The sequence below is a fragment of the Phytophthora infestans genome, genomic scaffold (assembly GCF_000142945.1).
Source record: "Phytophthora infestans T30-4 supercont1.11 genomic scaffold, whole genome shotgun sequence".
Lineage (NCBI taxonomy): Eukaryota > Oomycota > Peronosporomycetes > Peronosporales > Peronosporaceae > Phytophthora > Phytophthora infestans.
In genome coordinates this window covers 1789602-1861268 of record NW_003303748.1, presented here as the reverse complement: position 1 = coordinate 1861268, position 71667 = coordinate 1789602, and the positions used below count along the sequence as shown (strand labels likewise).

Below are 71667 nucleotides of genomic sequence, written 5' to 3'. Positions count from 1 at the left end.
CGAGGCCTGAAACTCATTCCATTCTGCAATTTTCCCGCTTCAGCACCAGTCTCTCTAAAGCATGGCAACAACTCTCCACGGCCCCGGTGGTCCAGCTAAGGGCGATCTACCCGGTCGACTATCCTTTGTGAGCGGCACCTCGCAACCGAAGGAGCTTGAGGATGGCAACCACTACACGACGGTGAAGACTCCCGACCCGGCCAACATTGAAGGTGGAGCTCTTCGAGAGGGTGAAATCCCGGACCTCAAGGGCAAAGACAGCATCGGTCTCCTGGTCCAGTATGCTGTTGTCGGTCTCAACTATGGTGTGTTACCAGCCACAATCTACCCGTTCTTACAGAATTTTCTGAACGCGACGGGTACCCAAGTGACTACGGCACAGACGCTGGTAGTACTACCGTGGAGTTTCAAGTGCTTCTACGGTATCCTATCAGACTGCGTGCCGCTAGGGGGGTACCGCCGTCGTCCGTGGATGGTGGTCGGATGGGTCATTTGTCTGATCGCTTTGCTCATCATGGCCTGTATGCCCGAGGGAGACCCGTACTACACGGTGTCGTCCGACCGCGACATCAAACCGGCTGACTACACGGACGAGATCCGGGCACGTATCAACTACGACGCGAACTCGCAAGCTGGCAAGTATGTCATGCTCATGTTCCTCGCTGCAGTAGGCTACGTGCTGTCGGATGTATGCGCCGATAGTATCGTGGTGGACTTTGCGCAGCGTGAGCCCCTCGAGACCCGTGGCAAGACCCAGTCCGCCATTTACGTTGTTCGAACGGTTTTCGTCATCATCGGCCAGTTACTTACCGGTTTCTGCTTCAACGGTGAAGAGTTCGGCGGCGAGTTCGATTTTTCCATTACGTACCCGCAACTTATGATCATCCTCACGTGTCTGACGGCACCGGTCATCCCTATGACGTGGTTCTTCATTAAAGAAGAAAAGAAGCCTCGCATCAACTTCAACAACTACATGAAGGAGCTCTGGCAGCTCATCCAGAAGCGCGCAGTATATCAAGTTATCTTCTTTAACTTTTTCCAAGGCATGTTCTCTGCCATCTCGTACACTGCCAGTTCCCCCGTACAGTCGTACATGGTGGGCGTCACGCCGATTAACAGTACTATCAGCGAGATCCTAGGAAATCTGCTGTTTATGGCTGGTATCATGGTGACTTCGAAGTGGGGGCTCCACTGGAATTGGCGCTGGATGGTCGTGGCCACGGGTGTGTTTGTCATGGTCGTGGACGGCGTTACTACGTTCATCACGATCTGGGAAGTCTTCCGAAGTCAGTGGTTCTGGCTCGGATTGCCTGTGGCTGTGCAGCTGCCCTACGGTGTGGGCTGGATGATTTCTAACTTTGTTATCGTTGAGCTGTCGGGTATCGGTAATGAAGGCGTCGTGTATGGACTCATCACGATGGTTGCCAACCTGTCGTCGCCGTTTGCGACAGCCATGACACTTGTGATCGACCAGCCGTTCGACTTGACTACGGAGCGTATCCAAGAGGACGACAATTCTATCCGGACAGACATCACGTACGCTGTGATCATCATGTACGCGACGACAGCCTTCTCGTGGGTCTTCCTGGTTTTCTTGCCTCGTCAGAAGGAAGAGACGCAGAAATTGTTGCGTACGGGAGGCAGTAGCAAGCTCTTGGGGGCGCTTACGGTGGCCTACCTTACGTTCGCCTTCATCTGGTCGCTCATGACCAACATCATGGTCATGTTCGACAGCACTTCGTGTCTGATTATCGCTGGTGGCAGCGGTTGCTAAAAAAGCGTGTCGCGGTAGTATTATTCTTCTACGACAGTTTGTTTTTTACCCAATTAATACTTTGAAGTACTACGTAGTATTTGTATTAGTTTCAGTTGTTTTGAATCGTGCCTTACAAAACCTACATAAAAAGTCGCGCATAATTGTTTAATCACGATGAAATGTTTGGTGAGACCACTTTTTGGTCTATCAAACAATTCTAAAAGACTTTTTACTAGCAGCGTGATTAAACACGTGACGACACTTCACTAAGCCCGAAGGTCGCGTTCCAGCAACCGACCAATTTGTAATTTATTTGATTAATAAATTACCGATTAAACTGATGAAACCGTTTTATAAGGATTTGAAAGGCACTACATGTACTGTCGCTGCGTGCAGTTGTGTGTAGTGGTGTGAAGGTTCAGGCGCTGAACCTTTGTGAACCTCCCGTTACCTCTGCATCCGGAGGTACCCCTGAAAGGTATCTGAATCCCTTCAAACCTACTTCAACTACCTTCTACATCCTCAATGGTACATTGGCGTTAAACTATGCACATACTATATTCAAGTGTTTTGTTCGTGCTGTGTGTTATCTGAGAAGGCGATCATCATTTTCCGATACCTATGGAGGCACAGCAGCACTCGCGGCGCGAGTCGCGCGGCCATCACACGCCACGTCCTCTCCGTACGCCAGCGCCTCGGCGTGTGCTTTCTTACGATGACGAAGTGCCTACTGCAGTGCCAGCTTCCGTCCCGGCTCAACCATCGAGGTCGTTCTCTCGACAATCGCACCAGTCCCAGCAACAGCTCTCGCTGCAACCGCGGCCACAGCAGCTCTGGCAAGCGCAACCTCTCCATCTCTGGCAAGCACACCAGCCACAGGTGCAGGAGCGGCTCACCCAGCATCCACAGCAATTCTGGCAAGACCGACAGTCACAGACGCAGCACTGGCAGCATCAGACACAGGAACAATTCTGGCAATACCAGTCGCCACAGCAACCCCAGCACCCATGCATCCGCCCTCCTGTTCTCGAAAACGAAGGTGCCGTCATTGACGTCCAGGTACTGCAACAGCGTGCTGAAAGTGAATCGGGATTAGTGCTCTTTACTATGAAGCGTCAGAAGAGGAGAGATGTTTGGCATTTCGCTCGGCTCATTCGAAGCGAGGCGTGCAGACAAATTGAGCGTAATGATTTGAATAACGATCATGCCGAGCTCGCGTATTGTTTACTTTGCAGTGCAAAAGTTAAGTTTCGTGTTGGTCAGTCGAAGTTGCCGCAGCATATGGAAATCTACCATTCTGAAGAGCTAAAGGTGTACAACACCAAAGCGGAGCAGCGAAATCAGAGCACAGGCCAAGTTCCTCTTCAAAATGGAAAAAGGCAGTTGCGTACCATTTCAGCGGAGCAACAGAAACGCGTAAATCTTCTTCTTGCTGAGTGGATCGCACGGCACTTTCGGCCGATGAAGATTGTGGAAGATGCTGGATTTGTCGTATTTATTCGATACATTATCGAAGATATTTGTAGAATCAAAATAAGGCTTCCTGAGCGAACTAAGATCGCACAACAAATAGTGGCTTTGGCTGTGGAGTATCGAAAACGAGTACGACATGCCATTGTGAAGGGATGTTGGTATTTTTCAATAACCTGTGATATTTGGACTTCCAGAAACACGAAAAGCTACATTTCGTTGACTATACATTACGTGGACGATGAATTTTGCCCTCAGAATTGGACTCTGGAAGTTAAAGAGCTGGCCGGCATTCATGATGGACCAGCCATTGCAGACGCGATTGAACAAATTATGGAGGAATGGCAGTTGTCTAAGCTCTACTGTGTCCGCTTTTTGAGAGATGGAGGCACAAACATGGTTGCTGCTGGTGAACTATTACATGTCGAGCACATGTCATGCCTAGCACACTGCCTGCACCCAGTCATGAGGAAGAAGCTTCACTGACTGTGGATGACAGGAACCAAATCGAGGGGTTCCGCGAAGTTGCAATCGATGACATGGAGCAGTTCTTAAACGACACAATTGAGTTGGTTCACCGTAATGAGATGGATAGGGTACGTGAAATTGTTCAGCGCTTCCGGACGCTTGCTGTGTACTTTAGAAAGTCAGCAAAGGGGCTGTAACCGATTAAATGCTCTTCAAATTGAACATTTCAGCGTCAAAGATCACGAAGTTAAGAAGCCTATTGTCGACTGCGCCACAAGATGGAATAGTTGCTGGCAAATGCTCCAAAGAATGATAGAGTTGGAAGGAGCTCTAGTGAAGTTTTTCACGTACCTGAAAAATCCTGAAGGTATCCGAGAGTTCAAAGATGTGGCAAGAAAATTATATCGTCCAACTGCCGAGGAATGGCTCACTATAAAGTGCTTGCGAGCTCTGCTGGGGCCGTTTGCCGTTGCCTCAGAAACACTAGGTGGACAAACTTATCCTACGATGCCGCTGGTTCTCCCTGTGTTATCCGGTATTCGAAAGCATTTGGAGAAGACGGATCTCTTTGCCAGTCTTGCGGCAGAAGCCGGTGACGAAGCGTACGTGGCTCAGACGGTGTTAATGGTGAACGACTGCAGAAAGGGAATGCTAACATTGTACGTTAAAAGATTCGAGGACTTGGAGAAAAGCGAGCTTAGGTGGGTTGCGTACTTGGATCCGCGTGTAGGAAAGTGGATGTCTCACTTAAGTCCTATCGACAAGCCAAATGCAAGCAACGAACTTGTACAGGCAATGGTGCAGCTGGCAAACGAAACGCTACCACCTGAACGAACGGATCCCCGTCACCAAACACCCATCGAAGAAGCGGAGCAGCAGCAACGGAATGACATGATCCATCATCTCTTCGGGCCGAATATTTCTCGAATCGCAGCCACAGATTTAGAAACAGAGTGCAAAAGGGAGTTCACTCGCTATTTAGAGTGCATTGTTACCGTGAAAAATGACCTGAATCCCTTCACGTGGTGGAAGGCGAATGGAGATGACTACCCCAACTTGCGCAGACTAGCGAGGAAGTGGCTGGGGACCGTGGCGACAAGCGTTCCGTCAGAACGTGCTTTTTCGACAAGTGGAAACGTCATAACGGTGAAGAGAAGCTCGCTGAAGGCTACCATGGTCCGAGATCTTGTTTTCATTGCAGAAAATTGGAAGTGTATCGATCGCCTTAAGTGTGGAGGGTATAGTGAGTAAAAATCTTATGATATTTAATATAGGATATTAGCAAACAATCGCGTCACTGTCGTCTTCCCAGTACCAGGTTTCCCTACAACGCTGTAGTTGAACCCCATCAAGTTTTTATTCCGTTGCGTGGCCGATAATTGCTGTAAGGCCATTGCATTCTTAAATAAATTTACAGCAGCTTGCTTCACTTTCTTCAGGCCCACCAACTTCAGTAGATTTTCCATAGATTCCGAGCGACAGCCATATTGACTCTTCAAAGACTCCATTTATCCTCCACAGACGCTGGCCCAGAGATAATCGAACCGGATCCAGTTGATACACTAGCCGTTGACTGGATATGCTGCGCTTCGTCTTCATTCAGCCATAAAGTAGCAGCTCCTGGGTAAAGTTTAGCGAAAATATCCAGCAATTTGTGCTGAATATCCGACGTTTTAGCTCGACTTGATCGAAAAGCCAATCGGGCAATAGCCACTATGACTAGCGGATGCGCGTATCCACTTTCCTCTTCACAAACTCGAGTCACGTATATCTCCAGTTTCAGACGTACTTCAGCGGTATCTTGCTTCCGAACAGATAAAAGCTCCAGTGCGAGGAACAAATCTCCATCTCGTCGCCATGAGTGACGCGGGAGCCACAAGGTCGAATAAGTCTCCATTCGGTGAAACTTCAGTCACCATAGCCACGTAGTCGTCTTACTCCAGCACCACAGCTCTCTGCAAGCCGGACAGCAACCTCCACATCAGTCGTGGCGGCGTCGAATCTGGACATCGCGCTAGACTCGAGTGCGTCGAGCAAGAAGTACTGGGCCACGGAGACCAACAAAAACGGCGACAACGCCAAGGTGCACCTGATCCACTTCACCTCGAGCGCCGCATCCAGCGTGAACATCATTCTATTTACGGCACGGACACGAAAGAGTGCGCTCCTCATCTGGCGTACAGGTTAGCTCCGAAAAGGTACGTATACGGAACTGATCAGATTCTAGATCAGATATTTATCTCACTGGAGATCTGACATGGGATCTGAAAATGATTGGTAAGTTCACGCACTTCTTCAGCCTCGAGGCTGCTCGTGCGTTGGTCAGTGGAGAAGATGAATCGAGAGGCAAACGAGGGCGCGTCGGTGGATGCCGAGGTGGAGCCTGCTGAGCCGGCTGAGGGCGCGCCGGAGGATGGCGGAGTGGAGCCAGCTGAGCCGGTCGAGGACGTCGTTAGCACTGAGTTGCTGTTCGAGCAAGCTCGACAGCAACTCGCAAATGATGTGGGGTCTGTGCCACGACGTGGTGAGCGGACGACATGCTTCTACAAGGGCTATAAGTACTGCAAGGCATGGTCGTCCTCAAGAAAAATTGTGTACAGATGCTCTAAGTTTCGCCAAGGTTGCAGAGGAAAGCTGGAGTTTACTATTGCATCGATGGCGTATGCTGCTGTAAAGCTGCACACATGCCGCATCGAAGCCATTGCCAACGTCGTCATCAACGTTGAGGACCAGATGAAAGCTCAAGCCGACCTTCTTGCGATTGAGCACGTCGCTTGGCCTGTGCGCCAAGTGTGGGAAGAATTGCGACGCCAGTTCTACTCAGCTGACAATCCCAACGTTGTTCGTGGGTTGTCAGAGCAACAAGTTGTCCGACGAGTACACCGAGCAAGAAGCGCGCATTACTCTAGCAATGTTCACGGCTCTATTGAAATTCCTCCGCTTTCATTGGCACTAGACGAGGAGCTTTCCTTTTTCCAGTTTCACTACGTCACCATTAACCGCAACGATTTGAACAAGCCTTCCCGCTTGCTTGGGTGGGCGCATCCATCTCTGGTCGCGCTACTACGCTATCATGGTACCACGTTGTTTGTGGATGGCACTTTTCGGTGTGTCCCGCCGGGTTACGCACAGTGCGTTGTGTTCATGGTCCACGACCGAGCCTCTGGAGTGTTCGTGCCGGTGCTCTACATTCTGAGCACCTCGCGTACTGGCGACGCCTACTGGGATATGATTCATTTTATCGTACAATCAACGGACCAGCAACTCGAACCGGCCGAAATTGTTTGTGACTTCGAAGCGCCACTGTTGGACGCACTACAAACACAGTTTCCGAACGCAATTGTGTTGGGGTGCTTGTTTCATCTGAAACAAGCACTCCGACGGGCTATGAAGCGCTATGCTATTCCGGAGGAAGAGTGTCTGATTGCAATGACACGTGGTGTCCTAGACACCCTGACGGTGATTGATCCTGCTCACATCGAGCGAGGTATTAAGTGGGTAAAGCGTGAGATCAAGTTGCGCTGTGCTCAAGCTGGCGTGACCTACTCTACTGAAAAATGGGCCGATTTTTGGGGGTATTTCAACCGCACTTGGCTGGAGCAGTATACCATCGATGTCTGGAACGTATTCGGCATGAACAACGAGTTGGTCGCACGAACGAATAATCCCCTGGAGAGGTTTAACAGGGAGCTTAATACACGTTTCCCAACCCCGCATCCTTCAATGGCGACATTTGTGACGGTGATCAAGGCTATATCAGCTGAGTACGTACGCCGCGTTGCTGATGTTCCTCGTGGGCGAGCCCGCCGTGTTCCTCGCGAGGTCATTCAGCTACCACAGGTTGTGGACATTCCCTCTGACGTTGACAGCGACGTGGATCCTCCACTGGAGGAACTGGAGGCAGTTGCTACACCCGCAGCGGACGGTAGTACACTCACTAGTGCTACGTTGTAGATATGTCCGTGTAGCAACCAGAAGACCTCGGTAAATGCTTCATCTTCTCCCCTTTAAAAGTGTTTTTCTTTGGTTTCAGTCTGTTCATAATTCAGGTCTCAAATCCTGATCTCTAATCCGATCAGTTCCGCATACGTACCATTTGGGAATCTACCGGCGTACATTGGTAATGGTGGTATGCAGGTCCTGTGCACGTCGGGCGGCGACCTGACGGAGCACGATGTACGCGAAGGAGTTGGACGCGTCGAGCGGCAAGCCATCAGCGACGTGGTGACAGTGGACAAGTCGGTGGTGTCCAACCTCGTGTCGCTGTTGGAGACGTCAGCGAATGCTGGAATGCTCGTACATGTCTTCATGCTAAACCTGTTGAGAGTTTTATTGAAAATAGACGGCATAGAATTTTTAAGTATAAACTACCGCGGAGGTTCACGGAGGTTCCGAGGTGCTTCAGCTGAACTTTACCGCCCGCGAAGTTCAACTGAACGTTCACACTACTAGTTGTGTGCGTCGAGGCGAAGACTTAAGCACATTACTGTACTTGGCACCAGGCCAGACATTTTACGCTATTTCACAGTCTCTACGGAGATTACAAAACGTTGTACGGTAGTAGCTCCGGAGATGCGTCTCGTGGGCGAAACTCAGTCACGGCATCGTGCTTCACTATTGTCAGGCTGGTAAGTTTCAAGTTGTAGCGTGGTGATTAATAATGCTGTTCTCTAAATGTATTAACAAGATGATGCGTGGTACAGTAGATAGACGCCAGCAAGAAGGCCTCGATTTCCTGGCCGACGCCTTCATCGAGTTTGAGCAGCAAAGTATTTGTCGATGAGCCTTCGCGATTGTCGACTGGTACCTTTCAGGCGTGGACCTCAAAGCTGAGTAGGAGTCCAGCTCATCCCCAGTGCATGACGCGCGTTGCTCCGGTTGCTGCGGTTCGTCAGCTCACCACGACGGACTCGTTCTTGCGCTGTTGGCCCGCTCCAAATTAAGTCTCCGTTTAGACAAAGTCTTGCCCGATTGCTTGCAGCACGACAATGTTGAGCAAGCTTGACGCGTTGCTCTTACTCGCGCGGTGCTGTGCCGGGTCCAGTTCATTATTCATTCCGCCTTGTGCTTCTCAAGCAACTCCTTCACTCCCGGCCGTATCTCCTGCTCGCAAACTATGGCAACCACACACCACGCTGCCGGCGCGACGCCCAGCAAGCTGGGCATCCCTACACGACTGTCGTACGTGAGCGGCACGTCGCAAACGCCCAAGGACCTGAACGACGGCTATGCCGGTGTAAAGACACCCGACCCAATCGACGTTGAGGGTGGAGCCTTGCGTGAAGGTGGCATGCCTGTGCTCACCAGCAAGGACAATATCGGTCTTCTGGCACAGTACGCTGCCGTCGGTATGGTGTACGGCATGCTGCCGGCTACTATCTACCCGTTCCTCCAACAATACCTCAATTGTACCGGTGCCCAGGTGACTACTGCGTCCACGTTGGTCGTTTTCCCATGGAGCTTTAAATGCTTCTACGGTATCCTGTCGGATTGCTTCCCGATTTTCGGCTACCGTCGCCGTCCATACATGCTCCTCGGTTGGGGCATCTGTCTGGTCAACAATAAAACATGTTTTAGAATACAATCCTCCTTACTAAAAATAATAGCTTCAAAATAACTCCTAATAATTCAGCCTGAACTTCAAGTGAAAAAAATATTAATTACTTTGAGGTAATACTTTAATTGCTACAGTAGGGTTGCATTGTTGCAAACAATTGCTACTCCAAAACCTTGAATTATTAATACCTCTAAGTTGTACGTAGGATGCTGTAGTGCTGCAAGTTACAGCACACGAATTGATTCTAAACTAAAACACGGGCTTCCATGACTCGAGGTGACCTCCAGTCATGAAAACCCGCGTTTTAACTTTTTTCCAGACCTCCGAGGTCTGGCTGCCAGCCAGACCTTGCAGGGCCATCACCGAGCGGCTGGGTACCTACACCATACGCTTCATTCCTGGATTTCTGCTCTCGAGTCCACCCGAGTCCTCCGTAAAAGCAGGATGTCAACTACGCATCACCCGGATCCAAACAAAACCGACATGGCCGCCAGGCTATCGTTCGTGAGCAACTCGCAGCCCAAGGACATCGAGGATGGCAACCACTACACGACGGTCAAGACTCCCGACCCAATGGCGATTGAAGGCGGAGCGCTACGTGAAGGTGGCGCTCCCGACCTCAAGAGCAAGGACAGTCTCGGTCTTCTCGTCCAGTACGCCGCCATCGGTCTCAACTATGGCGTGTTGCCGGCCACGATCTACCCGTTCCTGCAAAACTACCTGAACGCGTCCGGTACTCAAGTGACGACGGCGCAGACACTGGTGGTGCTACCGTGGACCTTCAAGTGCTTCTACGGTATCCTGTCGGACTGTGTACCACTGTGGGGATACCGTCGCCGTCCGTGGATGGTAATTGGATGGCTTATCTGCTTGCTCGCGCTGGTCATCATGGCCTGTATGCCCGAGGGAGACCCGTACTACACGGTGTCGTCCGACCGCGACATCAAACCGGCTGAATACACGGACGAGATCCGGGCACGCATCAACTTCGACGCGTCTTCGCAAGCTGGCAAGTACGTCATGCTCATGTTCCTCGCTGCTGTAGGCTACGTGCTGTCGGACGTGTGCGCCGACAGTATCGTGGTGGACTTCGCGCAGCGTGAGCCGATCGAGACCCGTGGCAAGACCCAGTCCGCCATATACGCCGTGCGTACCGTGTTCGTCATCATCGGCCAGTTGCTCACCGGTTTCTGCTTCAACGGCGACCAATACGGCGGCGACTTCGATTTTTCCATCACTTTCCCGCAGCTCATGATCATCCTCGCCGTGCTGACGGTACCGGTCATTCCGATGACCTGGTTCTTCATCAAGGAGGAGAAGAAGCCGCGCATGAACCTCAAGAACTACATGGTTGAGCTTTGGGAGCTCGTTCAGAAGCGTGTCATGTATCAAGTCATCTTCTTCACCTTCTTCCAGGGAATGTTCTCGACCATCTCGTACACGGCCAGCTCCCCCGTACAGTCGTACATGGTGGGTGTTACGCCGATTAACAGTACTATCAGTGAGATCATTGGTAACGTATGCTTCTTTACGGGTATCATGGTCACGTCCAAGTGGGGTCTCCACTGGAGTTGGCGCTGGATGATCCTCTTCACGGGCGCCTTTGTGATGATCGTCGACGGTATCACGACCTTCATCACGATCTGGAACGTGTTCCGAAGCCAGTGGTTCTGGCTCGGATTGCCTATGGCGGTGCAACTCCCGTACGGTGTTGGCTTCATGATTTCTTCCTTCGTCATCGTCGAGTTGTCGGGTATCGGCAACGAGGGCGTCGTGTACGGTCTCATCACGATGGTTTCCAACCTCGCGACGCCGTTTGCGACAGCCATGACGCTGGTGATCGACCAGCCGTTTGACTTGACTACGGAGCGTATCCAGGAGGACGACAAGTCCATCCGCACGGACATCACGTATGCCGTGATCATCATGTATGGCATGACGGCCTTCTCGTGGGTCTTCCTGGTTTTCCTGCCTCGTCAGAAGGAAGAGACGCAGGAACTGCTACGTACGGGTGGCAGTAGCAAGATTTTCGGCGTGCTCACGGTGGCCTACCTCACGTTCGCGTTTGTGTGGTCGCTCATGACCAACATCATGGCCATGTTCGAAAGCACGTCGTGTCTGATGATCGCTGGAGGTAGCGGCTGTTAAATGTGCTTCTCTGCTAGTTTGATTCACTACATCTGCGTAGTACTTGTTTGACATCTTTGCGTATTGGAGTCGTACGAATGAAGGCGGCGGAATAGTGCACAGCTTTGTTTCATAGTATTCATGTCTTTGAATCTTTTCAGTTTAGACAAGAATAAGAGTTTGGATTTTATTAATACTTCTAAAAATTCTACTACTACTACTACCCACCTCCTCAACGTACTATTCTATAAAGTATTAAACCGCAACTACTAAAAAACAGCAACTGTTGTACAAGAATTAGGCAATGGATTCTTTTAATACTTCAAACTTTAATTGCACCCTCGTCATAGTACTACTAGTATTACTTATTGTATTACACAGCTACTATAGTATATGACCTGTCCTTGCAGCAACCGCTTTTACTACGTCGAGTCTATAGGCGTGGAGCACAGTAGTACTTTGTCGAATAATACAGTTTGGTAGTACCTCCAAAAACATGTACGTGAACATTTTTAATACTATACTGACCGTCCCCAACGATATTCTGGATAAAAATCGCACAAATGACGAATCGATTACCAAAGAATGTCCAATTCTTAGTAGTACTAAGTACATGTTTCCATTGGATTACATGTACTTTTACTTGACAACTGTTGCTCCAAAACAAGCAGGAGCTAAGTGAACACGTAGGTACAGGTACTACCCAGTAATATTATTGCTGATTTGATTAGAAAAAATTGAAGCTACTATTGTACTGGCAAGATGAAACCCAACACCTTTTTTTTGTTTTGCCCATAAATACAAAAGTAATTATCGGATTAATGCCGGCAGACCCGCAATGGGAACAGGGTAGCACAGAGATCACAGACAAACACACATTGTTTGACTTTCTTGTCTTTTATTAAAATGGTGGACGCTCAAACGTCTGCGGAAAATTGATGCTGATCATGCATGCACCGAGCATTTCTTGCGATATTTAACAAACAAAGAAGCCTAAAGTGACAAGCTTTACGCCAGAATGCAGCTTGAAATGCAACAGATCTGCAGAAGCTGGTTTTAGCTACAGGAGCAGCGTAGGGATTGCTGCATGCAGTGTTAAACGCATCGCCGACAGCCCCACTTCCTAGGATCAAATGTGCATAGAAATGAGTAAAAAGAGCATTGTTGATTGTAATACTAAAGTTTGTAAGGACCAAAACATCTGATGCCATATGTCAAGAACATAGCCTCGATTTTTTTGGGCGGAACGAAAGACACGCACTTTTCGATTAAGTGTAGCATGTGCATTTGAGCAGATATTCAAGGATGATTATGACTACTTAAGAGAAGTAATCGCTATCTTTCCAACAAAAAAAAGCTCATATAAATTGGATAATTGGGTGAGAAGTTGTGAAGGGGCAATGTTTGGTGTTGGGTTTCATCTTGCCAGTACAGTACTATTTTGTACTTTTGTAGAACTTCGTAGTACTAGCAGCGACATAAGCGACATGCAGTACTACTATTAAAACTTTAAAACAGTTTTCACTGTAGTGACTACTTGGAAGAAGTGTTTTACTGCATGCAAAATGTGTTAATACGAGATGATGCCAAGGCCACTCGTATCTTTAAGCATGAGTTTACACGGATTAAACGACACTTGTATTTTAGCTTCTCTCTTAGACACGTAGTATGCTTTTTTAGCATTCCTTGCCACCAGCAATAATCAAACACGAGGTGGACTCGTACATAGCCATGATGTTCGTCATGAGGTACCAGATGAACGCGAACATAACGTAGAACACTGTGAGGCCTCCAAGAATCTTGCTACTTCCGCCCGTACGAAGCAGCTCCTGCGTCTCTTTCTTCTGGGGAGGCAGAAACACAAGGAAGGACCATGAAAAAATCGTCATGCCATACATGATCAGCACCGCGTACGTGAGGTCCGTTCGGATCGAGTTATCGTCAGCTTGGATACGAGCTGTCGTTAAGTTAAGAGGCTGGTTAATTACGAGCGTCAAGGCCTGTGCGAATGGAGACGCCAAGTTGCCAACCATAGTGATAATAGCCCCCTTATTACCGACGCCGGACAGCTCGACGATTACAAAGAAACCAATCATCCAGCCGACACCGTATGGAAGTTGCACTGCCATGGGGATACCAAGCCAGAACCACTGACTTCGGAGCACGCTCCAAATAGTAAGAAAAGTAGTAATACCGTCCGCAATGGTGACGAAAATGCCCGTAAAGAGAATCATCTTGCGCCAGTTCCAGTGCAGCCCCCACTTGGACGTCGCCATGATACCACCCATGAATAAAACATTACTGATGATCTCACTGATCGTATTGTTGATCGGAGTGACACCAACCATGTACGACTGGACGGGGGAACTGGCAGTGTACGTAATACTGGAGAAGACGTTCTGGAAGAACTGGTAGAAAATGACCTGGTAGACGGCGCGCTTCTGAATGAGTTCCCACAGCTCGCTCATGTGTTTCCTGAACGGCACACGCGTCTGCTTCTCCTCCTTAATGAACAGCCACGTGATAGGGATGATCGGCGCCGTGATACACGCGACGATCGACATTAATTCGGGGAAGTTCAACGAGAAGTCGAACTGGCCGCCGTCCATTGAAGCAGAAGCCCACCAAGAGTTGTCCAATGATGACGAAGACAGTGCGGATTGTGTAGATAGCCGACTGGATCTTACCGCGTTTCTCGACCGGCTCACGCTGCGCGTATTCCACCACGATACTGTCGGCGCAGACGTCAGCTAGAACGTATCCGATAGCAGCGAAGAACATGAGCATGACATATTTGCCAGCCTGATTACCGGCATCGAAGTTAATGCGAGCCTCGATTTCTGGTGTGTAATCGGCGGGATCAATCTTGCGGTCGGACGGGACCGTGTAGTACGGCTGACCGGCCGGAGACGCGGCCATGACGATCAGCATCGTAAGACACATGGCCCAACCAATAAGCATCCAGACTTTGCGTCGGTATCCCCAAAGCGGCACACAGTCGGATAGAATACCGTAGAACACCTTTAAACTCCATGGTAGAATGACTAGCGTCGCAGCTGTGGTAACTTGAGAACCGGTAGCATTCAGGTATTGCTGGAGGAATGGGTAGACCGTGGCAGGCAGCAGACCGTAGTTGATACCCACCACAGCGTATTGGAAGAGCAAACCGATACTGTCGCTGCTGGTAAGAACGGAAGTCCCACCTTCACGTAGAGCGCCACCCTCGAGGGACGACGGATCCGGGGTCTTGACCTGAGCGTAGCTGGGAGTTCTATCAGGGTCCTTGGCTTGCGACGGAGTGCCGCTTACAAACGATACCGGTATCCGAATGGGGGGTCCTGCTGGCGACGCCATGGGCCTGTACTTTTGGAAGCTGTTGGTGAGAACGAATGCGAATTTCGGAATGAAACTTGCTGACGGTCTCAGAGATTAATCAACGTACAAGTGGAAACCACTGAAAGACAGACTGGTGATCTGCACTTTGAGTCGAGAAGCCTTTTTCGTGAAGATAAAGCGCGAGGCGGTACGTCCCACACCATCAAAACAGCACCAAGCCGGTGGGGAGATCTGTTGATTTGCCTGTTCGGCTATGCATTTCACACCATCTATACGCGAAATCGGTGACGTCTCGAAATCGCACGGGCATTCGCTGTATCGCCGTGGTTCATCGCACATGTGCGGGGAAACCTGCAGACTCCGGCGGCGAAAGCAAGTCCGCCACACCAGAAGCGAATACGGCTTAAGGTGAAGCCGTGCGAAAGGAAAGAAGGTGAGAACTCTCATTCTGGGTTCGAGAGGTAGAGCTCGTGGTGGACTCGACCGATCAACTCCGCGTTTCTTTTGTGCTCTCCAACCTTAGCGGTCGTGGCAAGAGTTTGGTGTACACGCGGGAGGTGACATCGCCTGGATGTTTCACATCCTGGGCTCAGCTGGTCGAGCAGCTTCGAGCCGCGTTTCTCCCGGTTAACAACGAGTACTGTCAACGACCACGCCCCCTTTCAAGCAAACAAGGAAGGCGTGAGCTGCACAAGTACATCCAAGAGATGGGGGAGCTCACGGCGTCCCTAGTGGGCAACCCACTTAATAAACACATCAAGGTGACGGTGTTCATGGACGGATTTCGAGTGAGCCCGGCGCGAACTCAGCTGTTCCGAGTGCTGCCGAGCACTCTCGAAGAGACACTTCAAGTGGATCTTCGCGAAGAATACAGCCATCGCCAGGTGCGTAGCCGGCCTCAGCGTGACCAGAGCGTTCGGTGTCAAATCCCGGCCGGACGAACCCCACTTGACCAGTTCCCATGGAGATTGGGTCCGCCAAACAGCGCGATCTGTTTTGTCTGCGGGAAGCTGGACCACTTTAAGCACGACGTCCCCGCGGAAAGACCCCGCAGGCGGACTTTCCCCAAGCCCATCCTCAAGGGTCTCCGGCAGAAGCCAAGAACCCGGGACCAGGGGAACGCCGGAGACCAGTAGGGGCGGGGCGCCCTACTGGTAAATATCTAAATCTTCGTGAGCGGTACCCGGATGGCGCGTACCACAGGGATTTAGCTCTTTAAAGTCTACGTACTCTTGAATCGTCGAAGGGTTGCGGCGAGCTGCTTGTAGTACACGGATGTGTACGGGAATACGATCACCCCAGTAGAATCTTGATCGATTCTGGGGCGTCGAAGAATTTCGCACGCCGCTAGACGGTTGCTCGTAACAGCAACAAGCTGCCCGATGTTTTGACAGAGCACCTACCGACCCTTCTCCCATCAGACCGAAGTGTATGGCATTAAATTGATCTCGTGCCTGGCCCAAAGTACTGTGTCGCGATATAATGGTCTCTCCCGCGCCACAGGCGCGCTGCACTACTCGCATGGTTAGTTGGTAAGTTGTGGCTGGAGCGGTCCTTCGGTCCCGCAAGGTTGCACCAGGTGCTGTCTCGAGCCGCCTCGCTGCTCTTGGCAGCAGGTATATTTTTTAGCCAATCGAAGCCGCCTTCAATCCGCTCGGCAGCTAATGAGAAAACTAAAAATCTGAGCGTTTCGTGTGACGGACGGACAGACACCGTTCTAGTGTTAGTACTTAGGATACAAGCGCTAAGGCCTCATTTGTTAGTGGGATGATGGTTGGCCACCTCCGCTGCGCTGTGGCGGCGCTAAAAACCCTTACTCAAAGCAAAACTACACATACTATACTTTTACCGTGTCCTACCCACGTTGTATTCCAAAAAAACTGTGCACAATTTTCTTAGTGTTCACATTTCGGGTCCCACCAACCGCCTCTCGACATTCAGCATTCCGGATCTCTTTTCTAATGTCACCATTGACAATATTACATAGAGCTGTTTACGCTTGACAGCTGGCAGGACCAGGTAGTTACCTGCGTAATAGATTGAGCATCGATGGGTGTTGTTGGGTCGTCATGTTATAGGTAAAGATAATTCTAAATCATTGCGCAGAGGGAGTATTTGTCGTCACCACCCGAGTTTAACGTGATCCGCAAGGCGAACACCCTCTTACCCCGGAAGACTCTGTCGTCATTTATGTTTGAGCGCTTCGCTTCCAAACTAACACCACTCTAAGGCGTGCTTCGCTGCAATGTAACTCTCTGCCGCTCAGAAGGCGGGTCAATATCATTGGTGCTTAACGCAACATACCTCGGTGAGGAAATCTCATTTAAGAAAATACAGAGCAAATTCACCTTCTTAAACATGTTGACATCCACTACGCCCTTGAGTAAATCGATACTTCTTCGTCTCGCAATGAGGCAGTCGCTATCGTATTCTCGATTGCGACAGTTTGTTTGAGCAACGTTTTATTAGCTTTGCGTATGTAGTATAAATAAGGACCGCATCTAATTGCCAACGGTCGCCACAAAAACCAAATGGCTTCACTAGAAGTGTCCACGTATAGCCCATCTTGAAATAAATGTCATTGAGCGTATACGCCACGCGCTCGTGAAAAGCAATAGCCTTTGTATTAAATCACTTCCGCATATTGTTTGTCTTGTCGTGCTAGCTTAGTACGCGGACGCTGCATACGTACAATTCAACATAGCCAAGCATGTCGCTAACTGGGCCTGGGTCACACTCATAGGGAAGCTGACCGTGCATTTGTCAGCAGTAGCCAACGCGATAGATCCACGCACGACGGATATTCCTTATTGCCACCTATGACTCGACCGCGCTCTTATTTCGCCCATTCCAGGCGGAAAAATGTAGGTTTGATAGTGCACACAGACACATCGATTTTACACGCCCATCTGTAAGTGCTGCACTACGACACGCGCGCCCATATCTATGTAGAATGTCAGTCTTTTGTCACGCATAATTTCGGATAAGTGCTCGCTCAAACACAGTTGTCTTTATTAACAAGCTTATATGAATAGACTGTATGAGCGTCGACAGTACAAATAGTATAGCTTATATGGTACCCAAGTGAGCAGGTGCATTTGCCGTCTATATTGTGATCATGACCCATTTGCTGTACTCCCGCTTGGAGTGGTACGCATTAAAGTCCAATTGTCAAAGATCTGCAGTGGCACTTTGCCCGGAAATTTACTCCCGTGTGTCTGTACTTAGTGCAACGCCATACTCATTTTTCTATACGTGTGACAGGAACCCTCACCATATCTGTCTGGTATGCAAAAATAAAAGTAGGTAGGGATATGGGGGCCTATAAGGTGTATTCAATAGTGAAGCAAGGCGAAACAAAGAAATTTTGTGCTTCCCCATCAAATTATCAAAACCAGTATACCGACTTCATACTGATATGTTCTCCTCCTTGCTTGCTGCCAACCACACGCGGCATTTCCTCACTTCACTTTTGGAAGAACAAGCTCCAAGCAGACAAGAAGTCAAAGGGGGGGGGGTACTACTCGCAATGACAGCTCAAGAATCCTCCAAAGCAGCCAACGACGAAGCGCCCTCAGCTCGCCGGTATTCAGGGCAGGTACTGCCTCGTCGGACAGCGTAGCTCCGGCCAGTAGAGCCGACGTCGTGGACGTCACCGCCGGCGAGGAGCCATGAACCACCGCCTCAGCACGCAGTACGACGGAGTCCCCTCCTGTGCGGATGAGCAAGCGCTGCATCACGTGGAGCGACCGCTGACGCACCAACTGAAGCTCGGAGGGGCGTGAAGAAAGCGACCAAGCGCGTGGCTTCGACGGACGCGGCTAGCACCGTGCGCAAGAAGGTCAACAAAGGTTCATACGACGCGTCAGACCAAGACCTGGAAGCCAAAGCGGCCCCACCATAGCCGAAGAGGACGAGGAATACCACACCACCTGCGGAATCCGCGTCCACCGCCGAGTTTGCTCCATCTACGAGCTTTGTGCTCGCTTCCGGCTCCCGTGAAGGCTTCGATCTCAACTCGTTCATGGCGTCCTTCGAGCCTGGTCGAGGTACGGCGATGGGCAGCGTACCTGCACCAGCTTTTATCGCGAAATACCCACCGGACGCGGTACCTACTGCAGCCCCCACGGCTCCTGGGGCTAGTGTAATGACTGAACTGCGCGTCCTGCGCATACTACACCGCCAAGTTCGCAGCCGATGGAACGAAGCTCCCCAATGCATGGAGACGGCACCCAACTCGAAGAGACAGCTTCCTCCGCTAGATGTACGGTTCCGGTCGAGTGCAGGCTTCCCAGCAGGGCCCAAGAAGACGAAGGCGACTACACTTCGTCGCAAGTTCATCTGCTGGCCGCAAGTCGGAGATTCTGAGTCTTCGGCACGGACACAGGTAAGGCTACATCGGCTATGTCGTTTGTGCTGTGTGTACGAGAGCTGGGGTGTGTCAAGGTTCGGGCGACACCAGCCGTGCTGATGGCCATCGTCAGCGGCCATCTAGGGTCCCGCTGGCTGGCGGTCATGCATTTCAAGGAGAGCAGTGAGATGTCATGTCTAGAAGACGGCTCAACTAACGCGAACTTCTCTAGCGACTTCAGCCCTTCGGTGAAACTACCTACCATTGGTGTGGAGTGCGGTTCGCACGTAGACATCCTTGACGTCATTCACGGACTGAACTTGCTTGACCCCCATGTTGAATGACTACATGCACAAGCTAGCGAGCCGGCTACGAGTGTTCGTGTTGGAGAACACATCAGTCGACCCGAAGACAGCGCCGGTGCGTGTGCGGCTTACTCTCCTGTACGTGGACACGTTCGTAGGCGCGGCACTGTCTCACATGCAGGAGGGTGACCCGGAGTGGTAGCCATGTTTCTGTGAATCGCTGCGGGCGATCGACTATCAATCCCCGGGATGAGCGATGGCTCTCGTAAGCGCTCTTACACAAAATAAGCAAGGTCCTCGCGAGTCGCGGGGGCAACAACAAGCGCGATCCTGAACGCAACCCCTGCAATCCCCGGCGCTTTTTGTCGTCTAAACCCAATCAACCGTCGCGGCCAATAGCCTTGCTTTCTCAATCTGGCTGAATTACCATACTCTACGGGATTGCGAGACTGCTGCAGCAACTCGAAGCGTGCGTACAACTGATCAGACCCACTCCCTGAGCGTGTTCAAGATTGGGTTGATCGTACGTATGGTACTCGACGCATGAACCAAGATGATTGCCGCTGAAGGGGCCGAAAGGAAAGTAGCTCGACCTTTTCAGTTTGAGAACCAGATAACGCAGGATAATACATCAAGTTCTGCAGCAAATTTGTCTACGACCATTTATAGAGAGCTGTGTTCGGACACGCCCTTATCGACCTAAGAGAGTCGGATTCTGCGTGCGAGCGAGAAAGTTTCTCCGAAGACAGCCGATTTGTTTATCGAGCTCATTCCTTGCAACCCAAAGTGTCTCATTCCCAGCCGCCTGGCATCGCCAGTTTCAGCGGTACTACCGCCGGACAGAAGAGGTTACCGGCTATACAGCCTCCATTGCCTATACAGTCCGGGTCGACCATACAGTCACCCACGGCCATACTTCCTCCTTTGACTATACAGTCCAGGTCGACCATACAGTAACCCACGGCTATACAGGCCTTCGACTCTGCAGTCGGGATTGACTGTACGGTCGTCCACGTATGCGCGGTGCCCAGATGCCGCTCAGTCAGTATCGGATAAGGTATGTGTTAGCGACGAAATCCCAGGACGTAGCCGGCACGAAAACGCGATGAATTTCCAGCCCAATATCGCTTACGTATCTCGTTGGGGTCGACCTCAAGTCGACTACAAGCGGGCGGCCCCAAGATATCTGCGGTGCATTGCGATGATACGGTACCCAGCCTGCAGCCCAGAGCCATCGATGCTCGCCCTGTCATCCCAAAGCAAACCGTATACCGGTTTCATGAGAATGCTGCCGGCGCCGGAACCTGAATCGAGAAGTTCAGGTGGCTGAGCTCACAAGAAAGATGGCCAGACTGGGCACCAAGCCGCCAGATCCTGATTACTTTAAAACGCAAGAAGGGCCGGATGACCTTGTGTACCTACTCAACAAGCCATTCCAAAGCGCGCTGCCAGAGCTCCCATGCTGATTGGCGTCATCGCTACCGGATCTCGTGGAGATAGTCCGGAGCAGACAAATGGCGAATATCGTCCAAGCAGGAATTTTGTTCCGGCGGTTCTTGACGAGCTGTGCAATGAATACAAACACTTGGACCAGCTGCAGACGATCGCTCGGGAAGACGTCAAAGCGCACCTTAACAAGACTCCGCCTCGGCAGCCAACTCGGCCAACGAGCCATGGCTCCGCTTCAGACAAAGTTAACATCCTGCGCAAGAATATCAGGAAAGAGCAAGAGGCCTGGAGGTGCCTGGTTCTCGACATTGATCTTGAAGCAGTGGCCGGAGGTAACCATTAGCCCGTTCGGCGTCCTGGACAAAGGAAACGAGGTCGAAACCACGATCTGTCGTACCCCGATGGAACATCAATTAAGGACTGCACCGATCAAAACATCAATACCAAGCCTGATCACGTCCATTGTGATGTGGTAGCCCAAAGGATCTTGAGAGCAAAACAAGAGTTTCCGGGTGTACCAGTCTACGTGATGGCGGGCGTCGTGGCTACGGCTTCCGCAATATCAGCATTCACAGCAACATCGCTCACCTGTTCGCCGGCCTGACTGAAGCGGAGAGCGCAGTGGTGATCGAGCTCTCAGCATCCTTTGGGTCGACAGGGTCCCCGGGGATCTATGCAATTTGTTTTGCGGGGGGATTTCCTATGTTCATGGGTGTCGCTACGCAATGGTAGTCATTCCGGGTGCGAATGCCATAAGCACCGAGCCGTTTACCGAATGGAACGCGTGGCAGCGGGCTCTTGGGCTCGAGCTCGACTCCGTCGATGCATTAGTGACGCTTCCCTCTTCCAAGATCCAAAAGGCTCGGAAGATTGTCACCTCTGCCTACTGCTCGACTTCGCTGACTAGAAAATGATATGGATCCATCATGGGAACCTTACGTCACGCAGCTCCCCCCGCCGGCTTTTTCAATGAGTTGACGACCTCATCAACGTAGTTGTTGACATCGATACTACACGCAGCGACATGGACCACTCGCTCCCGCATTCGAGCAGCAAGACCGTTTCTGCAACGACTCCGACAGCGTAAGCCCCAGCGCCACACTTTCCAGAGCCTCGGTGCGGCATACGCGATGCAAGAGAACTCACTGTGGTAGTGGCACATTCTGCGCAACCCCCAGCTGAGCGTTGTATCCCTGGAATACTTTAACACTCTTCCTCCGCCAGCTATTGTGGTAGAAATGAATGCATTGGATTCCGGGCTATGCGCGCTCGACGTGCTCGCAAAGTCGGCGCTGCCTTACGTATTCACTGCATTCGAGCGCGAGCTGGTTGCGGGGTATAATAATGGATCCGCCAACGGGTTCGCCATCAACTTCCACGAGCTCGTATCGTGTGCGTTTGCAGTACACGCATGGGGAGACGCTGGGCTTCGGACGAACAGCCCTATCGGCGGCAGGACGAGACAAGTGTATTTCCGTATCAACAATCTAGCTGCTGTCGCATGGCAAAAAAGCTGACCTCACGCAATCTTCGGGGACAAGTTCTCTTTCGCCTGCTCAGCTGGTGAAAAGCGACATACTGGCTTCGCTTCTCAGTATCCTATATCACCGGAGCCGACAATACCCGCGCCGACACCGGCTCCCGTACCACCGCTAAGCTAACCCCTGTCTGATCACAGGTGTCCTTGACGGTGGATATCTAGGGCATATTGAGAATTTGGCATCATATCTCCGCGAGCACTCCGTTGCCGACTCCACGTTTGACCAATACTGCCGTACCCTGAGTAATCGGAGCGGCTGGGTTACACTCAGAGGGATTTATCCCTGGCTCTATGATGTCCCACTCCCTAGAAAAAGGCAGTAAATCTCGGACTTCGTCCTACATGGCTTCCAATATGACTTCAGGTAAGGTGGCCCCATCCGAAGCGATTCCATCCCAATGCTTCATGACGCTCGCCATTTCTTCGCCGCAGCTGGCTTTGAGGTTGCAATCGAACCGTCGCACGTCCGCGTGGAGCTCAAGCGAATCAGCTGTCTCGACACGCAACGGCATTGCAAGGCACTCGTCTCACTTGATCTCTTGGAAGCTTTCTTTCGAGGCTTGTGGATGGTTCATCCCAGCGACCAAGTTGTGTGTGTGTGTGCTTGACGTGCTTCTTTCTACTAAGACATTCGGAGGTCGCAGCCGTCCAGTACGGGTCCTTCATGTGGTTTGCGCTACGAGCTCAAGACATTGTTGTCATGGAGCTCCAACAACAAGAATGCTTTCTCGCTCTGAATATCAATTTCTCTGCCCATCTTTGGGACTCTCATCCTTCTTCAAGCCAGAAAGGGCTTTCCTTATCAGCATTCCGGCCGCTGTGTACATGTCGCGCTGTAGGGGGCCAGCATGTATATCGGCCGAAGACTTGTCCAGAGCCACCAAGCGCCCTGCAACTTGAACCGGCAAAAACCACTCGGGTTCAGCTCGCATTATCTTCGCGTTGGAGGTATCACACACATATATGCTTCTGGAGCGGATGCACTTACAACCCAGCTCCACGACCGCTGGGTTTCTGGCGCATACAAGACCTACACCAAGCTCTGCAAGGAGGCTGTCACCGTGCTGTTGGTGAACATGGTGGCAGATCCAACGGGGGATACGATACTACATTAGTGGGGCAGACCACATGGCCATTATTAGAGGAGCAGCTCACTTCGTCTTTTTTTCGGTTTGAGCTGATGGTCATCGCATAAGCTATCACTAATGTATTTGCTCGTTTGACCCCAAAGGATTGTAGAATGGATATTGGTTCCAGATTATTTAGGCATCTGCTGTTCTTATGCTCGATACACTTGGCATCTCGGGCGTTCAGCTTTCGCGGACGACTGCTTTACACAGGGCTTCATATCACCGGCCTTTTTCAGGGTATCTGTGACCCTGATACTGAGTGTAATCTTGCCAGACTGAAGATCTCCTGGAATTGACACTAGATCATGGCGATATTAGTATCATATCAGATAAAATGAAACTGTAATCGGATATTAATATGTAATTATTGAGCTGCGCTTGCGCTGCTTGGTTACCTCGATCTTACGTGTAAATAGTAAGTGTTCGGTACTCCGACCAATTGGGCTTTATAAAACATAACAGTTTTCCGCCTGGTCTTCGTCAAAACCGGTCCGCAGTTCGTTTACTATGTAGCTGCTGATACTGAAAAAGCGCTCCTGCTGAGAGAGGCTTTCCTAGTAGATTTTAGCTAAGATATCTATTCCAGGAAACGAGCTCTCGTTCGTCTTGTACACGCCAGCATGTCGGCATCGTGATAGGGTTGCAGCACGGAATGCTTACCAGGCGATTGTTTTTGGCAAGGCCAGTTTACATGCAAATTTCGCCACTGAGAGAGAAATGGAAACTGCGAAAATTCGTACAGTCAAAAGCTAGAAATGACGATTTACAATGTTCAGACCCGTCTGTTGGTTTTACGGTGAATCACGGCAAACCGAAATATTTGGTTTTGCGTATATCTGATATTGTGTCATCAGTGAATACTCTGTTTGGAGTAAGGGATCTGTGATCCTGATGTTACTGACTACGCTGTATCATCGAATATTGATATCAGGTATCATCGAATACGGTATTCAAACATTGATCTGGTATCTCTGGTTGATATTAAGCCCTGGCTCTACATCTTTTTCTTGGGTTACCATTGAGGGCCCAACGCCTTCTTAACATTCGCCGAGCCTCTTCGCGACGCACTTCTGTGGATCAGGTGGCGAGGCCTTTTCTTCCTAGAACTCGATAGCTTTTCGGCCGTTCTCGCAGGCTAGCCTGATGCAGATTCAGCTGGAGCAGGTCAGTCTTCACCTTGCAGTGCTTGCACGCAGGCCCCACCATGTTACAATTGTGGGCATTTAAAAACAGCGATTGGGTAGTTTTTTCGAGGCTAGGTGCGTTCGTGTTCTTGCCCTAGAGCACATTATGCGGTTTTTTTTTAAATCATGTCATTCAGAACATGAAACAAATCAAGAGCATTGTCTATGAACAGCCCACCCACTTGAATTTAGCCAATTATATCTATTTTTAACACGTCATAAATGCTAGCACAGAACTTATTCCTCCACCTGAACAAGGGCGTACCCTGCCATTCATAATAGCAAATATATCTAGATGGTACTCGAGACCGTCCCTTTTGATATTTTCTGCAAGTGGCGCCAACTTACCGCAAAACAACCCTCGACTGTGCGGTCGCTCTAAAATCTATCACGACTCGAAAGGGATGATCGTATCCCCGAGTGCCTCAAGCAGCCCGCCACTGCCATTCGCATATTCGAGAGTGCATGCACTCACCGGGGGTACGCCACAGAGCACCGCTAATGAAAACTAGAGCACTCCCAAAATGGCGACCCATCTCAACTGGTTTCCGGCGTTCTTTTGAGTTTGGGGACCTAACATCTGCCAGCAACCCTTGAGGGAACGCCTCAAAGGAAACTGTCTGTGGTTTTCGCTCACGTACAATTCCGCTTTATTTGCTTTAGCTTTCCACATACATAGTAGCTAAAGTCTTGCTACTCGGTGGACCAGAGTTCCATAATGACTTATCCCCAGATTGGACCCGGTTAAGAATCGGCGTCGATTTGTGTAGCCAAGCTGACGACGGTGTGCGCGTCTGGCGATCGATGTACTCCTTTTGGAGGTAACTAAAATTGACCCTTCAAAGCTGCTAACTGCACCCGAAACAGCTGCGTGCTCGCTGGGACCAAACGGAGGCTGTCCATGAGCACCGTCACCTCTTCGTGTTCACGAATTGGGTTGCCCACTAGGGATGCCGTAAGCTTCGGCATCGATTGAATGTACTCATGCAGCTCAGCAGGAGATGAAACGAAGTCGCGGTGGTACGCATAGTTCGCCGTGCAGAACTAGCATGTAGCTGTCTACACAGCTAAACCCAGGATGTAAAGCATCAGAACGTCGTCATCTCCCGTGTGTGTACCCATCTCTTAGTAAGGTTAAACATCCCAAAAACAACTCGGAGTTGATCAGTCGAGCCAAGAGTCGCGGCCATAGCAAGCCCCACCTCTTAAACATAGAAGAGAATGCTCACCTTCCCCCCTTCAACGATTTAACCTTTAGTCACAGCGGATTTTTGTGAAGCGGGTCTACTTTCGCCACCAAAGCCTGCAGGTTTTTCTCGCATGTGGACGATGAGCCCTATCTGGTAGGTGTCGGACGCGTTGGCACACGCGACCTGTTTGGCTAGCGTTGACGCCACCAGGCTCCACAAGGGCTCTGTTTTGAATGTGTCTGCTATTTTCCGAACCGACTTAAACTGAGAGTCGTTCAGGTGAGCAAATCGTTCTGGTGAGCGGATTGCAGAACTTCAGAGGCTAACCCCAACAAATTTTGTCCTTAATAAGAGGACCAAATCGTTTTTGGAGCGCACAAAGTCACGTCACCTTTGTCCTTAACCCCATTTTTTAAGGACAAAAAAGAATGATGGTCACTCCGCTAGCGTGCGTCGCCCGCATTCCGCATTCCGCATTCCCGCAGCGCTCGTCGCGCTGCACGTTTACACAAGCACCCAAGGCATCATGTCTGACAGCGAGTCGTCTGAAGAGGCTCCGTACGTCTTTGGATCCGACAGCGAAGACGAAGAGGAGGTCCTGGGATCCTGGAAGTATCCCAACGTGATAAACCAGCGCATTCAAGTAGACAATGTCGATGCGTTTTTGCTGGATAAGACACGTGAAGAAGCTGGCCAGGTCGCTAAAAGAATATTGCAGCGAATGTTCGGTACTACACAGCATCACCTCGACGGTGTTAGCGTTTCCAGTTTCCTGTTCGTGTGGCTGGATTCGACTGTGCTGGCAAGGCTCCTGATCTTTGTGAACAGGAGCCTGGCTGATTATGCAGCAGCATCTACAGATGACATCTACAAGTTTCTTGAGGTCGAGCTGTGGCTAAGTGTTTATGGTGTAACCCCGGACTTCTTCTACGACGAGAGCAATAGGGCTTTGTATCCACCTGCTGAAGAGGCACTACCACTGCCCAGATATCGCGCTATTTTGGCAGCTTTAAGTGGCAATCCGTTTACAAAAGAAGGAGGATCCGACCAATGGACGGCACCGCTCACACCTGACAGAGACATCTCTTATGCATACGAACTCGCACGGCGACTATCCGCAGACATTAATTTTGTGGATGGAACAACGATAGCATCATTAGATGATGATTTGATCCGCTTGCGCTCAAAGGCAGTGGACGATATTGGCCTTACGCACGTGCGCAACCCGAAAAAGGGTACTGTACTTAATGATCGTGTTATGCTGTGAGGTAATTGATCTTACCAAGCGAATGTTTGGCAGATACGGCCCAGTGCAGCATGGCGTGGTATCGCTGGTTACAGGCTTGTTTTTGGGTGGACATGTGGCTGCCAACGGCGAATCAACCGTGGACATTGTGAGGATTCTTCAGAGATCACTCTGTGGATCATCGACGGAGAACCAAATTCGACTACCAGGTATTCTTCACGCGCTGGACAGAGGTTATCAGTCTCATGCTGTCAACCAACAAATTGTTGACACTGGTGGAAGTATCATCGGTACCCATAAGCGCACACAAAAGTTTCCCTTTACATTTGGCAAAACACCAAGTCAGTACCAAAAATTAGTATTAGAGAAAGAAGATCGTGCTGCGTATTGGGCCACCAAACGTATACCAGTTCAACCAGGGATGCTTCCTGCAAATGCACACGCACTTGCATACCGGTCAGGGCTTGGAAAAGTGGCATTAGGCTACACAACGTTTGCCAGCGCGGGACCTGATAACTGGTCTTATGTATCACGGACACTGAAGCGAGTCTCACTTCGTAGGGAGGAGTTGCTTACAGCTTTTGAAGACGGTATTCAGAAATTGACGATGGAGCAAAGAACTACAGATTGGTTTTTACTCAGGAAGTTTCGCATTACGGGCTCGGTTGCTTCAAAAATATTTAGCGCCATTGCTCACAGTTACGGTGATGGTAACCGAGGTGATCCAGTCGATGATCCTGATGTTCAGGCAGTGATACTGCAACTGTCATTGGGAAGTAATCGCCAACAGCCGGGTCCCTCCCAGACCAGAAGCAGTGAAAACGCAGGAGCACCGCTGCTTGAGGCAGAGCTAATCGTGAAAACGCTGGGAGATCTAAAAACCTTATGCCGTGACCTGGGACTTCGTGTATCTGGAAACAAAGCAACGTTTATTGCTCGACTTCTTCAAAATGATGCTGGGGAGGCTCTTCCTGGTCGCAATATTCGGCGAGATTCTAGATATGCAGTTGACTCAGCCCTTTTAGGAAGACTTGGTTCATGGCGCCGTTTTCAACACCATCTACAAAGATTGGGACCGCCAACGAAGTCAATATTGCCTCGCACATCACGCTATTTCTGGATATACACACACACTATCATATCGAGGAGCTCAGAGAATACGGTTTACTGTGCAGGTAAGTGAAGCAAAACAAGAAACTAATTTTTTCTCTAGGAGCAATATGCCAGTAGCTGCTTTCTCACCGGATCATATTGCTGCCTCCGTGTCTGTGCAATGTGGGAGATTCAATGCAGTAATGGAGTACAAAACTCGAGCTACTGCTCGCACAGTTCAGCAGGAACAAGCTGCTGCTAAAGCTTATGGTATATTCACAACAGTAGAATTGACTGGTATGGGATCCGGCTTCCGATTGAACGCAGTGATTCCCGAGTCCAGTCACCGCCTCCAGATACTGCACAGCATTGCTTGCAGTGGGATCACACATGAATACCTTGTGTATGCATCCTCTACATACATCATTCGAGTTGTTCACGTTGTCGTGAGCGAGAGTGCATCTCACACTTACCAGAGTGCATTGAAGGCAATTGCGTTGGGCTACATGGAGTGTGTTTACACAGAAACCGCCAGCATTCCCGAGTTTGAAACTGAGCAATTAGGACACTGTGTTGATCAAGCCACGCTGGTACAAACCCTGGGGTTATGGAGGGCATTAGTGAAACTTATCAACGAGCGGCAAAACCCACTCCCTCCAGCCAAGCATATCATGCCAACTTTAATTGCGTTGTGGAATCGTGTCAAGGGGGGGATCGATGTCTATTCAAGATATCTGAAAAATGTCAAGTCCAAGCATTTCCGGCTGACACCTAGTGCAACAATTTGGCTTCGTCTGCTCATGACGCTAGTGTACAATGCCTACCAGTCGTTCTGTTATTCCAGGTAGCTAGCAGCTCACAATTCGCGCGCAGAATATGGGTTCTAACTGTGATTCTTGCAGTCACACGGTTTTTTGATGAATCGAGGACTATGTACAAGCTACAAGGCCTATCAGAAACACAAGCAAAATCTCCCCAGTTTTGCCGCATTTTGATGAGAAGCTGCCGTTGTGCTTTCAAAGAAGGCAGGCTCTCCGCGCCCACTTAGCGATGCTCGAGACAAGGAGAATCGGTCAGGTCCACCGACATTGGAACTTTCATTCGCGTACAACAAACGAAATCACTTCGAGTCATCCACAGAGTGGATTCATCTTCGGCTCTCTAAAAGTAATGATCACCATGAGGTACGGGACAATTGTCGCTTCATCTGCTCATAATAATGTATCCAATCAAACCGTTCAACTACAGGTCCGGATCCAGGGTGCACGTCAGAGATGCTGCATTATCTGCTGTCAAATGAATCACGACAGCGAAAATGGCAATCACACGCGTAAAGGGTACAAAACAAGCTTTGAGTGTGATATCTGCCATGTTTCACTTTGTCGCGCAGCAAGATGGAGTGACGGCGAGTCCTGTTTCGAAATTTTTCATCGTGAAAGGAAGATGCCAGACCCATGCAAGAGGTCACACCATCTCAAGTCAACCAAGTCAAACGAAAACAGAGCACCGCCTCCATCCAGAAAGCGATCCAGAGTATTGGATCCTCCAAATCGACGAGCACCAAGCGTTCGCTTAACGAACAGGCATCGCCGACGATCATTGCGCTTGCAGCCAGTAGTCAAGGTGACAAGCCGAGCAAACAGCAATTTGTCCTAAACTTTAGGACAAACTTCAGTGAAATCAGTCTTAGGAGTGCAAGATTTCAAGTAGCGTAGTGAAGCCGATTCGATTATCACTGAGTCAAGTTCGTGAAGGATAACGAAGAAGACATGACAAACATTTATCTTGTTCCTTGCATTTGACTATAAATCTGCAGGACACATCAATCAGGGCCACTGAAATTTGGTCCTCATTTTTGTCCTTAAAAAAATCTTGTTGGGGCTAAGGTAATTTACCCGCTCTGGCGTGAGTTGTACGCAAGCATTACGAGTGTAACAGGACGTCACTTAACATCTTTCGCTAGGGAAGCAGCGGCTTCCGAACGTTTACAAACTGAGCTGGCCGTACGACTGCTGTCGCTCTCGTCCCCAGCTCCCCGCTATTGACAGCGATCAAGCAAGCAAGGGAAGTAACTTAAACCTCCATAACGAAACAATCACATCGAACCCGATTAAGGTCGACGATCCTGCCTGGCCGCGGCCTGAATATTTCCACGCTTCCTAAACCCCCATCATCATATGTCTCGTCAAGACGGATCAACTCAAGACCACACTTTCTTACTCGATCACTAGAGGAATGTAACCAGCCCCCATAAGGTGAGCCCGCAGCAATCCCACAGCTATCGGAGCACCTCTCGGTTAGTCAGCCGTCTCGAGCACGGTGTGTGACACCAGCGCACAATGCAATTTTGCGACTGCTGCTCCACCAAAAATACTAAAAACATTGCAGGTGCTCTCAAATCAAGGATTCTTTAAAAATAACTGTGGGTGTGTGGGTGATGTTTCTCAATGGTTGGCCTCCGGCGTGCAGCAAAGACGTGGCAAGGATATATACACATTTCACGATTAAAAGAAGGAGAACAGACCTAACAGTCTTCTGACGATGAATCAGACTCAGGAGAACGTGAACCTAAGGAAACCAATAACAAATTTATTGAAACGTTAGAAGACGACGTGAATGAGAATGCGTCACATGACGTGTACGAGCTGGACAATGTGGCTGAATACACCGCCATATCTTTAACGAGAGTCACGGGTAAACGCCATACACGATCAGGCTCCGGGTATACAAAGACAGCCCTTCCAAGCGAAATTGTAGGGACCTCGTTGCGCTTGTTGAGTCAAGTATTCCGATGGTCTTGAAGGGCTTGATATGTATGCTGCATCGATAGCTAGTGCAATCGTAGTCGCGGAGACCTTTGCTCATGTGGAGCGGAAATTGTGGCATGATCTGAGGTTAGAATACCCCCAGTGTGAAGTTCATCGGCTCCATCACCGCTAGTCGTCTCATCAGGTGTAGCATCTTTGCGCACGGCCTCCCCACTGCCTTTATGGAAGACGCCACTTTCGACTTCCTTTGTATCGATCGCGGTTTTGTCGAGCTCGGTTTCACCATTTCCGGTTTCCGGTTCAGTAGAAATGCGCGGAGCTACATATACGTGATTGACTTCAGGCTCAGGCTTATAAGAGTATTCGCTTTCGTTTCCAATGGCTGTAGGTGGCTGCATCCGCGCTAGTACGATCTTCTTACTAAGTGTTCACAGTGGAGGATTTAGCCAAGCATCTAAGAGATCGAGTGGATATCTTCTTCACCGGGTATCTCCTCATCATTTGATTCGTTCATGTCTAACGATTCGCCTTATTGGACGGAGAAGTCGTAGTCGCTACATCCAGTGCTCGTGCGGCCAGATAAGTATCTTTTTTCCTTGACCGTCTTTTCAAATTCAGACTTTCTGTAGTGGTCTTGGAGCATCCCTAGCTAATTTAGCGTCTGCGTGCCTCCGACGTATACCTTGCCATGGTTCGGGAAAGACAACCCACAATACAACGCCCCGTCACGGTAGCCTCGAATGAACCCAACTCGGCGGCTTTCCGCAAACTTATGTGTTGCCGATTTAACATTCGTGTGATTGCTTTGCAGGTTGGTGAATGACCGGTTTTGAACGCCCCAGGTGGCTTCATCGGCGTACTTGAATACGAGCAATTCTTCACGTACACAGCGTGGTAGAGAGTGCCTACCCAGGCGCCCCGACTACTCATTACCGACCGCATCATATCCGGTGGGATCGCTCGACTATATTGAGTCGAGATGAACTTTGGGAGCTGTCAAGTGCTACTGGTGCCAAGTAAAAAGAGCTTAGCTAATGAAATCACCTTCTCCATTCGTGAATACATGCTGGGCTTTAAAAACCTGGATTCTGTCTCTTAGCCCAACAATAGAACCGCATATGAGTCCGTTTATCTCCCGAGCTGGCTTTGGATGCACCATATACCCGGTCAAATGTCTTGTGTGCGCATCCTTCACTACTACTATAATCGCTGTGTATCTCGTGCAACTATTGTAAGTATAGTAAAGACCAGATCTGCCAATAATAGCTTATTCTTCTGAGTCCCTCCGCGCACTAGGTGTGTGATGGCGGGCTTGGTGCGTTACTTGCGAAGATGGTACGCCTCACACATAATGATTGACGCTTCCTAATTATCTCCCCCTCCACGATACCTCAGTCAGCCATCTGCTTGCCAAACTGCGAGCAAAGGAGGCCATTACTCACTGTAAGTCAGCCCTATTATCGTGTACTGCGTAATTATTAATAACCATCGTGTCTGGCGTCCACGTTTCCTGATTTTGCTTCACCAAGAAATCGTTCGCTGCAGTAAACAGCCAGAGTCCACACGAGGGCATGCTGATCCTCAGTAGACCTTGCTGAGTGTGACGTCGATGCTGTCATCGTCAATTTCCGCCTTCAATCCCTGTATCTCACCACAGACTGCGAGAGCAGATTTAAGACTACGGCGTGCAAAATGATAATATTTACCATTTCGAGTTATCAAGATAATTGCCTTTAAAATAGACCGTTCATTTTTCGTTTTGAACTGACGTTTCAAGAAGCGGCCACTTTTGTGTTCTTAAAGTCCGAGCCATCACTAAACTGAAAGCCTAAATTTTGCAAAGGCGTTTAACATGGACGCGGATAGCTCAAGACCCCCCCCATCAAACAGTTGGGCACATGCCGCTGTACCCCACTGCAGACCTTCTCCGATGATTGGTTTGCCCGCCGAGATCGTGCCGCGGGGGTTACAGCGACCAGTTCGATCGGCCCGAACACCGCAGCAGATGTCGTACTACCTCACCACACCTGGTGGTCGCGGCAACACCGGACGACCCTGATGCGGACCCATCCTCGGCGGACGATGTAGCCGTTAGTAGCGCCGATGAGGACTGGAGTGAAGAGAAGTCTACGGAACATGAGGCGATGGTTACTGCATAGAGATAGATAGAAAAGAAGAAGAACATACATAACATCATATGAAGTATAATCGATTTAATAGAGGTGGACGCGAACACAAAGATTACAAACCTTATCTGTGCTAATTCGTGTGACCATCATTTTCGGAGAGGATGGCGAAGGAGATAGAGTCGTTCACCTGCTCTAATGTCAACGCCCGAGATAATGACTAGTTTCTACACGACGCTGGATTTGCTGATGCGGACCAACACTATGGTTTGTCGACGTGGCAAAGGCGAACGAGAAAAACTAACTACTCCCTGCCATCTGTCGGGGCGGTATGCCGCCCTTCGCTCGCACGCTGTCTAGACCGTACTCCCAATATTCTTAAACGATACCAAGCACGCGTCGTAGTCGGCAACATCACTGCGAAGGCTCATGGCAACACTCTAAACGCCAACGTAGTCGCTATCGATTGAAGTAGTCGCAACGCGTTTTTTAATAAAGGGATGCTTTCATTGGATCCGCATTATAGCTGTGCATCTTATTAGCTAAAAAAGAATTAAACTTTGGGGTTTGGATGGCAGTTATTATTTTTGATGAGCCGTACCTCCGGCGATTCTCACGCTTCAAAGCTGCGGAGAGTCTTAAACGATCGCTAAGTTACTACTTCTAACGAAGGCGTCATGTACATGGTGCTCCTCCGTGTTTCGTGTTCTTGCTTAACCACGTGCCTCGGCGCTAACTTAATTACAAACACTGCTTCCAGTGCCTTGAAGGTACGCTACGTATCGTGTTGGAAAAAGGGCACATTTTCTAAGGGTCGCACACTACGCGCGCAAATACAAAGGAATACGACATATTTTTTGCGACGGTGGAGTGGGGGTGTAGGGTGGGAGGCCACTATACACTTGAAAAGGTTTTAGTAGGTATTATTAGTAATAAAAGTGTTTTTTTTTATCTAACGCAGATATCATTTAACAATTATGAGTGATACAACTACAAAATATTGTTGGCATTTATTTAAATGAAATTTTCAAAGTATTAAGTAAACAATCTTGTAAGTAAACAAAGTCTACAAAGCTTAAAGCCTCATATTTTAACAGTAAGTACTAAGAGGACTATTCAAGACTCATCAGGGCCCACAATTTCTTTTTACATCTTGTGTACACGGTTTAGATAGGTAGCCCGCTTATATTTTCGGACGGAGGAAGTACAGTACAAATTGACAAGTACATGTACATTTGTCTGGCATTTTGAGTGTACGGTGATGTGCGTCAATAACGAGCGCATGAAAACTAACATATTTGTAAAACAATACCGAGAGGGATTCGGAGTTTCCTGTAAGGCATCTCAAACATTATAATATGAGCTATCGCCCGAAAATGATGACACGTAACACTAGGAGGCAGGCAAGAGTCTACCGTAACCTTTGACAATCGTCGCTCACTTGTTGAACGTCTAACGATCGATGCCACGCCAACTTGCTGATCGTATAAAGAGGAGTGAGAGTGCTTTATGTTTTAGCACAATAGTAAAGCCAGTAACCTACGCATGCTCTTAGCCTGGTTAGCCCTCGTGAGCCACTCGCTGGAGCTGGGTAGAGCAGCTTGCCGGTGCTTGAAATTAATTCTTATGAGTGAGTCTCTCTTCGCCCTCCCAGTAAACTCGGAGGGAATGACGATGTCTGCTTGTATTTCAGTGTAGAACGGAATTCGTTGTATTGAAACTGAAAAGTGGCAACGGCAAGCAGATCACGTTTATAATAAAAATCGTTTTCATCATATCGACTTCTAAAGAACATGCTGTGCATGTAATCCCTCGCGGTATGAGCTTAAACGATGGTGTGCAGAACAAGTTGGCAAGTGCTTTTTTTAATAGAACTTTGAACATATTAAGCCCTCTATCCTCTATTCGTACCAGAGGTTCTTTATTACTGTAAAGCCAATGATGAAGCAGCCGCACTGCACACAGTAGTGTAAATCCAAAGCTTCTCCGTGTGAAACACTGCCTTTTTTTTCAAGCAAATAAAGTAAAACTGAGCTTACAGGACATATCGTATGTGCGACAACATCATAACAACATCTCACAATTTGATATGTATATTATAGTAAATAAGGACTTATTTAAAGCATCAATAGTGATCCAAGGAAACGTACAGGTAGGCGACGGAAGCCAAATATGTATATTGCAGCAACGCATCTCCTGCGAAGCATCTGCTTGTGTCGCTACTCAAAAGCATTGTCACACCAATGCTCATTCTACAACAAAGAAAGAAGAAACTGCTGCTTACCATGCACGATGCGTTAGTCATCGGAGCGGGTGGTCGCTGCTTTTGTTGTCCAGGGAACATGACGATGATGATGAAGGTGGCCTTCTATTTTAGTTTCTATTTCAAGTAATCGGTGCCTAAAAGAGATGGCGATGCTGGGCTAAAGCGCTCTCGGCTGTCTGCGAGCCGAGACTACTTGGAGCGTATCTTCAGGTAAAGGCTAATACGACGCAGAAGGGCAGGTGCAAGCTGAGAGAGAATAGAAATCTTCTAGTCAAGTATATCAATCATCTGATAAGGTGGTCTGTCTAACGCAATATTACTACTAGAATTCTCGGTCTAACTCTTGACAAAATCTACAATTTTCTAAAGCCACTGCCCAAGCAAAACATCTGTATTTTCACCAGTGATACAGTAAATGCTCTTACTTCCGGTATCGTGGTCCGACCATATCCTAGGATTTGATATATTTAATAAAGGTAACACTACAAATTCAACTGAGAAGCAAGGAAAATAATATCCTCCATATCTACATATGATCCGTAGCTTGTGAGATCGGTATCTTTGCTTCGTTCATCTACGGCATTAAAGATAATACCTGTGTGGCGAAAGCAGCTCTCAATGGTACGCTTACCTTGCAATTCATTCCAGATTTCATTGCTCCATTGCATTGCCTCCACAGCGTACGCCGTACTATCAACCTCAGCGCCGTCCTTAATCTTGTCGTATACCCACCTGAGCTGCTTTCTTCTGTACGCCATTTTAAAGGATGCGATGATTCCAGCGTCCATAGGTTGTAGGAACGCAGTAGTGTTGGGGGGAAGAAACTCCACTCGAATGTTAGTGCACACAAAATTCCCCAGTTTGTGTGAAGAGGCATTGTCGAGAAGCAAGAGGATATGACGCCCACACCCTCGCATATCCCTGGATAAATTGAGTAGCCACTCCCTGAAGATGACGCCTGTCATCTACGCCTTCTTATTAGAACGGTAGCTAAAGCCGAGTTCCTCCGCCGTGCGTTTCTTAAAACAGTGAGAATTCTTTGCGTGCCTTAGATAAAGCACCGGCAGCTTGTCAGTCCCGTCTGCGTTTACAGTTAGTGCGAGGGTGGTTCTTGTCTTCTTTTTCTTGGCGCCGCGGGCTCCCTTAGTACAAATTGAGCGGGCCGGAGCCATGGCCTAACAAAGCCCCGTCTCATCCATGTTGTAGATATCCTAGGTTCGTACAGGTCAGTAATCTCCTGAAGTCGCTGGCGGCCTAGGGCAACCGCTACAGAATCTGCAGATCGAGCATCACCAGGTACCTTTCGACTCTTTAGTCGGTGCCTCCGTTCAAAAGCGGTGAACCGCCCATCCGAAAAGGTCAGGTCCCACGCATCACACAAGTCTTTCTGAATATCACGAGCTCATATTAATCAACTCGCGAGAAAGACACACACCCATAGCTTCAACCTTCATAATCCAGTCCAGTAGCAATTTCTTCAGCGCAGGCGACGTCACGTGTCGTGGCTTACGCCTCTTGCCATTGCCGTAGCTCTCGCTCATAATCTTGGTTGCGTTTTTCAGGATGTCGAAGACTGTAGTTTGTGGCGGTACTCGATTTAGCTTGTACTCTGCCTTTGCCCACGTACCCAGCTCTTCTTTCGTCATGCTGGATAAAAACAGCTGCCTTATGGATAAGCCCACGCTTCTGCTGTATCTTCATCCATCTCCCCATGACTAGATGCGCTGCTCGTTGCGGGTTCTGTTGTGTGAAGTGCGAGTTTTGCGTGAAGCGAGCAGATTAAGTGACTGGCGCCGAGAGACCCCTATCAGAGGCCCAATCAATTTTCCCTCTTTAAATGATTACATCGAAAATTTTAGGGGATTGATTTATACCAGTACCGGAATAGGGAGCATATACCGTAGCAGGCATAATAGCAGCTTCTATTCATACAATATTATTTATTAAAAAATATTGTATTGGGAAGTCTGCCGCTAGACTCCACAACGTAGGGCTCTTGACTCCACAATGAAGATTAAGGCCCAACTTTACCCCACGCGAAGCGCAGCGAGAATGCCTGCGGATCGTATACCATGTGCAGAGCACGCGGGTGCAAACTCAGGACCGATAATGGCCATCACTATCAAGCGAGGCCCGCGTGCGGGCTTTAAGGTTTATAAAATCCCATGTTTTAGGTTTAGGTTTCAGGAGTTAAACGCCTGATCTTCTTCGTTGTGGAGTCTATAATAGAGTCCTTCGTTGTGGATTCTGTGTATTTAGAGTGGGTGGATCATTAGTTTGGGTGCGTCACGTTTAGTCCACACTATTTCTGCATCTAGACCTGCATCGGCAAACACACACTACATGTAATTAAATTCCCGCAGTAAATGTGTTCAACTAGGCACGTTAATGTAAGGGCTTCAACCAGGCCAACTTGCGTACTCAACCAGGTGCTGGATGTGGTATGCAGCCCTGAGAGAAAAAATATCGAGCGCAGTGTGGCAGCACACCTGCTAAAGCTCAAACGAGCGTTAGAAATAACGACTTGAAGGACCGTCATTACAAAGACTTATGTAAAAGTGGACGAAAATACTACTTTCAACATTGAAGGACATTTTGGCATCATTACGGACAAGACTCAATGCGATACGTCACACTCGGTACATCGTCAGAAGCGCTTTGTATGGAATAGCTGCAGTTTTGATTCTGGAAGTTCCAGACTGGAACAAATATCATAGGTGCTCACTGCGAACGACCCTCGTGACAGAAGACGACAGGTCGTATAAATGGACAGTGCAAATAGCCATAAAGTGGAGGAGTGTGACGGTATTTTGCCTTCGAAGAATAGTGAAGCTCTTGCTATTCGCTCAATGACACTTTTTGTGTGGCCCTCACTAATTACCCAAGGACACCATTACTGTGGGTGCGTAGCCCACACTGATACTTCATCTCGTATGTCAAAACTGGATGCGCAAATACAGTGGGCCACACTATTTACATTAGTGTTAATATTCCTTGTACTGTATTGCCTAACCTCAGTCATGTGGTGTATCTGAAATTGAGCCAAGTGCTTTGAGTGAGTAAATCTTCTGGATTTAGGTTTTATGGCTATCGGTGCATCATGCAGTGCATGCTCATGTATCTCTTTCAAAGAGTCTGTGCATGAAGCAAAGCCTATGATTTCGGATTACCCAGCATAAGATAATGTATTCACTCGATTTTACCGTGCATTGTTTGGTGGCGTTGCAGTTATTTTGCCAACCTTAGACGCTAAAAATGGCAGCCCGTCCTCGTAAATGATTGTTAAAAACTATTTCCTATTTGTTTAGCTAAATATTTGTCTATATCCACCTGCATACGCTACAACCGATGTGACCACGAGGCTACCGGTACAGCAGTAAGCAGTGCCTTATGTTTGATCCATCTCAATTAGATTGTACAGCTACGGACGCAGTTGAACGAAATGCAGCATCTGTGCCAGAATTGCAGTTTGAAAATTGCAATTCTGGCCGTTTTACTGTAAATCGTCATGGATCACATCGTAAATCCACCACCTGCTACACAATACGTGGTGTATAATTATAGGTGGTGATCACTTCTTATAAGACTACTGTTCACAGCAGCAAACTACTACGACTTCAGACAGTCGGGAGGGCCCTCGCACAAAAAGTACACGATTGGGATAGGCAGAGGAGATAGTCAGTAAGTACCAGTATAATACCGGTTGGAATGGATGTAGACGAACTGCAGACGAACCACAAAAGGTTGTCAAAGACAAAGAGTTCACCAATGCGTAATACCGGCCCTCAACGTGTTGTCATCTTACCCCCACCCCAATCTGTGTAAGCTCAAATTCTATCACAAGTGGCGCGTCAATCAAGAAACGAACGAGGTAACCCACCTTTTTGGGGCTCATCCCGACACCACTGAGCTCTTCAAGCTTCACCATGATGTGTTAGTTGCCGACTGCACCTACAAGACGAACAGGCATCGCATTCCGCTGCTTAATATCATTGCTGTTACCGGAGCTAATACGGTTCTTCCCGTTGCTCAATGTTGGCTTCCTGGTGAGAAGAAAGAAGACTTCGTTTGGGCTTTCAACATGCTACGTCTCTTCATGATTGAGAACGATATAGACCCTCCTAGCGTCATTCTCACTGATCGGGATCTTGCCTGTCTGAATTCACTGGACCGTGTTTTTCCGGGCGTGCCTTCGACGATATGCCGCTGGCACATGAACAAGAACGTGGAAAGCATGACCAGAAAGCACTTAGGCCAAGTAGACGTCGAGAGCCCAGCCCCGGGACAACCAAAAAAGGAGAATTCTTGGGAAACCAATTCCTTCATGGCTACGTTTTACGAAGCAGTGGAGGCAATCTGAGAAGCAGAGTTTGAAGAAAAGCGCAAGGTTCTTGCCTCGAAGAGCAAGGTGGTGTCAGACTACCTGGATCCGCATTGGTGAAAGTACAAGTCGCGAATTGTGAGATACTGCACAAGCAAGTACAAATACTTCGGTGTCCGAGACACATCTACAGTCGAGGGAACGCATGCCAAGATCAAAGCCAAATTGAAATCAAGCCAAGGCGACTTGTACACAGTTTTCAAGAAGCTGTGTAGCTGGTGGACAATTGCTGCTTCCGAAACAAGTTTGCTCATGGCTCAACATGCAGCGATTGCGCCTCAGTTGCTGCAAAAAAAGCAGATATTATCGAGTTGTCAGGATTATCACGAGAAACGCTTTGAGAGACACAGAGATGTTGTGGATGGATGCGGAGAAAATTGTCTCTAGTGGAATTGAGCGTAGGCCTTGTTCCGGGGAGTTTCGTGCTGTCCTTGGTCGGCCGTGTCTCCACGACCTTGTTGCAGTCATAGAGTCGAATTGAAGGAAGTACATCACCCCGGATCATTTCGACAAGCACTGGTGGATTTACCGCGACAATAGGACTATCTCTGCAAGAATTCAAGACCCTGCTACACTGCAACAATGTAGGTCCAAGAAAAGCACGCGCAGAACGCGGCTTGCAAACCAAGGTAGTAGAGGGACGGGGCGCGACCCGACATATAGTGAACGAATCGACAAAAATCACCCGGCTACACCTCCAAGGTCCGCTCTGTATGCCCCCCAGAATACATAAGTTTTTGGAACCCAAGCTGGTGATCAAGTACAGCCTTTCGAATCACCCTTTTTACCAGCGAGGCCGTGGGGGTATGCAGGAAGAGAACCTTACTTAGATCAGAGAGAAAGAGAGGAATAGACGTCGTTTAAACACATTCGTTATTCCGTCAATACGTTGTGGATGACACCAAACAACAAACCGCAGAAAAAACAGGTATTTTTTACATTAAAAAGAAGAATTGTAACGGGAACGCTAATTGTAACGGGAACGCAGTACCAAAGTTGAAGAACTCGACCAATTAAAAACGAGTAAACATAATTTTGTCCAGTCAGGTAGCTTATTATCTTCCATTCATTTAAGCTACTCGTACGTGTCAATTCTAAGCGGAGTGTTCCCTCATCTTGTGGACTCGTAGCGAGCTCTGGTGCTTGAACACATCAGCGCACACCACACATTTGTACTCACCTTCCTCGTACTCACGTTTGCGCTTCTGTTTGTTCGCAGCCCCCTTGGGGTTCTTTTTGCAGTAGAAGCGGTGTTTCCAAATTGCTTGACCCTTCTCCACCTTTTTGCCGCAAAATTTACACTCACCGTGTTCAGGAAGTGCGTCTTGAACGATATCTGGTGTCCATTTCAACCCTGCGTAGGTAAGGTAGCAGTGAATGCGGTAGTTACTTGTGGTGTACGGCATTCCGTTGTGTATGAGGTCACCTCTGACGAGAACAGCGAATCCAACCGGAATGTCCACGACGCGCGCTTTGGAGATGTCTCTTGCAGTAAAGCAACCAGCATAGATGCGGAGCTTCGTGCCGGGCTCCAAAGCGAAACCCATGCTGGCTGGAACACCATCCGAACGAAGGTTACGGGCTCTCACCAAGTCACTCTCTTGGTAGTCTTGGTGGGGCTCCTATTCTGAGCCCCCAGGCACCGACCGCATGAAAGAGAAAACACCAGGCTCCCACCCAGGGTGCAGCATGGCGACAACCACCTTTAGAGCCTTGCTCAACTCCTGTAGAGGCGCTGACAGGGTGCGAGAGCTCACGCGCGATTGCTGTCGGAAGTTGTCGTCTTTACCACCCACGCGATTAAAGACACCATTGTACGGACGCGCTTTGGCTTCCGCTAGGAGCGACGGAACTACCGTATCAGGAAGCACAAGGCCCACAGGCAGATAGGCATGCGGAAGCAATGGCCCTGTTGGTAGTTTCTCCATTTGAGGCTTTGGAGATCTGAGAGTGGTAGATGTAACGGGAACGCGATTTGTAACGGGAACACGATTTGTAACGGGAACGCGATTTGTAACGGGAACGGTTTTTGAAACGGGAACGGTTTTTATAACCGGTATTATACTGGTACTTACTGACTATCTCCTTTGCCTATCCCAATCGTGTACGTTTTGTGCGAGGGCCCTCCCGATGAGGGCCCTCGTTAATTTCTCCCGACAGGACGTTCTTTTAATACCTGAAGTACTATCCGTGGTGGATTTGTATCTGGACAGGCCGCGTTTATGGATTTTGGCATGTTTACTTACTTATTCAATTTTTTAAGAAAATGATGTCATTTACCGTCGCTCCAAATCCTTGCGCACATGGTTGAAAATGGAGACAACTTCGCCAAGTTTAATCCTTTCACGATCGCGAGCGACTGAACACCAATTATCCAAAGTCCGCCATACAAATGCTTTATTTGTATTGGTGGAGAGGTGGGCCATTTAGTTCAAAAACACGCATACGTTGTAAAAACAAACAAATGTATTCTCGTGACCTTATGAATGTCCACTTATTTTTGTGACTTGGAAACCTGCAGAGGCCCACACGTCTGGCGCAGATGCTAAGAACTTATTGATAAGTAATGAAGAGAACTTAGAATCGTATAATAATACAGATCATGTAGAATGCCCCGTGCTTGTTATGATTCCAAGCGTATGAAGCGGTGCCGGAGCGTTAGTGCATCCATGGAATATAGCCAGCTGATCACAATCATCGCGCGAAAATTTGGGACTGCCATTAGAATCGAGCGGCTGTCTTCAATTCGAGTCGAGCAACTTGCACACTGTTTTTGGTTTAGTACATATACGTGTACACAGTGTGTACTACACAATGTACAGTAGTACTATTTAGAAAAGTGCGATGAAAATTAATACATGTAACTGGTAAAGTGTAGAAACTATACGGAGAGTCCCATCATCTTCACTCCCACATGTTGCTGTGTATTCTTCCGGCTCGTCACCGTGATCGTAGCCTCATCTTCTGCCATTAGGCTTTTCACCTCGCGAAGTCTCCTTCTTCACAGCCAGCGATGCGCTCAATCCAACTTCTGATCATCGCGCTGGTTGCGTTCCTCGCCTGTTGTAGTGCAACACCAGCACCGCCACAAGTATCCCTCTCGTTCCTTCCAGTCCAGAGACGGTCACTGCGCACTGACACAACTCTTGACAGTGAAGACAACAACGAAGACTCGGGGGAGAGAAGCGTCTGGAAACATGTCAAAGTGAGGTGGTGGTTAGAGACCGAAAAGTCTGACGACTTTGTCCGGAAGGCGCTCAAACTAAACGGACTTGACGATACAGCTATGAAGGCCCACAAGAACTACAAATATTATGCCTATTTTGCCAAAAAGGCTGAAGACTATCTTTTCAACAAGTGGCTACGGAATCATGTACCCACATTTGAAGCCTGGAAGAGTCTCAACCTGGGCAAAATCACCAAGGCTGACCAGCTGAAGGAGATAGCAAACACTAAGAACTTCATTAGCTACAGTCGCTTCGTGAAGCAGTATGACGACAACGTAGTTTCGACGCTGAACGCCGGGTATAACCCCCCTGTTGTGGCGGTTGCTAGGGGTGCCTCAGAAGCTGAGATAACAGCGCGAACGATGATCATGGCTAGTGCACGTAGGGACGACGATGTCGCCAAAGTGTTGTTGGGCTTGACTAAACCGGGCTATCCGCGGCGAGTGCTAGACGGCAATGCGCTCACGCAGCATGATGAGTACAAGTACTATCAGCTTTTTAAAGAAGCGAAAACATCGTAATAAAACAAGAGGCAAATAAAAGTCCACATCTGGTTGTTTCCTTTTTATTTATTTTAGTGAAAAGTACAGTACTTGTACCGAATGGTCCTGTTTGGACAGAGTCCTCCGTAGTTTGGTATGTAGAACTACAGTAGTAGTATAAAACAATGCTGACCAAATGTATTCTTCATTTTACAGCGTGGCACTAATGCAATCTGCGGTTTTTTCATGCTCGTGGTTGGCCCCCGGATACAAAATCGACTGCCCATTGGCGAACTGCCTCCCAGAAAGAAATGCATCGCTGAGAGTCCTTGGGATGACTTACCAGTATGTGACTCTAACGGTGTCATGTATAGCAGTGCTTAGCATCGCGTCCTGCGAGCTCAACATCGTCCAGAATTCCGAAAGTACAATAAACCGACGTAAAATTCAAAGCCCAGCTGTAGTTGCACGTCCTCGAGTCCTTTCATTTTTTGTCCTGCCCCACTTTTTGATTTGCTCGGCCACACCGTGTGGCCGAGCAAATCAAAAATGTGGCCCACACGTTAGTGTCAAATATGTCTTAGCGACAAAGCATGGGCCACATACCGTTCGTTACTACAAGCTTTAGCTCCAGCCATCGGCATTTAGCCAACCCAAATTATACTCCGCTAATGCTCCATGGACCGAAAAATATGATTATAATATTTATAATCTGCTATTCAAATAGGCAAAGAATTGATATGGTGTCGGACAAAAAAGCAAAAGAACAAGGCTGGCTGGGAGTGATCTGTTGGGGACTGCTATTTCGGTGTGTTGAGTGCATGAAGGGCCTAGAATTTGCAAAACTGAAGACTAATAAAGTTGAAAGCAAAATGGCCAGACAAAAACTACAAAGTACTAGTATAATATACTACACCTTTGCCAGTCCAAACTGGCGGTAGTGTAAACCAAAGTGGAATGTCCCGTACTGGATTTTTTTATTTTTATAGAAAAATTAATACTACTATACCGTACTAGATTTTTTACTTTTAAATAAAAATTAATTCTGAAATTTACTACAGACCAATGTGGATTTAGTGTAATGCAAAATCCGATTACGTCCTGTAGCTCACGGACTCGCTGCGAATAGCAGCTGCGACGAAGAGTGCGCAGTGGCGAGTCATCTTGCTGACTAAGCGCAGATCGATGCAGGGTATGCAGTGGTCTGCTGCTCTTTCGAGCAAGCACATTCGACGCTCCGTCATCTCGCCGTGCGGCAAATTGAACATTTGGTCAGAATTCGGAGCCAAGTAAGCCTTGACGCGGGTCTTCAGGGAGTTGAAGCAGCCTACGTTAAAACAAAAACGTATTAGTGGATATAGCGAGCTCATTTAAATTTTACGTACCTTCGATCGGATTACACATAGGCGAATAAGGGCCGGGCCGCAGTAGCTCCAGGTAATCTCTGCCTTAGACCAAGTCTTCTGTTTGGTTTTGTTCAGGTGCGTTATCTAAGACGATAGCAATCTTCTTACTGACGAAATGGTCCCTGTATATATTGGTTGTCTTCACAGCATCGTAGAGTCCACTAAAGCCGCATTCACCTCCTTTTTAATGCTTCCACGTCGTCTAGATCAGTGAACCGCCCCCACCGCTGTGGAAACTGCACATTGCAATTGTAAATTCGCGCCTTAAGAAGGCGCAAGCGTTACAACCGCACGCTGTCCAATACGAGCTCGCTATTGAGACCGTTTACAATGGCGATTGTAATTGGTCTCGTCATAGTAAACGATGAACGACACTTTCTTTCATGTTCTGCGAGGGCCTCACCATATACACGTCGCTTTTCGATGTTGGTGTCGTTATTGCACGTTTGTGGCTCGATACGAACCTGTCCGAAAACCATTTACTTAGTACTAATATTTGTAAGCTCATATCAATACGAGCCCAGTATACCTGCTTGACTGTATACAGCCTATCGCACAGTTTCTTGCTGATAACTGAGGTGCTTATGCGAGTGCCGAAGTCAAACTATAACATATCCTACATTCGCATCAGCGTATACAAACAATTCTCCTCTAGGTAGTCCACTAGCGCATTCTCCATCTTCTGGATACACTTTGTGCACGACACACGCGCGCCGCCCCTCGTCTTGGTCTCGGCAGACTGGCGGTCGATGATGTCGCGGGCCGAGGTGGGAGGGATGCCATTGTGGTCTGCAACGAGCTTCCAGTTCCTACTTTCTTGTGAGCGTCCAGGACCCGGCGGCAAGACCGTGCTTAGACTCCCATGGCTTGCGCGTGGAGCTAAAAGTCGGGTTGTGGCAGTGGCTCGAAACCACCAGGAAGAGTTACACTAAATCCCCGTTGCTCTACATACTAATTTCTGAATTTAAATTTCAATAATTGAATATTACTTTAGTTACTTCATTCCACTTTGGTTTACACTACCGCCAGTTTGGACTGGCAAAGATGTAGTACTTAGGATTTTCTTTTTTAATACAGGCCATAATCGTATTTTTGTGGAATATTGTACCAGACGACAGCGGCCTGCAGCGACCGTCACGAGGAGCGACACTGGAAGATCAAGCTGCGTCAACTGCAGGACTGCATAATCCGTCACGACAACAGCGGCACTACACAATCTGTCGCGTAGCAGCGGCGTTGCATAACCAAAGAGGAGGACGCTGCCACAGAGCCTGCGGCGAGGGCCTAGAATGGTAGAACTCACATTCAATAGATCTGCATGTATTCACTTCCCAACTCACTGACATAATGTTGAAGCAAACTCTATGTCGCGAATACGTCAATAGGAAAATTGGATTTTGACGCCAGGATTGGTTTTAATGGGCCATCTTTAAATTCAATGGGCCAACTTATAAGATTTTGATGTCGGCTCTGACCTAGGACCTGACGCCTACCGTGCCGATGTCAGGGATCAATCGTCAAGGGCCGACTTATAAGATTTTGATGTCGGCTCTGACCTAGGGCCTGGCACCTACCGTGTCGATGTCAGGGATCAATCGTGAAGCGTTCCATAATGCGTTTTGAAATCAGCGTGTCGTCATGTGCGTTATGGATGTTTTCAGCATGGATATGGGCTTGACTTTCCAATTGCAGCTGCTATTAGTGGTCTATTTATTGAGTATTGATGTAGATCGTGCTGGAGATCATGACCATCTAGATTTTGTTGGCGCCTATACGGCGATCATTTAGCGTTGAACTGAAAGCTGATGGTCCTGCGGCAGCATCTGGTAGATGGTCTTATGGTCACCGAGCCTTCACCCCCTTCTGTGACGTTGAGCGGGTGAAATACCGTGCCCCCGACGTTTAATGGCCCACATTGAACTTTAATTCGAATGAACTCTGTCAGCTCAATAAGCCGTGGGCATATTTTGCTCATGCTGGATTTCGAGACAAATCTTGGAAATACTTGTTAAAGTATTTTGACCACAAGACAAAATGGCCATTGCGGATATTATCATAACATCATCGCGTATGTGTTTCTATCCTCGTGTTACTGCTGTTTGCGCGTGCGGATGACGCTATGTTACGCAGTCATAGGCGAAACGTGGATACACTGTGTGGTACACACGGGGTAAAAAGTACCCGGAGGGCTAACAAAGACTCCCAGTACGTGGGTTGAAAGCCACACAAAATGCGTTTAACTATATTTTACCATTACTTTACTATTATTGCGGCTAAAATACCTAATAGAATTTCCACCGCACTGCGCCAAAGGCCACTTTATCTGTATTTTAGAGAGGATGTGATAACTTTTTTCCCAACCTCACCACTCTATCTTCTTCTCTACCGGTATTTAAATCCCCCCTCCAAAGTGGCGACGACTCTTCAAATTGGGCCATATTTGAAGAGCCATTTTCACTGCGCAAGATTTGAAGGTACGTCGCAGTGCGAGTGACATCACAGTATCTAGAAATATTTACTACTATAATCGGGCTCTGCAAGGCATCATATAAAAAAAAATTAGCGCGCTTACTATGGATATGCTCTAAGGGGTATCGTGCATTTCAATGTTTTCACTTAGCATGTTGCTCAATTTTAATAAAAAGAGATCGTTTATTAAATCGAGGTCTATAAACGTACAAATCGATTTTGCTAAACTGGCTGATAAATCGAGCCACGGCAGCCAAAGCGACCGCTCGGGATCGATCAACCACCAAATCCACATCGATATCCTGTAAATCGACCCTTTTTGTCGTTTTGAATCACAGATAAAACAAATCGGTGCCTGCCTCTTCTCATCTCATTTTAAACGTGGTTTTATGCTCTGACCGTGCTCGAAATAGGCTATTAAACGGATGGACATTCCATCTGCAGGTCACAATAAATGTATCTGTTTAACGAGCTCAGATTTTGAAGCATTCAGGTGCTAGGTGATATAATTGCGTAACGGGGTACAATCCAGTGTACCCCAGGATACATAAGAGCGGCCCGTCACTCTAGTGTACACCTGGTACACGGTACCAGGTGCAGTCAGGACATGACTACATAGCTCCACTATAGGTATCCTCGAGTTTGTTTAGAGCCAAAGCTTAGTTTTCTTATAAATACATCAGTCTTACATCTACTCTTCTAAGTAGCAAACCGTTCCCTTTGAGGTCGGGAACACGTGAACTAACGTTCACTCGGGTAGTAAATAACCTTAAGAACTTCCTCTGTGCAAGGTGCTGTGTGATCCCGTCACACTTGTTAGCACTCGTAAGCAATCCTACGCCTTCGCAGGTAAATTGAACTACCTGAATCCTCTGTGCGCTCTACGTTTGCGCCACGATGGGCCGAAGTGAGTTTCTGCGCTTGAACGACTCACAGTACGAGTCTGTTCGGAAGATGGGAGGCATCGTAGGACAAGATATCCTCCGCAGTTTGGCGGCGGTGTCGCCTGCGGAGAAACACGAACGCGTGGTTGCGTTCGAGACCTACGAGCGTGGTCTCATCGCTCACATCCGCGGGGGTTTGGAGGCCTTGCTAGCCGCTCCCCAGATAACCAGGCCTATGCCGATAAGGCTGGATGTCCCCGCGTTTGAGGGGAAAGAAGGAGAGAACCTTCACGTCTAGGTACGTGAGGTGGCGATCGCCATGAAGGCGGGTCTCGTCTCGGACGAGCCACTTCGGGTGGCTTTTGCACTGTTTAACCCTGGTGGATGTGCCAAACACTGGGTATACACCAGGGAGACGACATCTTCTGGATTATTTGCATCCTCAGATTAGCAGAGTGAACAGCTTGGAGCTGTGTTCCTACCGGCGAACCACGAGCTCCGCCTGCGCTCACGCTTTCTCGCGTGTAAGCAAGATAGATGTGAGCTGCAGGATTCCCTGTCAAGGATGCCACCAACGTGCGCATCGCTTGCACGTACTCCTGCAGCTCACGTCTTTCTTGCTTACAAGCCAGAAAGCGTGAGCGCTGGCGGAGCTCTTTGTTCGCTAGTAGGCTGTCTACTGAAAAACGCTAAGCCTTCGTGATGGATGTGCAGGTTGTACCCCGGGACTAAGCCCAGCGAGCCGTGGTCCTCTCAAACTGGTTAAGGGCAGTGATGGGCCGCTGGTAGCATACTCAATATTCGGGGGTGAGGTATCCCTTAGACGTTTGATGAGTTCTGAGCCGTTAATGCGCCGCCGGAATGTCGCTTGGCATAGTGACACCCGACTGCACTCTACGGCAGAGTGGCCGTCGTGGGCTGGTCTATGGTGGACTAGCATTTGGTACAGCGAAGGAAGTACCAATGTTCCTCGACAAACTTGAACGTTTGGGCTCGATGAACGTGGGCACCGCGGTGTCGCTCGCAGCTCTCGCCATAAACAACATGGCTGTGCCAAACATAAGGTACAGGTTGAACTTTGGTGTACTCTTTGCTGCTATTATTTTCGAGACAAATGTTATCTTTGAATGAAACTCAATCGTAGACTCTGCATTCCTAGTACCAGTAGTAGCAAAACCTCGGCGCTTCTTCAGACACAGTACGACTGGTATTAGCAAATATTTCATTCTCTTTCATGAAGATTTGGTAGTACGCGTAGCCTGGCTGCCTCTCAAGCGCAACAGCAGATAGAGCTTGCATCAGGAAGCCAGGTACAGTCATAGCAAACAACACTTTGGCAGCATCGTTGTCCCACCCTTCCTCGGTCATTATCAGTGCTCTCGCCGTATTCTCTGGGTATGTCTTCTCTCCCAGGCCCGTCTCAGGGGATGGACTGTAGCCAGCCATTAGCTTCGTAGCGAAATGTTCATCCAGCTCTTTCACATACCGACTGTAGACGCGGAAGCTCTCAGTGCTTTTTCCTGTTTTGAGCTGTTCCGTATTGGTGATTTTATCTAGCCGAGCTCCTTCCAGGCTACAAATGCGACCATTTCTCTCCGAAGCCAGTTGTTGAGCATATATTCTTCCGTCTACTCGTAAAAAGAGAGCATAATATTTGTGGTTGGGATGGGCTTGTTGAGTCGCTTCGTTGAGTCCATCCAACTTGAGAGCCTTCTAGACGTAGTCGTCGGATTTCTCACGATCTAGCCACCAGTATACCTTGGGATACTGCAAAAATTCCCTCTCCTCTGCGTTTTCGTGCCTGTCTTTGATGCTGGCCACCCGCAGCGATTTTTTTTGAACGAGAGGCGAGAGAGATAAAATCCACGGCCTCCCGAAAGAGCATTGCACTAGTAAGGAGGACGAAGCGTAGGATGGTTAGATCTTGTACGGAACACATTGCTGGTTGTGTAGAAGACTTCTAGAAGTTGGCTTTGTGTGCCTAATTGGAAACAGCCAGGAAAGTTATGAGTGGAAATCACGAAGGCTGTACACTGTATGTAACAAAAACAGAAAAAAATCTACTTTGCAAGTCCAAACAATAGCTCAAATTGTAAACGGTGTACGTGAACATGGTCAGATTAGAGAAGATACAGAGGAGGCCACATGTGCCTTTCAGATATGAATTGCTTGTCACCCAATCAGCTGTATTGCAAAGGACCATACTATGCGAAAAACAAGTGCCAGGAGTAAGAAAATGAACATGCATTTTAGAAAGGATAGTTGTTTAATGGCTGCTTCTAATGTCCGGTAGCAAATATATTTCTGACAGTTGAAGTAGGGCTACGCGTAGGCTGGGTAGCTAGATTCATCTACTGGGGCTTTGCGATGGCTGGGATAGCTTAACCTCCCAAGCTTCTCCATCGTCTTACACGCGTGACTCCAACGCGAGCCACTTTTTACACTGCTGCATGCCGCTGCATCTGAATAAACAGCATGGCAGTGAACGTCACTGACGTTTCAAAGCGATAGTCCAGCAATGTAGAAAATGACATTTTGAGAAAGCGGGCCTGCTGGCAGCGTCCCAGACCCGGTAAGAAACAAATTTGGAAACACACTTGAGAAAATCTTCGCGTTGTCCACCCATTCAACAGACGGGCGTCGTGTCTGCTTAATTGGAAACACCCTCGCCACTTGATGTTCATCTCACACACCGCCGCCAACGACCTCAACCATCGCATCAATTATCCCATGCACTGGAGAAAAATCGCTTTGTTCTACTTGTGATAGAGCAACTTACAATGCAGTTGCTGTTAGAAGCTCAGTTGCTCTTTCACAAGTTGAACAAAGCGATTTTTCTCGAGTTACAATTTGTAACTGGTAGTCCCGCGCGGAGACATTTCTTCGTCTTTTCCTCCGAATTCAGACGCAGCCTCTTCATCGAGCCCATTGACCTCCACCGAATCGACGACTCGAATATCCTTTTTGGCGGCCAACTCAATCTTTCGAAGAAATGCGCGGCACCGCGGACTATCTTCCACCTCAATGCCTTCAGTTCTAAAACGCTAATTTGCCGAGCCACGCATACACATCATCCGCGAAAATGAAGAATAGTTTTGAAAACTTATTCCTTTGTATTCTCTACGTTTCCGTCGGACCAATCAATGTGACGCGAGGAACAAAAGCACTATCTTGGTAAGGAGCCAGTCGGGCCGCAAATCCGCCAACGACGAAAACAAAATACCTTATCCGACTCACTTGCAAGCTAATTGCGCCCACAAGATGCACATGCCTAAATAACCGTCGATTCAGAAGCTCTTTCGATCTCGGAACTTTGGCAAGCCGCAATATCCACTTCTATTGGGTAGTCATCGAGTAGCTTGGCGACAAGCTCGCGCGTCGCGAACCCTCTCTCGCCGCGAAGCACCTCGTCGCCGTAAGCGAATGATCCCGGGTTGGTACTGCAGCAGTAATAGTATGCAAGAGCCAACCGCGGATCTTGCAAGAAATGCTAATTTGGTGACATCCATCAGATCTCATCCTCAGTCACATTTTTAGCTGAAAGCATTCGAGAGCTCAACTCGTCACGAATTCCTTTATTTTGCTCGAGCGAACGTGGATACAATACGCGCGACGACTTGTCCTTTCGGTATGCAGACGCACATTACTTTCTGTCTTCGTTTTACTGGCGCGCTGATGCCGGCGTCGCGCATTCCTCTCAACACAAGAATTAAACGGCTCGGCGACCGGGTGATGATTCACCGAATCGAGTCGCGCTTTCTCGTTCTGTCGAGCTCTTCGCTGTCTTGCATTTCGTCTGACGCGGACATTACTGGAAGAATGGACGCGTGGCCGCTGCAGCCGATCAAGCTCCCGATGGCGAGCAAGCCTTTCACGCTGGAGCGTACTCCGTCTAACTCGATCGTCAGCGCGACGGTCAAGGGCTTCTCGGTCATACACTCCACCGCTTTCACTGGCGTCATTACCCTGGCTGACATCTTAAAACGCAAGCCACACTCTCCATCCAAAATCGATCTGCTCACAGCCAGCCGAGCGCACGGACAATCCCATCCATCGCTACAAAAGAAGTGGTCACTCGCCGAGAAATGCGTCCATCATAAACTGGCCTCCTTGGTGGTCGCCCAGTCAGCCCGGTCAATCTGGGGCAAGCACGCTGCTGCGGCGTTTGGAAACGCAATGGATAGAGCGAGTCTCCAAAATGTTCCGGTTCATGTCCGTATTTGGTATTACCAGCTTCCATTTACTTGATTTAGTATCACTGACCGCCTAATTAACCTGGTTGGGCTGAACGCCTTTCAGACTAACTGTCATCCCAGTAAAACTGTAGCTTATTTCTCAAATGAGTGGTCCAAAAATGAAAAAATCTTAAGCTCTCTTGAATTATAAAAAACGCCTTGTTAAAAGTCGATACAATAGCTTTGAATTTTACGTCGGTTTATTGTACTGTCGGAATTCTCCAAGATGTTGAGCTCGCAGGACGCGATGCTGAACACTTCTGTACACGACACCGTTATAGTCAAATACTGGTGAGTCATCCCAAGGACTCTCAACGATGCATTCCTTTCTGGGCGGCTGTTCGCCAATGGAGTGATAAAAACTTAACGTCATTCTAGGTTTGAGAGGCTCGCTTCACGTACTTCGCACTCGTTTAACTCTGGGCAGTCGATTTCATCCGGGGGCCAACCACGAGCATGAAAAGACCGCAGATTGCCACGCTGTAAAATGAAGAATACATTTGGTCAGCATTGTTTTAAACTACTACTGTAGTTCTACATACCAAACTACTGTCCATTCGGTACAAGTACTGTACTTTTCACTGGAGTAAATAAAAAGGAAGTGGACTGTTTTTTATTTGCCTCTTGTTTTTTTACGATGTTTTCGCTTCTTTAAAGAGCTGATAGTACTTGTACTCATCATGCTGCGTGAGCGCATTGCCGTCTAGCACTCGCCGCGGATAGCCCGGTTTAGTCAAGCCCAACAACACTTTGGCGACATCGTCGTCCCTACGTGCACTAGCCATGATCATCGTTCGCGCCGTTATCTCCGCTTCTGAGGCACCCCTAGCAACCGCCACAACAGGGGGGTTATACCCGGCTTTCAGCGTCGAAACTACGTTGTCGTCATACTGCTTCACGAAGCGACTGTAGCTAATGAAGTTCTTAGTGTTTGCTATCTCCTTCAGCTGGTCAGCCTTGGTGATTTTGCCCAGGTTAAGATTCTTCCAGGCTTCAAATGTGGGTACATGATTCCGTAGCCACTTGTTGAAAAGATAGTCTTCAGCCTTTTTGGCAAGGAACGAGAGTGTGGCGGTGCTGGTGTGGCACTACTACTGGCGAGGAAAGGGACCAGAGCGATAATCAGAAGTTGGATTGAGCGCATCGCTGGCTGTGAAGAAGGAGACTTTGCGTGGTGAAAAGCCTAATGTCAGAAGATGAGTCTACGATCACGGTGACGGCCGAAAGAATACACAGCAACATGTGGGAGTGGAGATGATGGGACTCTCCGTATAGTCTCAACACTTTACCTGTACATATATTAATTTTCATCGCACTTTTCTAAATAGACTAGTATATTATACTAGTACTCCGTATTTTTTCGACAGCGTCCTGCAGCGATCGTCACGTGAAGCGACACTGGTGATCAAACTGCGTCAACTGCAGGACTGCATAATCAGCCGCATCAACTGCAGGACTGCAAAATCAGCCGCGTCAACAGCGGCACTACATAATCTGCCGTGTAGTCACGGCATTGCATAACCAAAGAGGAGGACGCTGCCACAGAGCCTGTGGTGAAGGCCTAGAATGGTAAAACTCACACTCAATAGATCTGCATATATTCACTTCGCAACTCACTTACATAATGTTGAAGCAAACTCTGCGTCGCGAATAAGTCAATAGGACAATTGGATTTTGGCGCCATGATTGGTTTTAATGGACCATCTTCAAATTCAATGGGCCGACTTATAAGATTTTGATGTCGGCTCTGACCTAGGACCTGACGCCTACCGTGCCGATGTCAGGAATCAATCGTCAAGGGCCGACTTATAAGATTTTGATGTCGGCTCTGACCTAGGGCCTGGCACCTACCGTGTCGATGTCAGGGATCAATCGTCAAGCGTTCGATAATGCATTTTGAAATATGCGTGTCGTCATGTGCGTTATGGATGTTTTCAGCATGGATATGGGCTTGACTTCACAGTCGTTGCTGCTGTAATTGGTCTATTTATTGGGTATCGATGTAGATCGTGCTGAAGATCATGACTGTTGGCGCCTATACGGCGATCAGTTTGTGCGTGGCTACACGCACCCAGCGTTGAACTGAAAGCTGATGGTTCTGCGGCAGCTTCTGGTAGCTGTTCTTATGGCCACCGAGCCTTCACCCCTCTCTGCGACGTTGAGCGGGTGAAATACCGTGCCCCCGAGGTTTAATGGCCCACATTGAACCATAATTCGAATAAACTCTAGCAGCTCAATAAGCCGTTATCCTATTTTGCTCATGCTGGATATCGAGACAAATCTTAAAAATATGTGTACTTGTTAAAGTATTTTGACCACAAGACAAAATGGCCATTGCGAATGCTACGTAGTATTATAATAACCTCGGTGTTTCTATCCTTGTATTGATGCTGTTTATGACGCTATGTTACGCAGTCATACGCGTAACGTGGTAGCACTGTGTGGTACACCCGCGGTATCTAGAAAAAATTACGGTGTAGGATAATGCGTCCTAAGACACGTCCTTAACTGTCCTATCTGTCCTAAATTTTACAGGGAGATTGTGGAGATGTGTCCTAAAAAGCGACTAATCCTTCGTTACGGAATATTATAATTTGTGTCCTCCAGATTGTCCTAAACCTCAAATATTTACTTTTTCCGGACTATCTACGTAAATTTACGTAAGAGTTACATGTACTTAAAACTCACATTGGCTTTACTTATTGTCCTGGGGCACACCAACCATTTCTGAATCTCCACTACTGCAGCCAAGCATCATGGACCATTGCGGCTACTCCTTCTGCAGCTAGGGCGCTCGCCTATCTGGCCTCTGCTGCCACCTGCGGAAGCAGTGTCTTGTCCGCTCTGCTCACGAGCGCGAACATTCAACAGTGCGGCACGGACCACTGAGATCCCGGACCAGGCCCATTGACAAGATGTGCGCCTCGACTGCCTGCAACACCCTGCTCGCTGACGTGAAGGCCATAAACCTGGAGGAGTGCCAACTGCCGGTCGGTTTCGGTTCCAACCTGAAGGCCGACCTGGTAGTCTACGTGCCGTCCAACTGCCCATCGTCGTCGGCTCCCAGCCCGGACTCGCCTGCCACAAACGCACCTGTTGTCGACACCCCGACGACGTCAGACAACTCGATGAACCAGGCCGAGCACACTGCCGCGCTAACCAAGACCCCCATCGCTTGCTAACCGCGTCTTCGGATCGACTTGCAGCCAAGTAGCCCTTGCGAGTACTTTGCTGCTTTTTGAGCCCCCCCTATATCGTTACGTTCTGATTATTAACCGTCGTTTGCTATGTGCATGTTGAAGTCGCTCAACCGTTATTAGCGGCTATTATTACCTTCAATGACTATCATCCTTTGAAACACTTTAAAAATATTGTCACACACTTTGTAGTAGAGAAGTTTTGTTGAGGTGCTTTTCGCGCACAACAAAGAATCGGCTGCTCTTGGAGAGAGGGGCTTTAAGATGTTTATTGTTTCTAGCTAGGCCAGTTAAGGATATGGCTTGAGGACAGTGCATGTTGGGCTTGGTGTTGTCCTAATAGGACAGTGGTCTGAGTTGCAGTCTGTCCTAATAGGACAGACTGAGTGTCCAGTTGTCGAGTGTCCTATTAGGACACGCGGACCCTGGCTTGTTTCGTCCTAAAACTCATTGTGTTGTCCTAAATATGGGTTTTGTTTATGAACCGAATTGCTAGTTTTTTATCCCAGGTTTTAGGACAATAGGACACTTTAGGACTCCTAGTAGGACGCATTCTCTCCTACCAAAATTACCAATATACATCGGGCTTTGCACAGTACGCGCTTACTACAGTATGGATATGCTCTAAGAGGTATCGTGCATTTCAATGCTTTTGTCGTTCTCACTTGGCATGATGCATGATTTTTAATAAATAGAGGTCGTTTTATTAAATCGAGGTCTATAAAAAGTACATATCGATCTAGCTAAACTGGCTGTAAAATCGAGCCACGGCAGCCAAATCGGGATCGATCAACCACCAAATCCACATCGATATCCTGCAAATCAACCCTTTTTATCGTTTTGAAATGGTAAATCGTAAAACAAATCATGCCTGCCTCTTCCCATCTCATTTTTAGCCGTGGTTTTATGCTCCGACCAGCTATAAAACGGATGGACGTTCCATCTGCGAAGCACAATGTATGTATCTGTCTAACGAGCTCAAATTTTGAAGCATAAAGTTGTTAGGTGATAATAACAACTTTGAGCCCTGGTAATTCGACAAAGTGTGTAACGGGGTACAACCCAGTGTACCTCCAGGATACATAAAGCGTGACCCATCGCTCTTGTGGACACCTGGTACACGGTACCAGGTGCAGTCAGGGACTGACTACATCGCTCCACTATAGGTATCCTCTAGTGTTTTTAGACCCAAGCGTACAGTAGCTTACTAATATAAACATCAGTCTTACAATCAACTATTCGAAGTAGCAAACCATTTTCTCTGAGGCCGGGAACACGTGAGCTAACGTTCACTCGGTAGTAAATACGCTGAAGCACTCCCTCTGTGTAAGGTGCTGTGTGACTATGAAACACTTAGTAGCACTCGTAAGCAATCCTTCGCCTTCGCGGGTAGATTGAACTATCTGAACCCACTGTGCGCTCTACGTTTGAGCCACGATGGACCGAAGTGAGTTTCCTCGCTTGAACGACTCGCACTACGAGTGTGTTCGGAATGGGACGCAACGTTGGACAAAATGTCCTCCACAGCCTGGCGGCGGCGTCGCCGAGCAACAAGAAATCGTGACCGCGTTTGAGACCTACGATCGTGGTCTCATCGCTCACGTCTGTGGGAGTTTGGAGGCCTTGATGGCTGCTCCCCAGGCAACCAGTCCTAAGCCAATAAGGCTGGAGGTCCCCGCGTTTGAGGGAAAGGATGGAGAGAACCTTCATGTCTAGGTCCGTAAGGTGGAGATCACCATAAAGGCGGGTGTCGTCTCGGGCAAGCCTTGTCGGGTGGCGTTGGTCCTGTCCAGCCCTGCTGGACGTACCAAACACTGGGCATACACCAGGGAGACGACATCGCCTGGATGCTTTCCATCCTGGGCTCAGCTGTGTGAGCAGCTTCGAGCCGCGTTCCTACAGGCGAACAACGAGTTCCGCCAGCGCTCACGCTTTCTCGCGTGTAAGCAAGGTAAACGTGAGCTACAGGAGAACGTGCAAGAGATGCGCACGTTGGTGGCATCTCTGGCAGTGAATCCTCTGCCTGAAAACGTCAAGACAACAGTCTTCATGGACGTCCTGAAGGTCTGCTCGCACCCAGCCATTCCGGGTGCAAGCGACAACTAAGGGGAGGCGATTCGAAACCTCCTCCAAGAAGATTACATGCACAAGTAGGCTGGTACTCTACGGGAAGAGAAACATCGCCACAATAATGATGGCGCTCTTTGGAAGGCGGAGCATCGCAGTCATGACGTTGCTGCTTTTGCTATCACGTAGGCCGATGATACCGGTGCGTACAGCGAGCCCTAACCCATTGACTTCAGCTCAGCCAAGATCTTGGTTTTCGATGCTACGAATGTGGCGGACATGGGAGCTACCAGCGTAAATGTCCCTCGCCGGTCCTCGGGAAGAAGACAGCCCGTGGACCCCAGGTCCGGTGGCGCAGGCCACAGCCAGGTGGACGAATACTTTCCGGTCAGCAGTAGAGACGGTATGCCCTACTGAAGAGAGCTGAAACTTTGTGATGGGTGTGCATGTTGTGCGCACCACGTGACTTAGCCCAGAGAGACGTGGTTCCCTCAAACCGGTGAAGAACAGTGATGTGCTGCTGGTAGTACACTCGGTGTACGGGAGTGCGGTACCCCTTGAACGTTTGATGGGTTCTGAGGCGATGATATGTCGCCGGAATATCGATTGGCATACTGACACCCGACTGCACTCTACGTCAGAGTGGCCGTCGTGGGCTGGTTTATGGTGGACTAGCCTTTGGTGCAGTGAAGAAAGTAGCATTGTTCCTCGACGGACCTGAACGTTTGGGTTCGATGAGCTCGCGCACCGCGGTGTCGCTCGCAGTTCTCGCCATGAACAACACGGCTATGCCGAACATAAGGTACAACCCGGACTATGGTGTGCTCTTTGCTGCCTATATTTCGAGACGAATGTTATCTTTTAATGAAACTTTATCGTAGACTATGCATTCCTAGTACCAGTAGTAGCAAGAATTCGCCGCTTCTAAAAAAATACGTCTTTGTTCTATTTAATGGTATTATCAATTTTTCTTTCTCCTTTATGAAGATATGGAAGTACTCGTAGCCTGGCTGCCTCTCAGGTGCAACAGCAGATAAAGATTGCTTCGGGAAGCCGAATACAGTCATAACAAGCAACACATTGGTGGCATCGTCGCCCCAACCTCCCCGGCCATTATCAGTGTCTCGGCGTCTTCTGTGCGTATGGCCCCTCTCCCAGGCCCGTCTCAGAAGCTGGTCTGTAGCCAGCGATTGGCTTTGTAGCTAAATGTTTATCCAACGCTTTTACATATCGACTGTAGACTCTGAAGCTCTCAGTGCCTCCTCTGACGTTTGGGCCGTTCCGTATTAGTGATTTTGGCTAGCCCGAGCTCCTTCCAGGCTGCAAATGTGGGGCATTTCGCTCCGAAGCCAGTTGTTGAGCATATATTTTTCCGTCTTCTCGTAAATGAAGGCATAATATTTGTGGTTGGGACTTGTAGAGTCGCCTCGCCTCGACTCGTCAAGTCCATTCAACTTGAGCGCCTTCTTGACGTAGTCGTCGGATTTGGCACGGTCTAGCCACCATAATATCTTGAGATACTGCAAAATTTCCCTCTCCTATGGGTTTTTGTGCCTGGCTTTGATGCTGGTCACCCGCAGCGACCGTTTCTTGAGCTAGTGGCGAGAGAGATAAAATCCTCGCCCCCCCCCGATAGAGCATTGTAACTAGAAAGGAGGACGAAGAGTGGGATGGCTACAGTTTGTACTGAACACATTGCTGGCTGTGTAGAAGACTTCTAGAAGGTAGCTTTGTGCGGCTATATGACATCTAAGGCGGTACGATGTATGTAACAAAAAGAGAAACAAATCTACTTGCAAGTCCAAACAATATTTTAAATAGTAAACAGTTAACGTGAACATGGTCAGATAATGGAAATCAGAAATAATACAGGAGGCACATGTGCCTTTTTAGATATGAATTGCTTGTCGCCCGATCAGCGGTATTGCAAACGAACATGCTATGAGAAAAGCCAGTGTCAGGACTAAGAAAATACATACGCATTTAGAAAGGATAGCTGTCCAATGGCTGCTTCAAATGTCCAGTTGCAAATAATTGTCTGACAGTTGAAGAAGGCTTACGCGTAGGCTGGGCAGCTAGATTTATCTACTAGGGCTTTTCGAAGGCTGTGATAGCTTAATCTTATGGTATTTATCAGGCTCCCAAACTTCTCCATCGTCTTACCATGCGTAACACCAACGCGATCCGCCTTTTGCATTGCTGCATGTCTCTGCATCTGATTAAACAGCATGGCAGTAAACGTAGCTGACTTCTCAAAGTGGTCGTTTCAGTAATGTAGAAAATGATCCGCATAATCTCGAGAAATCGGCCGTGCTGGCAGCGACCCGGACCCTGTCAGAATCAAATTCGGAAAAACACTTGCGAGAATCTTCGCGCTATCCACCCATTCGACAAAAGGGCGTCGAGCCGGTTTTTTTTGGTACACTGTCGCCACTTGCTGTTGATCTCGCACACCGCCACCAACGGCCTCAACCATTGCATCATGCACTACAGAAGAATCGCTTTGTTCTACTTGTGGTCGAACAGCTGATAATTTACCGGCAACTGCATTACCGCATTACCGCTGTTAGTCCCGATTCTTCGTCTAACCCCCCCCCAAATTCAGACGTAGCCTCGTCATCGAGCCCATAGACCTCCATTTAATCGACGACTCAAATCTCCTTCTCGACGGCCAGCTCAATCGTCCAAAGAAATGCGCGGCGCCACGGGCTATCTTAACCTCGACGCCTTCCGTTTTAAAAACACGGCTAATATGCCCCGCCACTCATGCACATCATCCGATGGACTGAAGAATAATTTTGAAATCTTATTCCTTTGAACTCTTCACGATTTCTTCAGTATGACGCGAGGAACAAACTCACTATCTAAGTTCTGCAGAACACGGACTAGTTCGCAAGGCCGCTTACCGGAAAACCAATCGGGTGACCCGTTGAATGCTTTCCTGAGAACAATAATTTCAAACCGAAATAGAGCGCTGGTGAAATACAGGCCATGGCCACGTCATTCAGAACTGGCAGCTGCACGACCCGCCCATAGTCATGATCCGACACCACGCCGAACTTGTTCTTGCAAGGATCAGAGCTGCATTTCTTACTTAACGGAAAAATGCTCGACGTCGCGACCGAGCTCAGCAATCGGATAAAATACAACATCTTCAAAGCAAAAGAGGCACCGATAACGCCGTACCACAGACACAGGAGTGCCCCGGAACAAATCTTCAGCTCAGCTTTTGTAAGGAGCCAGCCGGACCGCAACGACATAGAAAACACCTTATCCGACTCATTTGCAAACAAAATGTGCCCACAAGATGTACATGCCCAAATAGCCGTCGATTCAGACGCTCCTTCTTTCATGGGCTTTGGCAAGTCGCGATATCCACTTCTTTTGGGTAGTCATCAAGTAGCTTGGCGACACGCTCGCGCGTCACGGACCCTCTCTTGCCACAAAGCACCTCGCCGCCGTAAACAATTGGTACCGCAACAGTAATAGTATGCAAGAGCCAGGGGTTGCCAATACAGTATTATACGGAATTGACGGTGGGTCAGCGCAATAATAAAAAGGGAAATTCCACAATTACTAATAAAAAAACTGCAGTAAGTATTGCAGTATTGCCTACAGCTCTGCGTCACTTCCAGCTGAAGCTAACCTCGTCACATCTAATAAATCCCTGTTTGCATGCAAAAACATAATCAGCTCAAAATTGGCAGGCGACATGCATGTCCGCTAAGATGTAAGCAGCAGCTTGCACAGCGAGAATAATCGCTCGCATGCATTTGATGTTGGGGGTAGCTGCTTCAACAAATCGCTGTAGATAATATCACCACTGTCTCCTCTATGCTTAGCGCGCTTGCTTGGATCAGCACAAAGAATATGCGTCGCGTAATCTTCCTTGCATGCCTTCCTCTTACTACCACTGCTTAAGATCTCGAATCGCTTGACCGCTGCAGCTTCTGCAGCTGAAGGAGCACCTCCGTTGATCGTTGCAAGTTGCTTGTTTGTGGTCTCTCATTCATGCCCCAGGACTATGACGAGGATGGCATCCACCAATTTCAAGCCACATACCACACGTACCGGTATACCCTTGGAAACCAGTCGGAGACCAGCCGTATCGATCGCTGGTACGGATCAGAAGCAGCACTGATGTGGGTATCACAAGTTGACGTGTTGGACACTCACCTGAGCGACCATAAGGGAATCTTATTGCATATTCGATCCCTACGAACCCCATTCGCATCGTAAAACCAGCGAGGGCATACCCAGTACACCCATACGCCGATTGTCTGGTCAAAGCAGCGATTGCGGGACAACTGGACGCTTTTCAGGACTGGATAGCTGAGGCAGACAAACCAAGCGCGATCGATGTGGCGAAAGCGTGGGACCTCACCAAGGTCAGGATTGTCATTGCGTGCAAAACAGACAAAAGGAAGGCACGTAGTCGCATCAAAAACACTCGTAAACAACGCCTTCGACGCCTGCATCGACAACTCGAACGGGCGGAGCATGCACGGTACGGTGAAGTCGACCAAATACGCGACCTCACGGACAGTCTTGAGATGATTACATTACAGGACCAACGGAACGTCGGACGTACACAGCTCCTACGGCAAAAGCTCTCAGCACTACAAACTGCGCGAACAAAAGCGAAAATGCACAAGAAATTCCGAGACCATACATGGACTGACGCACGCACATGTAAAGCCTTGTTTCGGCGCATTTCGACCAAATTCGCCGATAACGTCATTCCGACGCTAGTTCCCCCGAGCGCTGTACCTCAGCGTGGGGCCCAGGACAAAGCGGAGATTCTAGCTGATGCTTGTACCCCCATTTTTTGCAAGGAGGCACCTGGCGAAGACGGAATGAAAGCTCTACTCTCGAGACTTGAGCCACCGCCGTTCGCGGCCATGCTGCGGCAGCTTGATGACCCGATTACGGAGGCTGAGGTGGCTGGAGCGATAAGAGTGTGCAAACCTGGGAAGGCCTGTGGGCCGGACGGGCTGGGCAATGGTTTTTACCGAGATCACGCGGCCGTGCTTACTCCCATTCTTACCACATTATACAACACGTGGTTCGAGTACGGTCACTTCCCGCAATCCTTCCTTGAAGCAGACATTTTCTGCCTAAAAAAGACCGGAGACCTGTCGAACCCTCTGAACTAGCGCCCGCTGGCACTACTCAACTCGGACTACAAGATTTTTACGCGGGTACTTGCAACTCGGACAAACATACCTTTGCCCGAGCTGATCCACCCTAATCAGGCAGGTTTTGTACCTGGACGCCAGATACACGATACGATTGATCTGTTCTCGGCGGCACGTCAAACGGCAGCGACGGATGATACCCAACGAGAGGCAGTGGTGGCACTACTCGATTTTGAGAAGGCGTACGACTCGTTAGCACGTCTCTTCTTAGTCATGGTGCTGCAGTGGATGGGTTTCCCGCCCCGTTACGTTGCCGCCATCAGGTTCCTCCATCATGGTACAACAACCCGCTTCCTCGCCAACGGCCTACGGTTCCGAAGTGTTCAGGTCACCAGTGGTATACGACAAGGATGCCCGTTGGCACCTCTCCTCTTCTTACTGGCACTGGAACCGCTCTATCGACTCATTGACATGATGGAAGCCATCGCAGGGATCCGCTTGCATACTGCAACACGGTCCGTCACACTGAAAGCAGCAGGTTTCGCTGACGATACAGCGGTATATTTGGGCTCACCCTCAACAATTCCTGTCATGCTCCGGATAACGAGGAACTACGGCGAAGTCAGTGGGCTCAAAGTGAACCAGACGAGAACCCTGATCATAGCATTACATCCAACTGGACTACTCTCAGGAGTGGGTACTGATAACCCAATTCCAGTACAGACTGCATCTAGCTTCCATCGCTACCTGGGGGCGCAAATTGGAGGAACCGGGATCACGGACTACACTTGGACCAAAACAGTGAAACAATTAGCGATCCGGCTTCGACTGGCGCAGCTCAAAACTCTTGCACCAGCCCCGAGAGCTATGATAGCAGCAGCGATCATCATGCCCAAGCTCCTATTCGTAGCCAGACACACTTGGCCTACCACTGCATGGCTTTTCGAACTCCAAGCGCGCATCCTGAATTTTGTTTGGCACGATTTATTTTCGGACACTGGAGTAAGCGGGAGGCATTGGATCAGTCAGGATATCGCGGCTCTACCACGGAAAGAGGGCGGGCTAGCGGTACCTAATGTCAAAGCCGAGGTCTTAGCATTAGCTGCGACGGAGGTGACGCGCTGGGCACTCACGAGCAACTGCACCATGCTCATCGCCGGGGATATACTTTTTAGCGGCACAACCGGGTCTGGGGCATCTGAAACCTACGTGCCGTTAGGATTTCGGACATTTGGCATCTCGGGCCTACCATATCCAGATTCCCTATAGAAGGCAGGCCGCCAAATGCTTCATGCGACAGGAGACGAGGAGATACAGCCCCCGGGTCGACGAACGATGAGGGACATGCAACAGCTACTTGACCGCGAACAGCCGAGCAACGTGACGGACTGGACCGACGGCATGTGCTTGGTGAACATCGCAGCCTTCCACGGTCCCACATTAAGAGGATTGCAGGAGTGGTGTAGTAGCAGCAGAGGCACTGCCTGCCTGGAGGGGCTTCCGCATACGAAAGTCAGGGCTCTACAGCTTTACGACTTCGAATCAAAACGGGTGGACATATCAGCGGTCATGCCATTGCTGTCGACGGCGCTCACGAGCGTTGGAGACAATATCGTGTGGAAATTGGTTACGCGGACTCATATCGCGTTTCAAGCGAGGTGTGGCGGTGAGTCAGTGGGGTGAGTGTCATCCGCGCGACGACATCAATTGATGGTTTTCATCGGTCTCCTCCTGGCCAACTTCCCCGAACTGCTACATTCGCGGGACCATATCGATGAAATGCGCCTTCAGCCCCCCACTAAAACCCACCCGTTCATCCTCGAGCCTCCTGTTCCCACAAACGACAAACATGCTCGGCTGATAACAAGCGGGGAAACTTCGGTGACGGATATTCCAGCGGACTCAGCAGCGGCGCTTCTCAAAGGGGTTCACCAGGCCATTGGGGGGAGCAAAATCATCAAGGGAATCCACCCGCACCCGAGCATGGCGCGCCTTGTTTGCCTATGGGCGGGGGGGGCGTCATTCTCATAAACGAGCGCATTACAGAGCAAAAGCAGCCAGGGCGGCCAGGATACGCGGAGCACAAGACTTACGGTTGCGTCACGAAGCGTGGGCTCGCCAATGGCCGACTATGGCTTCTGCGCTTGACCAATTCACTTGGAACGCGACGCGAAGGGTGTTAGGGCTCAACGTGTGGGGAGAGCAGCTACTATACCGGCTTAAAGCACGAGGGCTAAACCTGTTCGTCCGCAGTGAGAACAGGATTGCGTGCCTCACTCGACCTGCGTCAATACGGAGGCGACTTTGGAACACGTTTTTTGGAGCTGCCCAGTAGCACACAAACTCTGGACGCGCTTCACTCAAACATGGGTACAACTGGGTCTTGAGGCGGATATCACCGATCCAGCCACCGTTCTAAACCCCACGCTTGACATCGTCCCTCCAGGAATATTCGAGTTCATCGAGCAGACGGTAACATGGCACTCACGCGAACTGAAAGACGAGATGATCAAGCATGCCACTCTTGCTGCGCAGCTGTGCTGGCGCCTCGGCTTCATATCGGTTCTACAAGTTATCTGGAAGTGGAGGGGTGAATACATGCAGCCAGAACCCGCCACCTTAACGACACGATTTGAAGCGATCATTACTGCCCGATTGCATTATAACTACCGTAACATCGAGGCACACTACAGCGAACATACGTCCAAGGCGGTTCGTAGGGCTGCGACGAGCGTGGTAAACGCACTGCTTACTCGCCACAACAACGCGAGCCATGCGTTGATCCCACGACATACAACGCATGTTTTACTCTTCGACGGAGGGTCGCGAGGCAACCCAGGACCGGGAGGCAGTGGCTCGGTTATTCTACGACTCGAAACGGGGGCGACAGCGGTGACACCCATTTGGTGTGCCAGCATGGCGTTCGGCAACGCTTCTACTACAAACAATGTCGCTGAATATCAGGGGCTCCTCGCCGGACTCAAGCACGCAGTCGGCGCCAAACTTCCACAGCTGCATGTAATTGGGGACAGCAAAATGATCATCAAGCAGATGCAAAACAGACGTCCTCCACGGGCACCACATCTGCAGAGACTTTACTGGAAATGCAGGAGACTCGCTGATCTAAGCAGCGTCCAATCTCGGACGCATCACTTTCGAAGCCACAACAAGACGGTGGACGCACTCGCCAATCTGGCAATGGACACGCACGCAAGCAGACAAATAACAGCACCGGACACAGGCCCACTGCCGATCGGGGTGTGGAGCAACGCGTTAACACACGCAGCTAATGATGTCAACGAATGGCAAACGCGATTTGCGGACGATGACGGACAGGAATACAGGACTAGTCATCCTAAATTAAGGACCGAAGCACAAAAAGACTAGCAACGGAATGGGTGGTAGTCTCGAATATTGATGATCATTAGGTCACTAACAGAACAACCTAACTTGAAATTGATTGTTTGTGGACTCTGAGACAATGATTGGCTATCAGATTCATAACTAAGAGCTGGTAAGGGCAATACAGACATACATCAAGATACGGTGCTGAGACGTCCAATTGTTTCGTAAGGCATCCTAAGTTTCTATGAGCCTACTTTTGCATAAATAATATATATATAATGATATTATCAATTTCATATTTTTAAGAAAGTTGCAGTAATCCATTTTAAATTATAAAAACTGCTTTTAGTGATACTGAAACTTTTTAGGCCGATGCAGTTTATTTTCCATGTAATACTCCATGTAATGTCCATGTGTCGAAATTAATTACTTACCACTGTTTTTAAAATCCATAGTGAATGGAAGTTGTTAGACCTTCGCAAACGAAAGTCCTCTGACATCTCTCGTACATTCCGGTATACAGAAGTCAGGAGGTCAACCATACGCATGAACATTAGGCGGGTCGATTCCAGTTTCAATAGAAATGAGATTGTATTAGTTGCATTATGGCTTGCTACCGTGAAGCACGAAGTGAAGGATGCGGAAGCGTAACAGCGTTAGACCAATCGGAGTTACGTCCAGCGACACACTCTTGTCTACATATCGCCAAAACCTCAACATTACGTAGAATCCGCAGTTGTATCCGTCTGTCTGGATCGGTCCATTGACGGACACAACTTTGAAGTCGTCGCTGAGCGTAGTAGCCAGATCCCACGACATGCGGTCCAGTACGTCCTTGTACGTCTTCAGGTTCATTGAGTCGTAGTACAGGACATTGTTCTGCTTGCCATCCACGATCATTGCACACCAATGCATGTTCCCAAAATTTACAGGAATGAGCAGTACATCCGCTTCAGTGAGTAGTTCCTGAACCTTTGTCTTCATTTTTTCACTCATAGATTTCTTCTTCTTTGACGCCGAGGCTGCCTCGACACCGACGATGCGAACGCCGGTGCCCGTCCTGTACAATCTCGCGCAAAAAGCCAAAATCAGGGCATCATTAGCCCATTGGGGCGGCTTATGACGGTACAGCATCGCGTAGTGGTAATCGTTGCCGTCAATTGGGATGGTATCTTGGGGATAGGCGCGAGCAATGGCCTCTGCCATGCTCTGAAGTGTCGATTGTTGTGCTGCTGGTATGGCGCTGGCTGCATCCTGTGTTAACCATTTGGTAAACGCCATTCCATCATCACACGAACGCTTCACGTTTGCTAAGTATGCCATGGCCTCAATCTGTTCGCGTGAAAATGTTCCGATACCCGCGATGTAGACACACTCGATCTCCGGGTTTTGTCCGTTGCTGTCCATGATTTGTCCAGGTATTGTAGATGTTTATTCGTCTTTTTGTGTAGTTTGACTCTGGGTGAGTACATCGATGGCTGTTTCATTGGTGTTGCTCACAGGCAGCACGGCAACGCACTTGTCCAACAGTTTGGGTGGAAGTAGGTAGAACGCGTTTTCATTCAGCACAGGCGCACTCTCTCTAGTGTACTTGGGTTTCTTGCTACCCGCGTTGTTGTACTTGGTTTGGAGTGGCAGAACACGACGTAGAGTGTCTTGAAGTGGAGGCTTCTCAAGTTGAAGACTGCGCGCAAGTTGTATTAATGTCACCTCTCCAAGACATCTTCTATGGGCTTCTGAATCGTTAAACAACGCTCGTTTCTTTTTGTCGTCTGCTTCTCTCTCCTTTCTGTTCAACCGGGGCCTACCAGACTTCGCAGCTTTGGAGTTTGCAGCCGCGCCGGAGGCTGCGGAAGCCGTGGTGTCGATATCTGAAGAGGAGTCGGACGATCCACCCTGTATTTACAAATAGATAACGCACGGTTAGAAACACGTTCACAGAGACCACAAACAGCAAGATAACGCACCTCAGACGTCGCGGAAGCGGGTAGACTGAGCGACATGGCCGGCGATTGCAGCAACGGTTGATCTCGTGACGTAGGCTGCGGCGTGCAGGTAACGGAGCGGCGGCGGCAATGCTCGAAGGGGGGCGAGTTTGGGTTTGAAAAGCAAATGAAAGGCTGGTGTGATTGGTACAACTACCGGTATACAGTATTGTACCGGTATTAACTACATAGATCACATCGTGGACAATACACGGATGAGAGTTGGACAATAATTGCACTCAACGACTGGGTTGTTTTATAAATTACCGAATGAAAATATTTTACATCATGGACATTACATGGAGTATTACATGGAAAATAAGCGGATTTGACGCATGGACTGTAGCATTTCCGAATTTTTAATTCAGACCCCTGGCAAGAGCCAACCGCGGTTCTTGCGGTGACATTCATCAGATCTCATCCTCAGTCACATGTTCAGCTGAAAGAATTCGAGAGCTCAACTCGTCACGAATTCCTTTATTTTGCTTGAGAAGACGTGCTACATTACGCGCGACGACTTGTTCTTTTGGGTATGCAGACGCACATCTCTTTATATTCAATCACATGGCCACGGTAGCCGCTCGTGGCGTCTCCGCTTCATTGGCGCGCTGATGGCGGCGTCGCCAATTCCTCTCAACGCAAGAATCAAACGCCTTGGCGACCGGGCGATGATTCACCGAATCCAGTCGGTGTTTGTTCTGTCGAGTTTTTCGCTCTCGCTGTCTTGCATTTGGTCTGGAGCGGGCATCACCGGAAGAAGCCACGCGTGGCCGCTGCCGCCGATCGAGCACCCGATGGCGAGCGCGCCTTTCACGCTGGAGCTTACTCCGTCTAGCTCAATCGTCAGCGCGACGGTTAAGGGATTCTCGGTCATCCACATCACCACTTTCACTACCCTCGCGGACACCTTGAAACGCGACCTTTGGTCGTCCATCCAAACTCGACCCACACCCAGCCGAGCGCACGGGCGATCCCATCCATCGCCACAAAAGAAGTGAGCGTTCGCCGACTGGCCCCCTTGGTGGTCGCCCAGTCAGCCCCTGTCAATCTGGAGCAAGCCCGCTGCTGAATCTCAATGGACATATTGGTAAGAGCGAGTCTCCAAAGTGTACCGGTTCACGTCGGTACTGGTATTACCGGCTTCAGTTTACCGGATTCTGTATTACCGACCGCATATCACAGCACGCCTTTCAGGCTAACTGCTATACCAGTAAAACTCTAGCGGCCCAGCTCTCTTGAATTTAAAAAACGCAATAGTCAAGAAATTGAGTGCATTTGTTATTTAAGCATAATATATGAGCAAAACAACCAAGTAAATACCTAAATAACAAATCTACTAAAATGTTATTTAAGCTAATGCAAAGCCTTACCTTTCCAATTTTTCCTCGTCTATTTGTATGTGATATGAGGTCGTATATAGTCCAATACTTGTTTTGGCTGAAGCTATATCACAATGTACTGTGATGGCCTTTGCAGAGCGCATCCACCGTAGATTCAACGTCCACATTGCCGATTCCAAAACAATGTGAATGAAGGAAAATGCGATATGGGATTGTACGTTCATTAGGGAAACAGTGCACATTTTGTGCTCATGTACGTAATAAATCGAGCAACAAGCCAAAGAAAAGGAAAAAAACGCATTGAAATTCACAATGCAGTGGGCTTATACGGTGGAGCGTCTAATACAAATTATCAGGTCCAACAAAAAGGTATTTAAAATATTAAAAAAAGTGCCCCATTAAACTAACAAGATAAAATCTGGAGCTTTCAATTTTATCCTTTCGCGTAGTGGGTCCATTTGCGTTAAATATTCTTAAAGCCCAAAAACATTTTATATGTCGCATACTTTATTGAAGGCTTTTGAAAACTGGCCCCGCGAAATCATACATAATCCATAAGGGCCAAGGCCTTCGAAAGGTGATATACCTGCGTCTGGTGAGACGTAAATCTGATCTCAAAATAGTTGCGAAGTAATACCATCTATGCACCCTAGCCTCATGCAACAACACAAATTATATCTTGGATTTTGTAGGGAAGGGTACCTTGTGCCCACCACCTTCCCTTCAACATTTGATTGGATAAAAACAAAGAGACCCACTTGTGACTAAGCACAGTTTCTAATGTTTACAGACGCAATTTGTACGAAAGCGTACAGTATAGCCCCCCCCCCTTGACCATGGTCTTGACCTCTTGTAATAACAATAAAGTCGCGAACGTGGGGTTCAACATGTTTCAAGAACAATCAAGAACAAGAAGAACGAGAACGTTCACGATAAAGTTATTGTAGCGGCAGAAAATGAAGGGGCTAGTAATCAAATCCCCATGGGGGGCTCAATTTTGATAAAACCAGATATGACATTTAGATATGTGATAAAACCGCCCATTTTGAGTATGATTTTGGTGTTAAAACCGGCTAATTCGCAGTAGTTTTGTCGCTACAGGCTCCCCAAAAAGGTGTCTCCAAGGACCTTTAAACGGGGAAACAGTTGCTATAATGCTGATATTCTATTGGTCAAGAGTGTGGAAAGGGCAAAACAGTTGTACAAACAGGCGTTAAAAATAAAACGTTCAAATTTAAAAAGAAGGATTTGTATATATTTAAAGAGTGATTACCCACCATCTTCCTCATGAGCTTCTTGTGGATGGTACATTCTACTAGCGAAAGCATAAAATTGTAAGATTTTCATATGATATCACAACAGAGCAGTTTTAACCCTACATGGGCCAAAACGACAAGCGCACCTCGGCGAAATTGGTGTCTGGGTCGAGGTTCCATGCCCAGAGCACCCGAAAAACTGTGCTTTTCCCAAGGCGCGTCGCCTCTTTAGTTCGATCGCGCGAGTCCCACCCTCCACTTCTGCCTGCTTTGGCCTCGGCGACGAAATAACCATATACATTGCAAACTAGGGTTTTCTCGCCCGGACTGAGCTGGTGTCTGCGTTGCACTGCGCTTCCTGAAATGAAAGAGATGAAGAGTCTTAATTTATGGAAGAAGGAGCTACGAAACCTCAGCTTTCTATCCGCGCCCTTTGCACTTAATTTAAGGCTATTTTGGTGAAGTTATCGCCGATTATCCAAAGATAATAATTTATTTCGGATTAGCTAGCCCCATCATTTTCTGCCGCTATAATACCAACTGTGAAACGTTCACATATACTTTTACGGACCTTCCTTCCAATTTTAGTGCTAACCTAATATCAAATTTATCATTTTTGAAGATGCTCAGGATTTGCTTAGCTGTATCCGGATAGTAGGTTGATCCCATCATAATATTTCTGACACTTATCAATTCGTCTCACAAATCAGCGATGCGTTCTTTGGAAGCTCTCATCATAACGCTGGTTGTTCTCCTCGCCTGTAATAGTGCGTTCTCTATAGCCCAAGGACTATCTCTCTCAACCCACGCTATCCGGATGCGATCATTACAGGCGGGCATAACTCCCGACACCGAAGACAAAACTAAAGATTCGGAGGAGAGAAGCTTATACAA

General features: G+C 48.7%; 8 protein-coding genes across 8 annotated transcripts in view; 5 read left to right on the top strand and 3 right to left on the bottom strand.

The window, feature by feature from the left end:
- Positions 1-61: 61 nt before the first annotated feature.
- On the top strand, positions 62-1774 carry PITG_07564 (Folate-Biopterin Transporter (FBT) Family; the record flags this gene model as incomplete). Its single annotated transcript, XM_002904503.1, has 1 exon — positions 62-1774. One exon carries the CDS (start codon positions 62-64, stop codon positions 1772-1774), a length of 1713 nt encoding a protein of 570 aa, XP_002904549.1.
- A 7921-nt stretch (positions 1775-9695) lies between these two features.
- Positions 9696-11516, top strand: PITG_07562 (folate-Biopterin Transporter (FBT) family; the record flags this gene model as incomplete). Its single annotated transcript, XM_002904502.1, has 1 exon — positions 9696-11516. One exon carries the CDS (start codon positions 9696-9698, stop codon positions 11397-11399), a length of 1704 nt encoding a protein of 567 aa, XP_002904548.1.
- A 1538-nt stretch (positions 11517-13054) lies between these two features.
- On the bottom strand, positions 13055-14732 carry PITG_07561 (uncharacterized protein; the record flags this gene model as incomplete). The annotated part of the gene is made up of 2 exons (XM_002904501.1): positions 13055-13837; positions 13893-14732. The coding sequence occupies 2 exons, from the start codon at positions 14730-14732 to the stop codon at positions 13055-13057; spliced, it is 1623 nt and encodes a 540-aa protein (XP_002904547.1).
- Positions 14733-26389: 11657 nt separating this feature from the next.
- On the top strand, positions 26390-27130 carry PITG_07560 (uncharacterized protein; the record flags this gene model as incomplete). Its single annotated transcript, XM_002904500.1, has 2 exons — positions 26390-26591; positions 26724-27130. 2 exons carry the CDS (start codon positions 26390-26392, stop codon positions 27128-27130), a joined length of 609 nt encoding a protein of 202 aa, XP_002904546.1.
- Positions 27131-32935: 5805 nt separating this feature from the next.
- PITG_22826 (uncharacterized protein) lies at positions 32936-33166 on the bottom strand (the record flags this gene model as incomplete). Its single annotated transcript, XM_002904499.1, has 1 exon — positions 32936-33166. One exon carries the CDS (start codon positions 33164-33166, stop codon positions 32936-32938), a length of 231 nt encoding a protein of 76 aa, XP_002904545.1.
- A 9589-nt stretch (positions 33167-42755) lies between these two features.
- PITG_07558 (secreted RxLR effector peptide protein, putative) lies at positions 42756-43490 on the top strand (the record flags this gene model as incomplete). The annotated part of the gene is made up of 1 exon (XM_002904498.1): positions 42756-43490. The coding sequence occupies one exon, from the start codon at positions 42756-42758 to the stop codon at positions 43488-43490; it is 735 nt and encodes a 244-aa protein (XP_002904544.1).
- A 7563-nt stretch (positions 43491-51053) lies between these two features.
- PITG_07557 (uncharacterized protein) lies at positions 51054-52187 on the bottom strand (the record flags this gene model as incomplete). The annotated part of the gene is made up of 3 exons (XM_002904497.1): positions 51054-51246; positions 51434-51481; positions 51952-52187. The coding sequence occupies 3 exons, from the start codon at positions 52185-52187 to the stop codon at positions 51054-51056; spliced, it is 477 nt and encodes a 158-aa protein (XP_002904543.1).
- Positions 52188-71485: 19298 nt separating this feature from the next.
- PITG_07556 (secreted RxLR effector peptide protein, putative) overlaps positions 71486-71667 on the top strand; it is a gene marked incomplete at both ends in the record, with an annotated part of 720 nt that continues 538 nt past the window's right edge. The window contains one exon of the mRNA XM_002904496.1: positions 71486-71667. This exon is cut by the window's right edge and continues 538 nt beyond it. Within this exon, the coding sequence (XP_002904542.1) occupies positions 71486-71667 (182 nt within the window).